The 72,089-nt window shown below is 37.1% G+C and overlaps 1 protein-coding gene across 1 annotated transcript; it reads right to left on the bottom strand.

The window, feature by feature from the left end:
- Window positions 1-13,894: 13,894 nt before the first annotated feature.
- On the bottom strand, window positions 13,895-63,990 carry LOC131072557 (uncharacterized). Its single transcript, XM_058008741.2, has 2 exons — window positions 63,434-63,990; window positions 13,895-15,336 (listed from the first exon to the last, which is right to left on the bottom strand). The coding sequence occupies exons 1-2, from the start codon at window positions 63,842-63,844 to the stop codon at window positions 14,248-14,250; spliced, it is 1,500 nt and encodes a 499-aa protein (XP_057864724.1). The 5' UTR covers window positions 63,845-63,990; the 3' UTR covers window positions 13,895-14,247.
- Between the last annotated feature and the right edge of the window lie 8,099 nt (window positions 63,991-72,089).

Here is a 72,089-nt window from a genome sequence, read left to right as displayed (position 1 = left end):
CGAAAACTCGTTGTGCCTCCAAACATTGATTTGGAGGCACAAGCTTCGAAATAAGGTCCTAATAACACGATGCTAGCCAAAATTACATTTTGACTCCCGTGGCACTAGAATCGGGACTCATACCCGCGAAAGCTCATTGTGCCTCCAACCCCTGATTTTGACACTCTGAAACCAGGGCTTTCGAGGCACAAGCTTCGAAACGAGGTCCTAACAACACTATGCCAGTCAAAATCATGTTTTGATGCTCGTCGTTCTCAAATTGTGACTCACGCACCAAAAACTTGTTGTTCTTCCAAACCCCAATTTTGACGCTCGAAAACCGAAGCATTCAAGACCAAGCTTTGAAACAAGGTCCTAAGAGCACAATGCCAATGAAAATCGCGTTTTGACGACCATGGCTTATTAATTAGGACTCACACCTCTGAATGTTCGTTGTGCCTACAAACCCCGATTTTGACCCTCTGAAACCAAGGCTTTCGAGGCACAGGCTCCGAAACGAGGTCCTATGCGCACGATACCAGTCAAAACCATGTTTTGAAACCTGCGGCTTCGGAATCGAGATTCACATGCTGAAAGCTTGTTGTGTCTCCAAAACCCAATTTTGACGCTTCGAAACGAGGTCCTAAGAGCACAATGCCAATCAAAATCGCGTTGACACTTATGCCTTAGAAATGACGACGCGCCCCGAAATCTCGTTGTGCCTCCAAATCTCGATTTTGATGCTCCAAGGGCTTTTGAGGCACAAGCTCAGAAACGAGGTCCTAAGATCACGATGTCAGTCAAAATCGCGTTTAGGCTCGTGGCTCCAGAATGGGGACTCGCACCCGAAAAGCTCGTTGTGGTTGTTGTTTATGGTAAAAATGGAAACAACAATATTGAAAGACTAAATAGATTCAACCACAAAACCCTAGCCTAACAACAACAAAGATCCATCATAACATATGAAGATTACCTAAGACAATGTAATTTTTTTCCTATTTCCATTGATCTTGCTTGATATATTTCCTCTCAGATTTTATGTGTGCACAATAGTTCAACAAAGAACGGAAATGTGGTTGCAAGTAGGCTTGATCGCATATGAAAGTTTGAATGCTAGTCCAGGAGGATTTATAATGAAGGAAGCATCTCCTTATATAGAAGACACTATAAGAAATGGAGGGATAAGATTGAGAGGTGTAAAAGATAGATGGTCGGCTAGGATTAGAGAGTAGGTAAAAGAAAATAAGATAATAATGAGAGGGTAGGTAGTGTAGGAATTAAGAGATGGATGACATGTGTCATGGGTAGAAAAGGTTAATGAATTAATTAAATAAATAAAGATTTGTTTAATTAATAGAGGAAGTGGGATCAATTAAATAAATAAAGGTATTTATTTAATTTAGGAAAAGGACAATTTAAATAAATAAATATATTTATTTAAATGAGAAATAAGGCTAGAAGAGGATAAATGAATTAGTTAAATAAATAAAGATTTATTCACTTAATAGAAGAATTGCGCTTACAGAATTAAATAAATTTAGATAGGACAATTTTAGGTGTCTACAGCTGCAAACCTCGATTTTGACGCTCTGTAACTGGGGCTTTCGAGGAACAAGCTTCGAAATGAGGTCCTAACAGCATGATGCTAATCAAAATCGTGTTTTCACGCCCGCGGTTTCGACGCTCGGGGCTCCGAAATCGGGACTCGCCCCAAAAAATCATTGTGTCCAAACCCCGATTTTGATGCTACAAAACCACGGCTTTCGAGGCACAAACTCTGAAACGAGGTCCAAAGAGTACGATGCCAGTCAAAATCGTGTCTTGATGCCCACAGATTTGGAATCGGGACTCGTGCCCCGAAAGCTTGTTGTGCCTCCAAACCCCGATTTTGATGCTCAAAAACCGGGGCTTTTGAGGCACAAGCTAGCTATGAAACGAGGTCCTAAGAGCACAATGCCAGTCAAAATCGCATTTTGACGCCCACGGCTTAGGAATCGGTACTCATGCCCCGAAAGCTCGTTGAGCTTCAGAACCTCGATTTTGATGCTCCAAAATGAGGTCCTAAGAGCATGATGCCAATGAAAATCGCGTTTTGACATTCGCAACTCGGGAATCGGGACTCACACCCTGAAAGCTTGTTGTGCCTTCAAACCCTAATTTTGATGCTCTGAAACTTTGGCTTTCAAGGCACAAGCTTCGAAACAAGGTCGTACGAGCATGATGCCAGTCAAAATTGCGTTTTGACGCCCACAGCTCTGGAATCGCGACTCGCGCTCTCGAAGCTCGTTGTGCCTCCAAACTTCGATTCTGACGCTCCAAAACTGGGACTTTCAAGACACAAGTTCCGAAACGAGGTCTCAGAGCACAATTTTTGACGCTCGCGGCTCCGGAATTAGAACTCACGCCTCGAAAACTCCTTGTGCCTCCAAACCCCGATTTTCACGCTTCAAAATTGTGGCTTTCAATGAACAAGTTGCGAAATGACGTGCTAGGAGCATGATGCCAATCATAATCGCGTTCTGACACCCGTGGCTCCAATATCAGGACCTACACCTCGAAAGCTCATTGTGCCTCCAAACCTCGATTTTGACGCTACGAAACTCGGGGCTTTCAAGGCACAAGCGCCAAAACGTCCTAAGAGCATGATGGCATTGAAAATCGTGTTTTGACACTTGTGGCTCCAAAATCGGGACTCGTGCCTCGAAAGCTCATTATGACTCCAAACGTCGATTTTTTGACGTTCCAAAACTAGGGCTTTCGAGGCACGAGTTTCGAAACGAGTTCTTTACAGCACAGTGCCAATCAAAATCATATTTTGACGCCCGTGGTTCTCGAATCATGACTCGCACCCCGAATCTACGTTGTACCTGCAAAACCTGATTTTGAAGCTTTGAAACCGATGCTTTCGATGCGCAAACACCCAAACGACATCCTAAGAGCACGATACACGTCACAGTCACGGTTTTACGCCCGCAGCTCCGGAATAGGGACTCGCACCTCGAAAGATTGTTGTGCCTACAAACCCCGATTTCAACACTTCGAAACTGGCGCTTTTGAGGCATAAGCTCCAAAACGAGGTCTTAAGAGCACGATGCCTGTCAAAATCGCATTTTGACACTCCTGGCTACGGAATTGGGACTCGAACCCCGTATGCTCGTTGTGCCTTCAAACCTCGATTTTTATGCTCTGAAACCGAGGCTTTCTAGGCACAAGCTCCGAAACGAGGTCCTAATAGGACGATGCAAGTCAAAATCGCATGTTGACTCCCACGACTTATGAAACGAGATGCTTGCCTTGAAACCTAGTTGTGCCTCCAAACCCCGATTTTGACAATCTAAAACTAGGGATTTCGAATCACAAGACCCGAAATGAGGTCCTAAGAGCACGATGCTAGTCAAAATTGTGTTTTGATGTCCATGGCTTCGGAATCGGGACTCGCATCTCCAAAAGCTTGTTGTGCCTCCAAACCCTGCTATTGACGCTCTGAAACCAGAGCTTTCAAGGCACAACTCAAAAACAATGTCCTAAGAGCATGATGCAAGTCAAAATCGTGTTTTAACGCTCGCGGCTCTAGAATCGAGACTCGCGCCATAAAAGCTAGTAGTGCCTCGAAACCCAAATTTTGACGCTCTGAGATCGAGATTTTCGAGGCGCAAGCTTAAAGACGTCGTCCTAAGACCACGATGCTAGTCAAAATCGCGTTTCGACGCCCGCAGCTCTGGAATTGGGACTCGCACACCGAAAGATCGTTGTCTCTCCAAACCCCGACTTTGACACTACGAAATCGAAGCTTTCGAGCCACAAGCTCCAAAACAAGGTCCGAAGAGCATGATGCCTGTCAAAATCGCATTTTAATGCCCGCAGTTCCGGAATCATGAGTCGCACCCGAATGCTTGTTGTGCCTCAAAACCCCCATTTTGACGCTATGAAATTGGGGGTTTCGAGGCACAAGCTCATAAACGAGGTCCTTAGATCACAATGCCAGTCAAAGCCGCCTTTTGATGCCCATGGCTCTAGAATTGGGACTCGCACCCTAAAAGCTCATTGTGCCTCCAAACCTCGATTTTGACGCTCCAAAACCAGAGCTTTTGAGGCACCTCTAAAACGAGGTCCTAAGAGCATGATGCCAGTCAAAATTGCGTTTAGACGTCCGTAGTTCCAGAATAATTACTCATGCCCCGAATGCTTGTTGTCCCTCCAAACCTCCATTTTGACGCTACGAAATTAAGACTTTGGAGGCACAAGCTCCGAAACAAAGTCTTAAGAGCATGACGCTAGTGAAAATCGCGTTTTGACGCTCGCGGCCCCGGAATCAAGATTTTCACCCCGAATGCTTCTTGTGCCTCCAAACCCCGATTTTGATGCTTTGAAACTAGGGCGTTCGAGGCAAAAGCTCTGAAACGAGGTCCTAAGAGCACGATGCCAGTCAAAATCATGTTTTGACACCTACGGCTCCGGAATTGAGACTCGCACCCCGAAAACACGTTGTGCCTCCTAACCCCGATTTTGGCATTCTGAAACTGAGACTTTTGAGGCAAAAACTCTGAAATGAACTCCTAAGAGAATGATGTCAGTCAAAATCACATTTTCACGCCCACGGCTCAAGAATCCAGACTCGCACCCACGAAAGCATTTTTGTGCCTCCAAACCTTGATTTTGACGCTTCAAACCGAGCGCTTTCAAGGCACAAGCTCCGAAACAAAGTCCTAAAAGCATGATGTCTGTCAAAATAGCGTTTTGATGCCCATGGCTTTGAAATCAAGACTCACACCCCGAAAGCTCCGAAACGAGGTCCTAAGAGCACAATGCTAGTCAAAATTGTGTTTTGATGCCCGTGGCTTCGGAATCAGGACTTGCACCCCCAAAAGCTTGTTGTGCCTCCAAACGCCGATTTTGATGCTCTGAAACCAAGGCATTCAAGCCACAAGCTCTGAAACAAGGTCCTAAGAGCACGACGCGAGTCAAAATCGCGTTGTGATGCCCGTGGCTCTAGAATCGGAACTCGCGCCATAAAAGCTCGTTATGCCTCCAAACCCCAATTTTGACGCTTTGAGATCAAGGCACAAGTTTAGAAACAACATCCTAAGACCACGATGCTAGTCAAAATCGCATTTTGATGCTCGCAACTTCGGTATCGTGAGTCGCGCCCTGCATGCTCGTTGTGCCTCCAAACCCCCATTTTGATGCTCCAAAACCAAAGCTTTCAAGGCACGAGCTCTAAAATAAGGTCCTAAGAGGATGATGCCAGTCAAAATTGCGTTTTGGCGCTCCCAATTCCGAAATTGTGACTCGTGCCTCGAATGTTAGTTGTGCCTCCAAACCCCCATTTTGACACTACGAAATCGGGGCATTGGAGACACAAGCTTCGAAACGAAGTTTTAAGAGAATGACGCTAGTGAAAATCGTGTTTTCACACCTGCAGCTCTATAATTGGGAATTTCGCCCCGAATGCTTCTTATGCCTCCAAACCCCGATTTTGACACTCTAAAACCAGGTCTTAAGAGCACGATGTCAGTCAAAATCACATTTAGATACCTGCAGCTCCGGAATGGGGCCTCGCACCCGAAAATCTCGTTGTGGGTGCAAACCCCGATTTTGATGCTTTGTAACTAAGGCGTTCGAGGCACAAGCTCTGAAATGAGGTCCTAAGAGCATGATGCTAGTGAAAATCGCGTTTTGACGCCTGCAATTTCGAAATCGTGACTCAAGCTCGGACTTTTGATACTTCGAATCTCAGGCTTCCGAGGCAAGAGCTCCGAAACAAGGTCCTAAGAGCACGATGCAAATCCAAATAGTATTTTGACGCCCGAGGCTCTAGAATCGGGACTCAAGTCCCAAAAAATCATTGTGCCTCCAAACCCCGGTTTTGATGCTAAAAACCCGTGGTTTTCGAGGCACAAACTCTGAAACGAGGTCCAAAGAATATGATGCCAGTCAAAGTCATGTTTTGACGCCCACGGATTTGGAATCGGGACTCGTGCCCCGAAAGCTTGTTGTGCCTCCAAACCCCGATTTTGATGCTCAGAAACCGAGGCTTTTGAGGCACAAGTCAGCTATGAAACGAGGTCCTAAGAGAACGATGCTAGTCAAAATCGCATTTTGACGCCCACCGCTTAGGAATCGATACTCGTGCCCTGAAGCTCGTTGAGCCTCAAAACCTCGATTTTGATGCTCTCAAACAAGGGTTTTCAAGGAAAAAGCTCCAAAACGAGGTCCTAAGAGCACGATGCCAATGAAAATCGCGTTTTGACGTTTGTGGCTCGAGAATCGAGACTCACGCCCTGAAAGCTCATTGTGCCTCCAAACCCTACTTTTGACGCTCTAAAAGTAAGGCTTTCAAGGCACAAGCTTTGAAACAAGGTCGTACGAGCATGATGCCAGTCAAAATTGCTTTTTGACGCTCGCAGCTCCGAAATCGCGACTCGCGCCCTGGAAGCTCGTTGTGCCTCCAAACCCCGATTCTGACGCTTCGAAATTGGGGCTTTCAAGGCACAAGTTCTGAAACGAGGTCTAAGAGCACAATACCAGTCAAAGTCGTGTTTTGACACTCGCGGCTCCGGAATCAGAACTCACGCCTCGAAAGCTCCTTGTGCCTCCAAACCCTGATTTTGATGCTTCAAAATCGTGGCTTTCAATGAACAAAGTGCGAAACGAAGTGCTAGGAGCACGATGCCAGTCAAAATCGCATTCGAAAGCTCCTTGTGACTCCAAACGTTGATTTTGACATTCCAAAACTAGGGCTTTCGAGGCACAAGCTTTGAAATGAGTTATTTACAGCAAGGTGCCAATCAAAATCATATTTTGACGCCGTGGTTCTAGAATCGTGACTCGCACCCCGAATGCACGTTGTACCTGCAAACCCTGATTTTGAAGCTTTGAAACCGTGACCTTAAGGTTCTTTTATTAAGGTCATGTCAAAATCAATAGACAACTTGGCCTTATTCTGAGCTAGCAATAGGAAATATTGATTAGGGTTTGATGACATGGATGAGTTCATGACTGCTGTGACATGTGGATATTTGGACATGATATTGATTCCCTCTTGGGGTACTCTTTCCAAACCTTTTTGGACATTGTCAATAGAAAATGCATGCTCTAGATGTGGCAATAAGAATCCACTAGGAAGAGGTTGATAGGAACTAGATGACAACCTGAGGTTCATGTTGCAAGTAGGATTATATGTGGGGTCAGATGTTGGGTCCATCTTCCTCTTATTTTTCGACTACTTTTCAATTGTTTTCAACTCAAGGAGTTGTGTTTGTTTGGATAGTGATCTTGTGTCAACCATGTGAGGTTTTGAGACTTGTCTAATGTTGGCCTATTAAGTGTGAAAGGTGACACTTAAAAGGAATACTATGACCTTATGACAATACAAGCAATCTACCCTATGTTTTTTTATGAGATTTTTGAATTAAGGATGATAATGAAATTTGGGAAAGGACAAAGCAAGTACACCAAGGTACAAAACTATGTTTTTAGAATTTTGGACTTTTTAAGGATGGTAATGCAAATTAAGGAAATGACAAATTAAGGATAGTGATCTTGTGTCAACCATGTGAGGTTTTGAGACTTGTCTAATGTTGACCTATTAAGTGTGAAAGGTGACACTTAAAAGGAATACTATGACCTTATGACAATACAAGCAATCTACCCTATGTTTTTTTATGAGATTTTTGAATTAAGGATGATAATGAAATTTGGGAAAGGACAAAGCAAGTACACCAAGGTACAAAACTATGTTTTTAGAATTTTGGACTTTTTAAGGATGGTAATGCAAATTAAGGAAATGACAATGAGATCTTATGTTTTTGAAGATATTTTTGGATTTTTGGAAGGCAACGACACTAAGAAAATGATACCCTATGTTTTTTTAACTTTTTAATTTTGGAAAGACTTTGTAAAGTGGCTTATAGATGCAAACCTAAGCAACTGGAAGAGAAATCTAGACCTTGAAATTGAGATGATGAGTATGGAGGATTTGTTAGTCTACTCTTTACTAGATTGAAGAGTTTGAGGGTTTGACTTTTGATGAAAAGATATAAGATCCTAACAAGGTCTTAGATTCACTCCATAGGACTCCAAAATTGGTTTGAGGTAATGTGTAAACTAAGATATGCAAGATTTGGGATAATCAATACTAAATGATCAAAAACAAACTATGTTTAAGATTTGAAGGATTAGAGATGATAATTGGACTAAAATTTAGGATAACAAGTTTCACTAATGCAAATCTTAGAGGATGTAGAGGTACATCCTATGCAGAGAGGGAGGTCTTAGTGTTGTCAAAAGTTTGATAGATATCCAAATTGAAGGTTCTCTTATGAATTATGATCTCCCTAATTTTGATAGTCAAATGTGTGACGAGCTCTGAAATTGATGACTGTGGATGAAACAGGAAAGTTGAACCCAATTGATATGGCAAAGGATGGTGTGTAACAATTTCCTTCCTCGGCAACTTATTTCTTAGACAGTCCACTCATTTCTCAAATCTTGATTCATTTTCCTATTGATTTCTCTTTCAGCTTCCTTCCCAAACATTATCTTTACAAGTCTAGCTTTTATTTATTTTAGTTCCTTACGATTGACTTCGTTGCGTACATTGGCTTTGTTACAATTGACTTTTTCTCAAAATTAGGTTACTTTCTGCATTATTTTATTTCCATACCTTTATGGTCCTTTTCTCTATAACTTCCTCTTTTCAAGGAGAGATTCTCCAAATCTGGATCCTTAAGTGCTAGCAACTAGTTTAGCTTGAGGTTCACACCTCATCAAATTGCTTCCATTGTGCCACTCTAATTCAAGCACTGAATTCTAAAGCCCTCTCCAATCACTATTGACACGTGAACCACATCTACTAGTTCAGTTGAGTTACCATGTTTCTCTTTTGAAATCTTTTTCTTTTCTTTTTGCAATTCTTGAGTAGCTATGACCTACACACAAGAACCTAAATGGTATCGTGACACCTTGTGTAACATGTTAAATTAAAATTGTCATCTAGAGATATCCAATACAAGATTATATATTACACATTGCCCATACAATTTGGTCATTTAAGATTATAATTGTATTTATATTATCTCAAATTATATCATTGGGCTAATGGACTTTACAAATATCATCATAACCAAGAAATGTATATCTTAAACCCATCTATATCCCAAACATAAAGAAAATTACATAACTTGATTAGACTACATTCTAACCCAAAATGGATTGAAAAACATCAACAATTTCACATACTACCAAAAGTAGGTGAACCAAAAGATGCTTCTTCTAGAGGGGCGCTACATGGTGAATGGATGTTTTTAATAGCTACAACGAAAGAAGCAAATAGTGGTATTGATGCTAAGCATGTCAATCTTCATTAACAAACAATGGCTAATGGCACTCATGACTAAGTTGACTCTATGTATAATGCACCAAAGGAATTGGTAACATGGAAAGGATGAAAACTAAACATTATCTTTTTTTATTTTTGAAAAATGTCGCTTGCACCCTCTATTGAAACCCTTCTACATTTTGAGTTGCACCAATGGTTTGTCATGCAAAGGTGGTTAGCCACTCACCAATAGATTGTCGTTCATTGCTAGATCGTCACTCATTGTCGAGCCATCGCTCGCTATTAGGTCACCACTCATTGTCCCCATATAGAGACAAATGATGGTCCCTCCTTTGTTGATGTGGTGGGTTTAGATGTGCCCTCTTCTTTGCATGGGAAGGTTTGTCCACTACCATGCTCATTGGCTCCTCTAGTTGTGGTTTGTGGTAAGGAGGTGGTTGAAATTGAATATTTCTTCTCTCGCCATAGTCTTATTTGCAGGTTCAATGGACTTTGGCCTTCCTTCTTTGAGATGCATCAATGGGTTTTGGATTCCTTGAGGCCTCTCTCTTAGGAGCCTATTGATCTTTATACCTGCGCTGGGAGTTTCTTTATTGTGGGTTTCATCTCTATTGAAGACTTGGAGGCGAGTCAATTACAGTTTTGTGGAAAACACTCCCTCTCTCACAAACCATGGTTTCCCTCTTTTGACCATTGAACTAAGCCACTCAAGGTTGTGCCTACTTGGGTTTGATTGCCTTACTTCCCTCTCCAATTTTGGGGGAATTCTTGTTTTGAAGATATTGGCATTACTATCAGGCATTTTTTGAAGGTGGATTCTACCTCATTGAATGTTGGCCACTCAACCTAAGCTCATATATTAGTGGACTTCAACATCTCCAAACCTCTTCATTGAGAGGTCATTTTGATGGTGGGAGGTAGGAAGTGACTTGAACCACTTGCCTATGAGAACCTTCATTTTTGGTGTTGACAATGCTTTGCCACTGCTCACTTGGCCTCTAAATGTCTTCATCCTCATCACAAAGTATTAAGTATCCTACTTGGTGGCATGAAGCCTTTCCTGGCCATCTGACAACCCTCCCTATTGAATCTCCATCATTGGGGGTTGAGGATTATTCTTCTCTCTCGTCAAATGTTGTTGATACTCTAGTGTCTTCCCCTTTGGTTGATACAACTATTGTTCAATCTTCATCTATTCTTGTGACCTTCTCAGGGGACTTTGAGAGATCTTGTGATGTTATGATGGTTGTTCATGTGACCTTGCCAAGGGGGATTTCAAGAGGCCTTGTGATGTTGCTAAGCTGATGGGGCTTTCTTCTCCATTCGATTTTCCTTAGTGCACTTCACATGCAACTCCCTTGGAGATGGTGGTGAGGCCCTTCTCCCCAACCTATTGATTTGGATATGTTTTTTAGACGATTGTACAAATAAGGAAGAGAGATCTTCCTAAATTGTTTTAAATTATTATCCTAGGGTTAAAGTCATGAGGATTGATAGGAAAATGTAAAGCATTGTCTATCTAGTCGTTTTGGTTTATGTGGTTTGTGGACTTGAGGTCCAATGGTTCTTTATTGTTGTAGTTTGATTATAGTCGCGTTGTGTACTGGGGTCAAAAACTTGTGGTTTTTAGTTCGCTACAAACATGTGGTCTATTGTTGATCATTTTGTTAAAGGTTTTGAGGTCCCTTCAAAACTTGTTTAATTGCTAATCAAAAACACGGAAAGGTGAAACACAGATTAAGTCCACTATTAATTATCTTGTAACTCCACAATAGTTGTGGCAATATTCCACTTCCAATATCAAGATATGGGAGGTAGGGTAGAACAAGGGTAGTAGAATGGAAGAAACGCTATGGATGGCTACCCAAGATAGCAAAGGCAATCATTCAAAGGAGAGCCAATGATTTGATTGCAAAGCTTTCCAATATTGATGACAAGCCTACGAAGGGTCAACCAATTGTTATTCCTGCTTCAATTGACAATGAGAGCCTTGTCTTCATATAAAAGGAGCTATTAATCAACATTTCTCAAAGACCATGAAAGCCATGTGTTGGGTTGGTCCCTTTGTGATATTTTCAAGTTCTCATTAAATGTTCTAATCTATTTATATTACTTCTTTGCACACCTTGCATTGGTCGTTGATACTAGTAAGTAATATACAACAAACCTAAGGATCCTCAACCAATTGTTATTCCTATGTCAATTGACAAGGAGAACCTTCTTCCTATAAAAGAAGTTTACTAGCATTCCTCTAAGATTATGAATGTCATGTGAAGGATTGATTCCCTCATGATTTTTTCAAGTTCTCATTTGATGTCTAAGCTATTTATATTGCTCCTTGATTCACTTTGCATCGGTCGTTGATGCTAATGAGTACTATTTTGTTGGGTGCCTTGCACAAGCATGACAACTGTTTTTTTGTTGATTCTTCGTGGAAGCCAGTCCCTTGATACTTTCATGTTGGCTGTGTTTGATATGATAGTTTTGTATGTATTCTCCTATTTAGACTCGTGTCTATATATGTTTTATCTCATGAAAAAAAAATAGTTTGTGAAAATAAAACAACGGCTTAAAATGCTAACACCCGTTATGTATCTAGTGTTCTGTGTATCTTAAGACATTAGAAGTTTAAGACAATAAAGAAAGGGAGCTCTCTGTACTTGGTAACTTACAGTAGTTTAAAGAGGATTTTGGCCTCCAATTGAACACCATAAGGCCTAGAAAATGTTGTGAGCAAATGGAAAATACCTGCCACAGAAGCCAGTTTTAAAAGACATGGAAAACAATGTACCTTGAAAAGAAAGTAATTAACAGCACCTGAACAGCTAGAAGACGACATAAGCATCCAGTACCTGACCTGTGAAGTCACTAAGCAAAATTTTGTCGACACCCATTTAAGAGTGAAAAAACGGTGCAAATGATTTGAATCATATCACCAATAAGACTTGGAAAAATGTTTTGCTTGAAAAATTTACTGTAAAGACGGGACATAAACCACATATTGAAAAAAACACAAATGTTGTAGTGATCACAGATGTCTAGTAGTTTTCCATTCAAACTAAGGTAGAGTGGCCAGAACAAAAAATTATACGAATTTTTATTTTGGATATAATGACTTTTCAAAGAATGTATGTATGAGATTTGATGAAAACAAAAATATAGACCCCATAAACATACACTCTAATTTAAAAAGACCCTTCAAATGGTATCTACCTAATCCAAAATTGAAATTAAAACTCATGTGAGCCTGTAAATTCAATAAAACGTGCAATTACCTTGTTGAGCGTGTTTCTCTTGTGGAGGTCATTGTTAAAGGGCAAAGCTATATTTGGATTAAGATTGCCATATGGTTGCTCGATTTCTGAAATAACCTCCATATTGTGTAGGACAATGTAATTTTTCCCTCAAATTTTCCCTGCTTCACCATATTAACTCCTAGCCTTGGAAAGTTTTAGAAGCAAAACAAACGATAAAAGATATAAATTTCATGGTATATCTGTAACAAAATCATAGTATATGTGGCACGTAACCAAGGCAAAAACAAATTGTGACACAAAGATATAGACAAAAAATAAATGGCATAAAGAAACTGCCAAGGTAAAATAGCCAAGTACAACAAACAAAATACACTTGTTGAGTTGAAGTCAATTGCAACCACATGATCCCAATAAACCCCAAAACTGCAAGTCTTTGACCACGGCACTGCACAGTCAGCAAATACACCAAATTAAGATTGTTTTCCCAAATGAGCCTCCAATCAGTCAATAATAAATACAATTGTGCTCATGACATTAGTCCCACATTCAAAGGATGACAACATCTCCCCACGAGTGTTGATCACTAATCTGGGTTCTGCCATTTCATTTTGTGATGCTTAACAATTTGCAGTTTAAATTAACAAATTAAATGCTTTAGTTGTATTTTCATTATAGGCCAATAGTCCCCTTCCGTTCCATGACAGGGTTTTAAAAATGTCCAGCAACTTTTCCTTTTTTTTTTCAAAGAGCAGATATCATAATTGTTCTTGCTCCCACATAAATATTGTGCTTGCGTCACACTTTTAAGGAGTTTTTAAGTGCTTCCTACAATCTATATTGAACAAATATATGGCACTCCAGATTCTCAAACACATGTTTAACAAATATATGAGTTATTAAGGCTATTCAATTTCCCATTTACTGGAACCAATCAGCTTTTGCACAATCCCAAGTTTACATGCCCTTGAGGTCATTAGCATTGCACACACAATTGGTTTCCATCGTTGAATTGAAGAAATTAAGAATTCTGGGCAACTAGCTATAGCTAATTTTTTACAGCTCTGGTATGCTAGCAATCATTTCATTTCAGAATCATTTTCACCACAGATGTGATTTCTAAGTTATACTACTCACCTCTTATGACACTAAAATTTCTATTGAAGAATGGAAGAATGCCAGAATTCAGAAAACTAGAACTATAATTCTGAAATTTGCTTTTCTTCTCAACCTTCTATCTCATAGAAACTATATTGTAATAATTTTTTGGCGTGCTTTTGAAATTTACTGAAAATAGCAGTTAGAATATGAGCACTATTGATGAATGAGACAAAATAATCCCTTAACTTTTAGTACGTATTATAGAATATAATATAAAGCTCTTATGCTGAACACAATCAGTTCAAGTTGTCTTCGACATACCAAAAAACCATCTCAAGAGCTTTAGATGGTGAGAATTTTTTAAAGCACTTGCAGATTTACATTGACTTGATTTGAAAAGACCTATGTGCTTTGTTACTTCTGATCAGAACAGACCACAAAATTTTCCAGTAGGCAGCATCATCTGCTTATGTCATTCAATTATATCCATATCATTAAAACAATCTAGATTCAAAAAACTCGCATCCTCTCAAATATGTTTCGAACTGTTACTAAAAACATGATAGATCAAGTTCAGTCATAATTTGCAGTTGTTAAACGTCTCAACGCTGTCGAATGCTCCTCATTGCTAATACTGAGAGCTTCACGAAGATTTGTGAGGAGAAATTCATGATTCCAATTATGAGTGCCCTGAAGGTATAATGCTTGGAGCACAGAATGATACGCCAATAGTTTCAATTCTCTCAATGATGCCCTCCCATGTAAGCTACCAGAATTCCCTTGATCAGCTTTAATGTACCCAACATATTCCAGGTGGGGAATAGTGACTGTAAATGTCTTTTCCCCTTCACCAGGGGACCCTGAAGGTGTGCATGAATTTGTGTTTTCAATTACAATGTCTTTGTCTAACATTGCGGTATATGCTTCATTTAGCATATTCTTTTGGTGTGGTTTCCTTGTTTCCAAAGAGCATGAAGATATATTGTTGCGACTTAGATTAAGTGGTTCCACATTAACAACATTTTTATTTGGATTAACTTCATTGTGTGCCTTCAAGCCTGTAGCATTAATTACTTTGGATGGGCTTGTTTTGAGGCAACTCTTCTGCCGTCCCTTCTCTGCAATTACATTTCCAGGGATTTCAACATCGGTTGCACCTGTACCATGTGTATCCTCATCTTTCCATTCACCAGTTGAGACATTATTCAAATAGCTGTCATTTTTCCTCTGGGATTTTCTTAGTCCTGACCTCTTTGTTTTTTCCCCCTCAAATGATTTCTGATGATTTATTGCTTCATGATGATAATGTAAACTTCTCGTATCAACTCCTTTATCAAAAGAAGGCGATGCAGAAATCTGATGGCATTCCTGATTCCCATTCTTCTGAAACGAGAGCTCTGTGGTTTCTAGATCTACTACATCTTTCCTAGCCTTTTTCATACTAGAAGGTGAAATATTAGCCAAATGGCCTTTGGTTTCTCCTGTCCTCTTGATCATAGTATTCCTCAAAGATCTTCTGACAGGTTCTGAAATGTTATCGTCTACTTTCTGAAATGGAAGTTCCCTTGTCCCTGTAGGCTGACATAAAATGTAAGGCATGATAGTGCCATTGTCATTCTCTAGATCCTCATCCTCTTCCAAGGAATGGCTACCTGCCAGTGCCTGCAAAATTCAAATAAGAAAGCTCATCAAACCCAAGGGAAAAAATGATATGGTAGGGAGAAGGGGGGTTGTGAAGGGATAGGAAACATATCTGCGTGTCATTAAATTCACACTTTAAAATTCAATCACATCTTTTAGAAATAATATAGGACTTTGTCTGGCACATGGCCTCATGGCCTCAAGAAGAAAAACTTAAGGAACCTTTAACCTTAAAGGATTGTCATTGATAGAGTGAAAAACTATGTATTCTCTAACAAATCCACCTGACATACCATCCTATGTTACCCCGAGTTTTCAGGACGGGGACGGCGGGGGACGGGGGTATGTGTTTCCGGGACGGTGATTTTTTTTGCCAATTTTGGGGACAGCTAGGGGATGGCCAAGGGGACGGTTATATAAAAATAGAGAAAATTAAAATATATAGGGAAATTGAAAATATTCATATGAAAACATGGATAAAACATGCACATATACATTATAGAACCTTAACATATAAGAACTAGCGGAGTTCTTATGGCAAATTTGTGTTAAATTGAGAGTCAAAGTCAAATTGCTTATAGAATTCATTGTCAAAATCCACTGTCTATATGCAGAAATCATGGGAACATCCCCTAGGAGTCCCCTGTCCCCAGGACGGGGATGCCTGAAAAAAAAACCGGGGACGCATCCCCGGGTAATGTAGATGGTATCATATGAACATAGTTACAAGATCATTATGTTGCTTCAAGGCCTCACAAAGAAAAACTGAAGGGGTCTTAACCTTAAAGGATCAGCATCGATATTGTAAAGAAACTAGGTATTCTCTAACAAATCCAGCTGACATGCTATCATATGAACATAGTTACAAGGTTAAGCTGTACCTCCTCTGTAACTCCATTGGTCTTTTGAACCTATTCAACAAGGTTTACAAAAGCATGTTGACAAGTTATTTTTAACCTAAATCCTTTGCAAGCTACATGTATAAAACCATTAAAAAATTCTCTTTAACCTTTTTTTCACCTTCTAACACAACAATAAATAAATAGAAGCAGAGTAACAGGGAAACGCCTTAACAACCATATCGGTTACTTAAGAATATGCCATCTCCAAACATCTCCATAACTTTAGTGCCCCTAAATATCATTATTTAAAAAATATCACTTTCCTTGTCCTCCAAACCATAACAACAGGATGGACCTGAGTCACACCCCCTGAAAGCATCTAGAAGTCAGAAACAAATCCTGCCATTAATAATTTGCAGTAAATAGGTATACCAGTACTTTTGTAACTTGATGACTATGAAAAAAAGACGTTAAAAACAAAGGCTACAGAACAAAAAAACTAAAATAACTCCAAACTATGTTGTACAAAACATGAAACAGAAAACTTTCCATGTGTTTGGATCTCAGATCAACAAACTTGGCAGTGTTTTACATAAAGGATGTGGCTTTTAAAGTTGTTGTGCGTACAGATGAAGAAAGAAGTATAAAATATTTCTCAATTAAATGGATTTAGATACAGATAAGATAAACAATACAGATAAAGCAAATTTAAGAACACCATTTATACAGATTACCGTAAAAAAAGGATAGTATATTTATTTATATAAATCACACATACATAAAGAATATACCAACAAAGACAATTAAAATTGACATTCATCAATCTCAATATACTATTTTTCGGAAAAGTTGAAAAAAAAACTAACGGGAAAAAGTTATGTTACAAGAATACCAAAATCTAACAGGGTGAGTCCCCTGTAACGGCAAAAATATGAAGGAAACCTAGAGAGTAAGACTACACCTACTGGAATAAGCCAGGAGAGATCTTTTTGAGTGTAACAGATATGACACAATTCCACAATACGTAAGTGTAATAGTAGTGATGAAACAGCAAAAAGAGATGCGATCAAGGAGGATCAGAAATGGTGGCAGCTCGGATCATCAAAACCTGATTTTGTTTCCTCTTGCATCCTCAGTAGGGTAGCAGAAGGGACAACATTTGGTGAGTATTCCAAATGGAATAGCCTAGTGCAGATTTTGAGTCCATTCCTCATATACTTGCATTGAGTCATGCTGGCACCGGAGTGAGCTAACCAGTCGCTTTTTGAGACCACCCTGCAGGAATTTCTGATGAATAATCACTGCAAGTCTCCTTTTTTTTTTTCAGCAGAGAACATGTCCAATGGCGTCAGTTCTGTTGCCAAGATGTTAAATAATTTAATCAGCAGATCTAATTACTCAATCGGGTGTTTCATGCAGTTCTGAAGTTTCACTTGATTATTTCTTTGCCACTGGATGAAGAAAGTAGAAGTGATATGCAATGTTGAAAGTGTACCAAATCAACCCCCTTTTCCTCCATTTTCTAGACCATGCCTTTAAGGGTGTGATTCATGTTTTGGCAAATGATATGATCAAATAAAAGTAAAATGAAAAAACCTGATGCGAGGTTTTTCCATAGATATGATTTCATATACTTACAGATGCAGCAAATTGTTTGGATTTAAGGGAAAATGATTTCCTTTGCTTCCAGTGACAACAAGGTGGACACAAACGAGGGGGAGGGAAGGTGAGAGTAGCTCACCATGTAAATAACATAGTTGGGATATTTAGAAAATTAATCAGCAGGATTGCAAACATTTCTTACTTTAGTAAATGCAAAAATAGCGGAGATGGTGAGTTGTCTAGACTCTTGATCAAGAGCACAGATTGAGAAGAGCATTTTGATAGAGCATTTCCTGACTCTTCACACTTGTTACAACAAATATGAACCCCAACATCCTCATCCTCCACAGGAATTGGCACTTGATCATGACTCTGCATCTTAACAATTTCTTGCTTTGCTAAAATTTTCCTTTGCACTCTGTTGTGTTCTTAGGGGCTTGTGAGTTGTATGCAAGCTCTTACACTTGCATTAGTTTACTTCCCCTTTCATGACTTCTAACAATATATACATAATTTTTTCCTCTGCTGCATTTTAATAGAGATATGAGTACCAATGGTTGGATCTAATTGAAAAGATTTCTTGAGATGTTTGCAGTTATAACAAAATTTTCCAAACACCCTATGACCTAAGCAGTCAAAAAGGGAAATTATTAAAGCTAATCTTGATGGATCCAGAGATATCATATCTAGGAAAAACTTATGCTAAGAGGTTAAACGCCTAGGTTATGGAGAAATTGTGAGCAGCCTTTGTCAAGGTGGACTTTTAGGTTGGAAGGAAAATACAAGCAAATCTTCATTCTTTCCAACTCCTTCCCACCAACCTTCAAAAATTTTGCTAGTTCTATCTTGAAATTTGTGGCTGCCATAAGTAAAGATCCACTGTAAATCTGGCCAACATACAACGGCAAGTAATGCCTAGATTACAGAGAGATGTGAAAACAGAAGAAAGTCTTTCAATGTTCACCAACTTAATAAATAGGAGTCATGTTCATGCATCTTCATTCAAATGCTCCTTGCTGTGGCAACCTGAATGGAGAAAAGAAGACACAATAGAAGGGCATTTAAGTGTGTCAGAGAAGCACAACTTTAAGAAGATTGAGGATTTTATCAATGGGAAGAAAAAGATCATAAAAACATGTTTAAGTCCATTGTGGTACATGTAGGCATTTTGAGTGTTGGGCCAATTTGAAGGGAAAATACTCAAGTATTGCAGCATCATTCCAAAGGGAAAGAGGAATTAAAGCATGAGATGAATAAAACACTGGTAAATTAACGGATGAAGAGATCCTGGAAGATGACACAGGTTGTTGATAGAGGGTTGATGGCAACAAGGAAGAAGTGGCCATTTCTAATATATGAAGATTGATCATTAGGATAAAAGTGGTGTTGCAGGGAGAAATGTTAACAGACAATGTGGTTAGAAGAAAGAAAGGCACAAGGGAGTCGTACAATATAAATTTAGAATAAACTTCCCATGGAGTGTACAACATCCCTACCTATCATAAAGAATAGGTGGGGGTCGAGAATGGTAGGAGGGCTCTCAATCTTTCATTTTTTATATAATTAAAACATTGACTGTGTGGTAGTCCACAGAAAATGATAATCATATTGCTCTTTGGATCTAGTGGGACTGGATGGTTTTACTTATAAAAAAATTTATCATGTTCACCATTTTCCCGTATGAGGCCATTTGTAATTTTGTGTATCACTAATTTATAGAGATTATAAGATCTGAATCTCCTTCATCCATCAATTTCATTTCTTTTATTCCCCTTGCTAGGACGACACCTCCACCATGGGGTCAAAGATTCAGTCACGTTATTACTTAGCACATGTATAGCTTCTCTGTTGGGAATTATATGTTTACCTTAATGATTTGTGATAATACCTCCCCGCCAACAAACCCTATGTTGGGGACAAAAGCATCATAGAAGTTCAATTTTAACCTGCCTTCCTGAAGTGGCCTTCCATGTGCAATTTGGGACTACTGTTAATGTGTATTTAAATAATTAAGTTTGTAAGAATGTTCCACTGCTTTACTGTATTCAGATCCAACATGTTTGCAGAGTCAAATCTGTTTAACTTCATTGTATATCACAGCTACGCTGTGACCTTGGGTTGTTATTATTCTAATAAGGTGTTCCATACATTGGCTGGTGTTTATTGTTAAATCTTCTATTTTTCTCAGGCCATACATTACAAAAGACATATCCTGGTGTCAATTGACAGGGTAATTCAACAATGGATTTTTATTTTTATTTTTTTGGACCACCATTGGAGCAACAATTTGACACTTGGATCAAAAAGTTCTTGGAAAAGGAATTTACCTGCTCTTTGGCCGCTGCTATAAACATAATTTACATTAGGTCACAACACGTGGTAGGTTAGTTTATATATTGATGACATAATCATAATCTATGGTTCTGGTATATGCCTTTAATATTATTATAAGCAGTGATTAAGTGAAGACAATCAATGAAAGGGTGTGATTGGCTAACCAATCCATATATAAGAAACAATAATTATTAAGGCTTCAATTACAAGGAGATACAGTTATTAACATATTATAACGATGCATAGTATATTAAGATGGTGATTTGTCTAGAATATAAATTGTTTATAAACCAAACTAACCATTGAAGAGGTGCGATTCATAACTAAGAGGTAATATAAGTGTGCTTAGTTTATAAGATACATTTGATTTAAGAAGATGTGCATAAGGAATGAAGATGCTTACTGAATAGAACAGATTTGCATGGAAGGGTATGACCGATAAAGGATACCGTTCAATAAAGTATTAAAGGAGATGGGAATCGCAATTCAGAGAAGACACGGACTACTGTTGTCAGAAAGACTGCCTGTGTCGGAGATTGTTCCCTCAGCATTAGACAATGATAATACTCCTAAATTAAATAATAAGGAAATCATTTAAAGTAGTAAGTGTCGTACCATATAATCCTATAGAGATAATAATTAAGGAAAGTTGACGCTAGTTCCATACTATCAATTGGAAATAAAAAAGGATTAAATTAAAATAAACTATAAGGTATTAAAGGGCAACGGTTTGGATGAAGGATTGTGACCCTTTTTCTCATAAAGATATAAATAAGAAATAGAAGTCGTTTATTGAAGGTATAAAAAAGGAAACTAAGGAATTGATCTGATAATCAGGAAACTAGACAAATAAGAGCAGAACTTGATCTAATATTATCAGTCTGAATTTAGTAGGTTATGGATGGAAATGCGACAGGAGTATATGAATGCAACATTTATAGTTTGCTGTAATATAAAGGGCAGACAATCATGGAATTGGAAACTTATTAACTCTTATTCATATATTTGGATCTGCTCTTTGAACATCTGCATATTTGTCTCATACTGATTTTAAGCACATAATTCTACATTAGATACAACAACACTGATTGTAAGCAATTGGATCACTATAGGAGTTATTGTTTTACGGGTCATTGCATATTTCAGACTGTCAAATCAGATAAAGCAATTTGTATATAGTTCAGTCACATAACCATATTGCTGTATCAAGCTTAGCAAGGACTATTGCATATCATACAAATTCACTTTTAGCATATAGATTATTGTACATAACAGAAATAGCAAGTGATATTCTCCAAACCATAATTCAGTTACAAAGATTAGATAGTGTAAGTGTGAAGAATTGAAGTAATTGTCCCTATTTCCCGACCTAGACTGATACGGGACATTACAGGCAAATAGATCTCATTAAAATATTTATCTTTTATCTCCATTATAAAAAAGGATTTTACCTGCTCTTTGGCAGCGTTTTTTCAAATAGGAGCAATTATTGAAAAGCTGCAAATTGATTCTTCGCTTGTTTGCGATTAGCACGCATATTTAGGTCATCCGACCTCTTTTTCTCGGTTCAATATAAAAATTTCCTGTTATACATAACAGGAAATTTTGTATCTTCAGAAAGCATAATATATCCCATTGAAAAATCCATCTTTTAATTGCATTATGAACAGGAATTTACCTGCTATTTGGCTGCAAACTTTTTACACATAGGAGCAGCTTTTGAAAAGTTGCAAATTGATTCTTCACTTGTTTGCAATTAGGGTGCATATTTGGCTCAATCCAACCACTTCTTCTCAGTTGATTCAATATAAAAATTTCCCATTAATAACAGGAAATTTTGTATCTTAAAAAGGCACAAAAGATCCCATTAAAAAATCCATCTTTTATCTGCATTATGAAAATCCTTGTTTGTTTCTAGGTAGGCTACCCCTATCATGCACTCACCTATGTTTTAGGCTTTCCTTGTTTGGCTGATGTATAAGCCTCTTGCTGTGTACCAGTTGGAGTGAGATGAGGTTTGTAAGTCCCTGTGTGACTGCATGACTGTGAAAGCCTCGAAAAGGCTGAATCTTAATTTGATGAACAAGAACTCTGTTTTGACTTGTGATTGCTTCCATGATTGCATTGAGTGTTGTTTTGTATGTGTGGCTCCAAGGAGCGGGCTGCCATTCATTTGGCTCCCTCTCCTTGTCTGCACCAAAAGTCAACAGAATCCCTCCTTTGTCAAATCATAAAATTATTTGGTTTTGGTCTAGTTTTTCAACTAACAATCTCTGAAGTTGCACCATATCAAGCAGATGGCAAAGAAGTATTGGAGCTCAAACTTAATAAAGAAGAGAAAGAGATGTAAGAGGCTTGAATCTGAAGACAATTCGGTATATTCCTGAATGGCTACTCCAGTACTCCACCCATTCATTGAATGGATTGGCACAAGGCAAATCAAGGACACAACTTGGAAGAGCTCATTATCAAAGTGGCAGAGAGCTTCTGGAATTCTACCAAGAAAAAAATCAAGCTGAAAATTCAAATGAATTGCAAGTTTTAGATGATTATGCCAGATAAAAAGGCACCAAAGACGTCGCAGCTACCAAAGCAACCAACACCATACCTTGGAACAAACTTAGTTAAAAGATGCAGTTTCCAAATGATTAGACCAGAATAAATACATGACATGAAGGTGGCAAAACAGTCCCAAAGTGTGCCTGGCAATTAGTGGTATAGCCAACATAAAACATGCCAAAATTGCAAAGAGGACATGAAACCCCACCCAAAGTGGCAGAGACTAGGTAAAAGTGCAAACTTAGTTAAAAGATGCAGTTTCCAAATGATTAGACCAGAATAAATACATGACATGAAGGTGGCAAAACAGTCCCAAAGTGTGCCTGGCAATTAGTGGTATAGCCAACATAAAACATGCCAAAATTGCAAAGAGGACATGAAACCCCACACAAAGTGGCAGAGACTGGGTAAAAGTGCAACTACCTACACGCACAAAGTGAAAATCGCACTTTTTCCAGTGATCGAGGCAGTGAAAAGTGGCAAATGGAATGGCAAATGACTACCAAAGTTGCGACCAGCATTCAAGTATAAGATGAAAATTGTATTCTAGAGCTGGCAATGCCAATATAAAAATGTGATTCAAGTGGTTGAGTGGTTACAAAGTCGTGGTTAGTGTGTGTTTTAAAGCATTAAGGATACTTTCACATTTTTCATATGACATCTCCAAGTCAAAAACTGAGATAGCACTATCATGATGAAACTTCACCAGCTCTAAAAAAAATCCTAAATGAAGATTCCTAATTTTCAATTGGTTCTGCCAGTACAAAAATGTGACTAGTGGTAAGTGATGATCCAAAGTCAAACCATGACAGGAATGGCAAACATAACAAAATTGCAATCTAGGTGATTAAGGATGACAGCTGAGCATAAAATAACACAAGAAGGCAGCATTTAAATACAAACATCTTCCTAGGCCACCAAAGGATGTTTGAAATTTTCCGAAATCACTTTACTTCTTACCATTGGAATAAACATTAATTACCTGAATTTGAATGCTACTCAAGATTGGATGATTGCTTGCAACAAATCTTCCTTCCAAAAAAGGCTTGGTAAAATAGATGGAATCCATCTACATTAAAGGCTTTGTTTAAAGCAAAAACCGACTTAGATTCCTCATCAATGTCTTTGAACAATAATCATTTCTTTCTATGAGATGAGGCCAGGGATTTGCAAGAGTGGTGTTTACTAGGTTTGTCTGATTCATCCACAATTGATATTGGCAGTTAGAATTCACTTGAAGTATTTTGTTGCATCAGTTGTGATTTCTTAAGAACCTATGAGACTTTGTCAATTGTTGAGACTATTTTTGTATGGGCATTGATATGTTGCCCATTCACCACAGATTTATGGAAGTAAGTTGTGTCAATATCCTATTTGAGAACCAAACTTTCTTTTAACCTCTACTTCGAATGAATATACAAACTTCTTTGAGCAAATGTCAGCTCTATTATTACTTGATCTTGTGCTGCCAAGCTTTAAGTTGAAGCTACAGTTTGATTTTTGACTTTGGATTGCTGCTAGGTTCTCTTGTACTTTTTGGATTGTCCTCATTTAATATCAAATCTTCTCTTGTTCCTATCCTAGATATTTGTATCTAAGATGCTCCACTATTTTGGTATATGGCATGGTCTAAAACATATGCTCTTGGAATGTTGAGTAGGTTAGCCATATTTGTTCAAATATTCCAGCCATCAAATGTTATGCTTTGGCATGATGGTAAGCATGATTAGCCAATGATCAATGAAACTAGTATTCAACATTTTTGCTTGCACACAATTCCTTAGGTCAATCCACTTCTCACTTATCAAACTTCTGTCCCATTTTTCAGCTATGTTTGTTCCTTTTTATTTTGTTAGTCCATGTGCATCGACCATCAATTATCTCCACGTCTATCACTCTCACTTTTGTGATTAGATCTATCATAACATTGGCTCTTCTTGAAATGAATCCTTTACCTCCTTTTTCTGCTTCAAGGGATTTGATTTAATCAAAATCTAATATGTTAGACCAAGTTTATATATAGAACAGCAACTGCAGGGGACAAAGTGATGCATTTTTAGGACAGATTTTTTGAGAGGCCATTTTTAAGGAGATGACAAGGGGGTAAAAAATAGAAATATTTAGAAAGAATTATATACATAGGAAATTTCAAACATTTGTATGATAATATTGATAAGGCCTTCATCATATACATTGTAGAAACTTAATACACAACATTAGAGTTGACTTGAAATTTCACAGAGTTGACAAACAGATTAACAAAATTCAATTGTTTTCATTGTCTATATGCATTAATATTGTATACAACATTACAACAAAATAATACCCAATGGTTGCATGTTTCAATGACAAATGAAAATAACATAGAAAATATGCCACTACCACCATGAGAGATTGCAACATTACAACAAAATAATACCCAATGGTTGCATGTTTCAATGACAAATGAAAATAACATAGAAAATATGCCACTACCACCATGAGAGATTGCCTCATCCAATGAAACCCCAACAATCCATCTTGTGCCTCCTCATCTACTCATGCAGCATCTTTGGGATCAAAGTTCCAAAATGTGCCTAGAATTTGACAATACTCAAGACCTTCACAATCTTGAAGTCGCAAGGCACTATGCACAACCACCAACTTCTTTGATTGTCAAGAGGTAAACCTATTTCTATTGTTTGACTATATAAAATTGTAAGCACAGTAATGCCCATTGGAAGAATTTTGAGACACTACCCTCAATGGGGTCAAGAGGCATTGCCATTGTGAGGGTCTAAGGGTTGTGCACCTCCCAAGGTTGAGGGGCAACACCATGTCATAATACAGAACAAGGTCAAAGGGAAAAGCCCCCAACATCAAGCCCGAGCTAAAGCCTCTAAGGCCACACAAACCTTCAAGTTGTATGCCATTTTTAATAATTTTATCGTGTTTAAGTTCATGATATGGTTTTAAAGCTCTTTTGCCTTCTTCTCACTACCATTCTCTTATGTTCTCACAATTGTTCTCCCTCTTTGTCTTCTTCACAATATGGAAAATGGAAAATTAGTTTATATTTTCTTTTAGTCATGTATGCCTTTTTTATTTTTAGGATTGGTGTAATAGAGTGTGGGGTCCTTGTGGTGCCCCATCCCATTGTTTTCAACTTTTGATTTTTATTTTTAAATTTTATTTTATGTTCACTAGGCTGCAAGCGGCTAATTGCCCATAAGACAATCAAGGGACATTTGGGTCATCTAGGGACAGCTACATGTACACAAAAAAGACGTTTCAAAACAAATTCACACAAAAAAGACGTTTCAAAACAAATTCTCAATTTTTTTGACAACTGGAGATGGTAGGGGAATGTTTCCAACCCATCCCCATGTCCTTGATATGTCTCCTATAGGAAACAAGCCTAGAAACATAAGGGACGTGTCCCTAAGGTACATAAGAAATCTCCAAAGCAGATTAGGCATTATGTGCAATGATGTGCTGCCCAATCTCTTAAACTTTCAATCCACAGGATTCTTGCAAATTGCCCGAGGTGAAGTAGACATTTCTAATAATATCATGATGATCCCATCTTATGTGAGAGGAAATAAGAAGGATACACGCATTTCAATGGTTAGCAACTTTCATTTGAAGGCAAATGTGTGTACTGTGTACATCTATATGAGTATCCTATCAATAAATCAAATCCTACTTGTTTAGCTATAGGAGTATCCTATAAATCTTATTTTAGTTACCTTACTAGGCAATTGAAGTTTGTTAGAGCCTCCAATACCTTTAGCATTCCAAGAGAAGAGATGCATTATTGATCATTGTCTGGTCTAAGGTGCTCCTCCTCGTTGTTTAATTATGTGAACTTTGGGCTCTAAGTCTACATCATTTTGTTGATGGTGATATCACTTGGCATTGTGTCATGACTAGTGATCCCTATATTTGTTGCTTTTCTTTTGATAGATTGTTTGTCCCTAGTTACTTTGGTCCCCAATTCAAGAACACATTTATCATCAACTGCATTATCTTCTCTTTTTGGCTAGGCAATAGGCTTAAGGAGCCTTTTTTTCAACAAAGTTGTGGCCACCGCTGTAAAACTTGCTTAAGATTTCAAACTCATGAGTTCAATGTTTGTGGCCATAGTGGGTGGATGCTTACTCCCCCGTGTCATTATCTTGAAGGGGTTGCATAATATTATTTGAACCTGTGCTTTTACAAACACATTCTAAAATTCTTTATTCGTTGGATTATCTTTCTAATGTTGTTTGTTCTCTTCTTGATGTGGTTGTTGATCTTGAGGTGCTTTCTAAATGTACTCTCTAGACCCTTATTTTCTTCCTCCCATTTACCTACTTGCATAATTTTACTTGGGCTACCTCTTGTTTGAGACATACTAGATCTAGCTTGATAAGCATGCTCATGGCATATCCTACATCCAATCGAAATATTTATATAGTCAATTGGATGTTCACATTTTTCCTCCCACTTCTCTATATCTAGTGTTATAGAGATCTCGAAATAATTCAAGATCCCTAGAGTCATAGTGATTTTTGATGCCATCATGCATTCCTTTATAGGTTTTCCATTTTTCCTACAGGTTGGTTCTTGCTATTATTCCCTTGGGAGCAAGGGAAGTCTTACCTAGGCAAGTAAATATATTTGGGGGCTCAAATGTGGATTGAAAACTGGACTGGATGTTCACATTCAAATCCTCCCACTTCTCTTTATCGATTGTTATAGAAATCTGGTGATAATTCAAGATCCCTAGACCTGTAATGATTTTCAAGGCCAGAATGCATTCCTTCATGGGTTTTCCATTTTTCCTACAAGTCGGTTCTTGCCATTATTCCTTTCGGAGCAAGGGAAGTCTTAAGTAATATATTTGGGGGATTGCATGTGAGTTGAAAGTTAGAGATCAATGCTTCATGAATATTCCTTCCTACACAAACCATGGTACATCTTGGATGATCTGATTCTTCTCTTGTTTTCTTTAGAAGAGAAAATTGCATTAAAATAGCCTTGGGCATTATAAATTCTCTAGTCCTACATGCTTATAGTTTTCTTGCACACATATATCCTTAGCCCTTTAAGCCCTAGAAAGGCTCCCCTTAAAGAATAAATAAAGACATGTTCATTTAGAAAACAAAGCCAATCTTCCATCTCATTCATGGAGAAACAAACCTTTTGGGGTATTTTCCGTCTTCAAGTGATAGCCATTCTCTTTCTTGTACATTAAGCATGATATCTAATTAAGTTGTGTAAATCTTCTTTGCAGATTTGAATGATTCCAAAGGGGGCATGGCATCCTTTAAGTTTTGATTATTTGCAAGGTTTTACGGATCTAGGCTTAATTATTGATGGGGTAGATCCGTGGTTGACAAAGATATAGCTCTAAAGGGAAGTACAACTTTGGAGAAAGAAAATCTTATTAGGGTTTCCAAGTTAACAGGTTAGCTAATGTATCCTAAATAGTTGTTCAACATAGAGAGTCAAACTAAAAAGTGGCCCAAAATAATTGGAAACATACTAGAAAATAAAGAATTTCCATTTATATTATGACATGGTATGTAAACAGTATATCCAAAATGATGTCTCTAATGTATAATTGTAATATACACCCCCAGTTTATTTCTTTTTAAATATTTTCCACTTTCTGATCACCTAGTTCTCAAGATGGACAAGTGAAAGCATACAGTGTTTAGGACTATACATTTAACTAGAATGCTGCAACTGAAAAAGAAATGCACTTGGCAACAGGCAGGCCAATCTCACTCCTTCAATGGAGTGCTATGCAACTGAAAAGAAATAACACTACATGCCTATTAAGCAGTGCAATTACAAAGCTTCCACTTATTCAGAGGTAAACAAAGGGCACTTCCATTTATTTAGTGAGGTGAGTACATACATCAATGAGCAAAGGCCAAACCCACTGGCGATACTATCATCCAATGTTTTACAATGAAATAACAAAGCAATACATCACCATATAAACTGTTGCAACAGTTCAAAATAAACGAAATAACAAAGATAATCAGTGTAAGCAAGAACCCAGCAAGTAGGATACCTCAGATTGATGTAAATAAGGTTGCAGGCTTGCTATCAACTATAACATGCAGCAACAGGTCCAGACAGCAAGGAAAATCACCTAGAAACACCACCAACTCATGCCCAGCACACCACAAATCAATCATAAGCTGAAAAACCACTTCAAAGGACACATAAGCTCCACCACAACACGCTGGAAGAAGAATATATCGGTCTGGTAACAAGAATCAGACATGTGCAGGTCTGATATGGAGCTAGTACAGCAGGTACAGCACAACTAGATGAAATCACAACTCCAAAATATCACAAAATTCCATGATTGTGACCCTAGAAACTATATCTTCACTCTGCAGCTCACTAGTGATCTCTAATTGAAGCCACTCTAAGCAGCTGGGGGGGGTTGTTTCCAAAACCAGCAAATCCAAAAGGGTTTTTGATAAGGTTACCAGGAGAAGGGGGCTACCCACTTGGGTACTTCGAAGACGGGTATTGGTACTGGTACGGCAAACTTTCAAAAATAGGAGACGGGTACTTGGAGACGGCAAATTACTTTTTTAATATAATTTTAAATTTTCAGTAAATATCAGCGTTAGCGGGAGACGAGTCTCCAGACCCCTGGAACACGTCTCAGAGACTGGTACACGTCTCTCGAACCCAAAACGTCTCTGGAGGCGCCATTCAGAGATGGATTCATGGGATATACGTCTCCTGCGTCTCCCGTCAGAAAATACGGTGTCTCCAGTTGAAAAAACACTTTAAAATGTTTTTTTTTAAAACCCGCCCGTTGCGTCACAGTCGTGTCGCAAAAAGGACGACGAAAACCTAAAATTCACGGACTGTTTGTGTTGACTTAAACGCCCAACGCAGCCCACAAATGTAAATCGCAGCCGCTAAACAGTAAACCAGAAACCTAAATTGCAAATCGCAAAGGTGGAAAAAAATACGACCCAGGTTGAAAAAAATAACGCAGCAGGTGGAAAATATCAATCTCCATCGACCCAGGTAGATTTTCATTTCATCTGCAGTAGTTTCAAATTGCTCTTTTCATTTTGGTCAGCTATAAACGTAGAGTTTTTTATTTTTTATTTTTCTGGTTTTGTCGATTTACTTTGGAAAGTTCATTTTTATTTTTAAATTTAATAAGTAATGCTATTGCCTGTATTACTTATTAAAATAGTAACACAGTATTACTGCGTTACTATTTAATAAGTAATACAGTAAAAAAAAAATTACTTATTAAATAGTAATGCAGTAATTTACTGTGTTACTATTCAATAAGTAATGCAGTTAGTAATACTGAATACAGTATAGTGTATACTGTATATTTATTAAAAATTTAAAAATAAAAATTTTAACAAATTATAATATTAACAATTTCAATTTCAATTTTCAAACTGATACCAATATAAAATTAAAAATCTATAGAAGACTATTAATTTTATATCCGACTGATACAAAATTAACAAATTAACAAGTCTGATACAAATTTTTTATTGAACAGTCTCATAAATTTTATAAATTTAAGAGTATAATTATGATACATTTTTTCATTCTAACAATCTGATACAAATTAACAGTTCTATAACAGTCTGAGACTGATACAAATTAAAATAACCAAATTTAAATTTTTTTAACAGTCTTATACAATTTCAACAGTGATAAATTTAAGTCAACACAAACAGTCCGTGAATTTTAGGCTTTCATCGTCCTTTTTGCAACGGACGGGTTTTTAAAAAAAACATTTAAAGTGTTTTTCGACTGGAGACACCATATTTTCTGACGGGAGATGCAGGTGACGTATCTCCCACGAATCCATCTCTGAATGGCGCCTCCAAAGACGTTTTGGGTTTGAGAGACGTGTACCAGTCTCCAAGACGCGTCTCCCGGTAATGCTGGTTTTTGTCCTCAAGAAATTAGAAATTTTGAAATATTTCAGGCTTTCTCCAACAGCAAAAGCAAATAAAATTTCATAGCTAACTCTTCAAATGAGCTCTCATCTTCCTTTTATAACTTTTCCCCTGCAGGAAATGACAACAATCTAAAAATAATAATTCCTTTTTTCTCCAAAGAAAAAACTTTTCTGAAAAATAAATAATATTTCAATGAGCAAAAAGGCCCTCATGCCTAGACGTCCAACATGAAACAACTTATAACACCTTTTTAATAAATTATTATACTAAGTCGTCTTTTTAATATTTGGCATCATTAAAGAACTTAACTGAGTGATTATTTGATTACTCAATAATCTACCCAAGTTGTGGAAAGGACCAAAATGATATAATTGTGCAACTTAAATCATACCAAAATGATCCTGACACCTTAGGATGATCAATGTAGGCAACTAGATGACTTACTGAAAGTAGCAAATTCCTCCAAGAAGTTTGCAAAGCTTCTAAAGAGTTGAAAATCAATTCTGAAAGCATCATGAGGATCCAAACCACCAACTAAACTCATTGCCATGAATATCAACTCTATTAAGCTGAACATGTGCTCTCCAAGAACTTTGGAGTTTTCCTTGACTCACCAATTAGCCTACATGAAAACTCAGAAAATAGGCTAATTGTCTACAAATTGTTATGCTCAAAAAGGGCACATAACAATAATGTATTGTTTAAAATATATATATTTGTTTTTATTACATTGGTTCTTCCCTTGTACCATCTTGCTTCTCTATCAATTCTCACCTTAGTTGCCTTCACTTCACAACTGCTTATATCCCCCAACTTTTATTAATTGCGTTTACTACCAACTTACAAGAAAACTGTTAAAAAAGTCATTGCAAATTGGTTGTGGTTTAAGATTTAACTCTATAACAGTAAAATTATATTATAATTTTGAAGTGTACTTTTTTCTTCGTGAATCTATCACCCTTCGGCACAAATCCCTAAAGGAAGGCAGGGGGTTTTGAGACTCTAGAGCCACCATGTCAATTACAATTTTTCTATAGCCCACCCAAGCGACAGACAGCAAAAAATAGCCTTTGAATACTAGTACTTCTCTCAACACACCATTACTACTCAAATTCCAATCTTGCTCTCCCACATCATGGCTCTACTCATCCCACCAGCATGTCTTGGCTCCATTCGAATGACATGGATCTACTACTTACTAGCTGCCCCCCAAACTACAAAGGCAAACTCATACTATGAGTTCCTTTTCTACAACAAAAGCTACACCGGCCTAGGATGTACTCCCGTTTCACAAGTATTGCCTTCCTTTGAATTCCTAGGATCTCCCAATATGACATCTCTAACCTTGGATAATCATCCCCAGCTACCATTATCAATCTTTCACAATGCTAGTTGATGGCTCAAATGACTCCTCCATCTCAAACACAATCAAGGATATTTAATGAGATTTCCTTCCAGTCTTGGCACGTACATGCTTTTGGGCTCTCATTTGCCTTTCATTGCTATTTGTTAGTGGCATGGTGCTTTATTTTGCCTTAAGTATTTCAATTCATTTTTTGCTTCTAGAATTCTCTCTTCCTAGAACTTTCTATATAGTTAACTGCTGTATCTTCTAGTCCCATCGACCTACTTTTGGTCATCTGTGGGCATTAACATAACTTCTATCTTTTCAATCAAATTTATCAGATTTCCACAGTCCATGCTATTATTGTGACAGATTTCTGGATAAAACTGTGTAAAACTTTTTGCATCAACGTTTCTTTTCTTTCTTTCTGTAACAGCGGAGACAACCACAGATAAGCGTTACCACTCATAGAATGACCATGATAAATGTTATTACTTCTGAAGAGTGCAACTATTTTCAACATATAGTATAATAATAATGATCAACATGACCAAAAACATTGTGTCGATTCCTGGTTGAAAAATGAGATATCTGTAGATGGATAATATTTCTTCAAAGTTCAGAGTGAAGATAGATACTTTACATTGTGTTTTAAGGGCATCAAAAATTCTTTTCAGAACACTGTCAGATTACTCAAGTCTCAGCAGAAACACATAAATACTATTATTCACATATTTTGTGATATAAATAAAAGCCAAAATAAAGGGAGAGTTTGCTGCTTAGGCTCTGAATTTCAGAGACTGGTTTTAGGCTTTAACCTTGAGGAAAGAAACTCACAATAGTGTCACCAAAGGAAAATAAATAATAGTTTTGCACCATAACCTTCCAACAAAATTTTTGAAACAGATTGGATGATAAAATTTTGAAAACAAAGAGCTTCCTTGAACCAATAAATCAGCGCATCTGCCCTGAATCACTCTTACACTTGTAATGGAAAAGATTGCAAAAGAAAGAAATAACATTAATGTCCACAGATGACCAAAAATAGGTCAATGGGACTCAAGCTTATAGACGTCTACCATAGAAAGTACTCGTTAGAGAAACCTAGAAAGGCCCACAAAGAGGAAAATAAAAGTACAGAAATACGAAAAACGAAGTAACCATCCACAAGAGCAGTCAAGAAACTAGTACATAGAGGCAAAAGTGGGGAACAATAACCCCAAAAAGCAAATGCTAAAAAAAAACCGGAGATCAACAAGTATCGCTGTCTAGACTATAAATGGTGAAGTCGCTAATGTCATCATCTATGTGAAGAGGACCAATACAAGATTTAATAACATTCATCAAGGAGCGTAGAGGACTGGGATAGCCAATCAACGTACTCTCCGCGGGATCACATTTAACATCCAAGGCTCAAAGAGGAGTAAATATTCAAACAAGAAAAAGGATAAATGAGAGGTGGAGGGTGGTATGGAACCTATGCCTAGCAATCCTAATGGGTTTAGAAATGGCAAGCTGAAAAGAAAAGCCAATGGTCTAACCAAAATGGACTTATTAAACCCTTTGGATCTTACAAAGGGCTAGGAAGCACGGGAACCAATTGAGTTACTATTTGGCTCAAAGGCCAAGAATGCCACAACAAATTTTTTGTTTAAAAATGCCCAAAGGTGAATATGTAGATTTTCCCATCAAAAGTTTGTAGTCCTATATGAGTCAACTATGAGTAAGAGCCAAATATAGAGTTAATGCCAAGGCCATACCATTTGAGAGCATACTGCCAAGCTATGACAATAGTCTTTATGATTGAGAAGAAATATCCCAGACATTGAATACAATAATTACAATTGTTGCAAAGCAAGGATGAAAAGTTCTACAAGTGATACTTAAGTTGATGGCAAAAGAAGTGCATGAGAAATACTTTTATTGTGAAAAGCATGCAAAGCAAGGGTGAAAAGTTCTGCAAGTGATACTTAAGTTGATGGCAAAAGGAGTGCATGAGAAATACTTTTATTGTGAAAAGCATGCAACCTAGGGCTCTAAAACAAAGAATGTAAACTACAATGCATCAAATTATGAAGAAAATTGATTTCCCATTCTCATGGTAAATGAACATGTAAGGATGAACCAAAAGCAAATAAATCTGAAAAGGAAAGTTGAATGGACATGAATACTGATACAGTATTGGATGCTGAAACAGCCATTTTTAAGACCTCTAATATGGATATGGCTGGATATGACATTCATAAAAAACACATACACATATTTCACACTATTTTTAGTTATTAAAAGGGATTTCCATTGCTTTAAAAGTAATATAGACACATAATTGCTACATAAATAATTATAAGTTGACTTAACAATTTACAATATACAAACCAAGACCTATAATTTAATAAAAAATAACATCATTTAAATCTAAATTAAAATAAAATAAAGTAATAGTTAAATATAAATTAAAAAAGAAAAATATCTAGATATACTAAAAATATCTAAAAAAATACATGAATATAGACACATAATTGCTACATAAATAATTATAAGTTGACTTAACAATTTACAATATACAAACCAAGACCTATAATTTAATTAAAAATAACATCAATTAAATCTAAATTAAAATAAAATAAAGTAATAGTTAAATATAAATTAAAAAATAAATATATCTAATTATTAAAGAACTAAATAAACAATAATAATCTAAACTTCAGCCTGTTAATGGGCATCTTATGGTTGATTCTCCTCAGAGCTCTAAGGAAAGAGTGACTTGGACGAAGCCGGAAGATTAAGATTAATTTTGACAAGTCCTCAAAAGGAAACCCAAGGCCATCAGGTGCAAGTTGTATTACGAGAAATAATAATGGGGTTGTATTGGCTATGAGAGCACAAAAATTGGATGACAAAACCAATAATGAAGCAGAGACTCAAACGGCGCTCCTTGCAACCATTTTGGCGGGCAGATTGTAGGTTCCTAAAATTCATCTGGAAGGAAATTCAAAAACTGTGGTTGATAACATCACGAAAGAGGAAGCTCAGAGTTGGAAGCTTAAAAAATTCATCAACCATATTGTTCAAAAATTTAATACTTTCCAAGATTTCAAAGTCACACGAAGAGAAGGAAACTGTGAGCAAGATTTTCTCTCTATTTGGGGTGTGCCTTAAATGAACAAGGGGTAAGAAGGTGGGAGGCATACGTGGAGGCCAGCGGATTGAGGAAGTGATTGAGGGTGGTGGTACGAGATGAGTTGGCAAGCCTTCAAGGTAAGGTATGTCAATATGTAAAATGGATTTAATGAAAGGTATAATGCTTGTTTGCAGGGCGATCTTGTCAAATAGAAGTAATGATGGATGGACAGGGCGAGAAAGCCGCTAATACTGAGCCTAGTGTGCTTTGGTGCAAACATCCACCAGCATTGATGGTTGAAGTACATGACCATTTAAAGCGGGCTGGGTAGTTGGCACAGCTCCCTTGGCAGTCGAAAGAGGGCAGGATATTAATTGAGACCTGCGATGCATTTTGACAAAACCTGCAAGTGTTTGAGTGCGGAAGTGTATGGTCTCTAAGTCACAGCAAGTGGTGACACAACTTGCAAATGTTTGACTGCGGAGGAGTTAGGATTCTGAGGTGGGGCTGTGGTAATGGAGGCAAACTTTACGCTCACCACAACTAAACAGCAACTGGCTTTTTTAGGAGCCATATTTGAAGAAAGAATGCAAAACGCTACCCGAAGTTTATGCAGATGTGGGCATTCTTTTGGAGAAGGAATACATGGAATCAGATTTCTGATATAGAACCAACACAAACTTGACTTCCATGTTTCTCGCTTGGGGGTTGGAGCTGGGGACGAATGAGGACATCAAGTGAGCAATGTGGGAGTGTGTAAAGGGGGAATTGAAATTCAGACTGGCCACTTTCATTACCATTGCAAGGTCAGGGGAAGGGGTTGTGTCTACAAGTGGCAAATGATTCCACTTTGCAGAATTCATGCCACCATTGAGACCTTTCTTGATTTGGGGGGGCAGATATGGACTAAGAGGCACGCAAGGAGGAGGTGCAAGTTGGTTGGGATTATATCAAGGACTACTTGAGATGTAGAGAGCAATTAACGGAGCTGCTGGGACCCGAGGAGTCGAAGAAGGTGAAGAAAAAGAACGTTTTCAAGGAGGAGGATTTATGGCTTAGTTGTAAGGAGCCAGTGGTTTGAATTTCTATAGGATAGTTTATTGTCCTCCCTTTCTATATTATAAGGCTTTAGTTTGGTAGGGTGCTCTGTTTAGTTTCCAGTGATAGTAGAGGTAGGACTTGGCTTGAGCAACTGCTTCCTTTGGGCAATCTTTTTGTTTTGGGTGGTTTAAATCTGTAAGTCTAGTTTGTTACATGGTATTTGAAGTGACTGAAGTGACTGCTTCCTTTGGCCAGTCTTTTTGTTTGGGTGGTTTAAATCACATGGTGTTTGAAGTGACTGAAATTGTTAAGCAGCTATATCTTTTTTATTTAAATATATATAATGTTTACCAATCAAAAAAATAATAATAATCTAAACTTCAAAAAAAAATCACTTTCACAACATTAATAAAATAAATAAATATAAATTAAAATAATATTAAAATATAAATAAACAATTAAATATAAATTAATAAACTTTATTTATACTTAAAGAATATGTTTTAATTTGTTTAAACCTCTAATGTTTAAACAACATAATATAAATATAAAATTATAAACAATTAATTTTTTTAATCTCTAAAAATAAAAATACCAATGAATGTAGTACAAATGTGTTGGAAAATCCTAAAAAATAAAATATGGGTCATTGAAATAGAGAAAAATAAAAAATTGCACAAATGCGATATTTTATATTGAGTTCAATAGTAAGGTTCACATCAAACTTTTTAAAAATCAGATCACACAATACCCAACACAATTGGAAAATTAGTGTTTTTTAGGCATGCATGGGTACAATATCTAACACGCATCCAAAACAATTGCATACGTGTTTGTAATAGATACCATAGTTTAATGACTCGAAGGACTCGCCTCAAACTCGCCTAGACTCGCAATTCTAGTGGCGGACCAAATCGACTCGCCACGAACTCGCGAGACAAGTCCGAGAGAGCCTTGGCTCAAGACTCCTGAGTCTGTGCCAAGGACTCGGCCGAGTCTGCAATCAAGACTCGCAAGTCCTAATGAAGGACTCTCGATGGGAGATTTCAACGCCCAGCCAAGGATTAAATGGGTTTTTCTTGACATTTTGTATTGCTCAAAACAGCTTTGTAGGGTTTGAAGAAGGAGAGGAAACAAGATCGAAACAGCAAAACAAAACTAGGTAAAGATTTTTCTCTCTTTTTTTCTCATTTCCATCTTTTGAAAATCAAAAAAATCCTAAAAAGCAAGGGGATATGCTGGCAAATTTTTTCCTATTTCCCTTCCTAACTTATTTCCTTTATTTTTTCTTGTTTTCAAATACTATTTTTTTGAAATGATTTGTTATCATTTTTTTTGTTGATTTTCCACAAAACCCTGCTGATTTTTTTATTTTTTCATGTTAAAACTGCAATGGCAAGTTCAACACTCCAAGGGCAACCCAACCAAGAAGACAAAAAGACAAAGCATGGAAGTATGGGATACTGGGAAACAAAAAGGGAGAGGTCACTTGTACCAAATGTGGCAAATGGATGACTGGTGGAATCAGTAGATTAAAAATTTAAAATACCATCTTGCATAAACACCTAGACAAAATGTGGAAAAATGCGACAAAGATTATTAGAGAGATGAAAGCCCTTCTTGTTGAGTATGATATGCAAAAAGAAGGCAGGCAAAAAACGAAAGAAGCCATAGCAATTGCAATAAATCCCACACTATCCACTTCAGGTCCCCTTGGTCACGGAAGTACAAGTTTCTGTCAACCACTTTCACCTTTTGGTGACAATGAGGGTGAGGCTAGTGAGACTCCTCTTAGATTAGACCCTAATTAAATTGTTCTACGCAATGTTCCATGAGCACAACCTTCACTTGAAGGTACGGGATGGAATGGAGAGAAACGTGAACAAGCAAGGATAGCAGCAGCAAACTTTTGGTTTTACAATAATCTACCTTTCAATGCAGAGAACAACGCACATTGGGAAGGTTTGGTTAACGCATTTACAGTTGCAGGCAAGGGGTTTAATGTAATGTCCCCATTTGGGATTTTGCCTTCATGTAGTCTTGAGACAATAATTTTAACTTAAAGTGAGAGTTGTAATATAACAATAAACATAATTTTATCATAATTTTAACTTAAAATTCTAAGAGCAGTTTGGAGGATAGAACTTATCTCCTATTTTGACAAATGGACTTATGCAATGACGAATTTTGCTATGCTCTAATATTCAAACATTCTTCTTTATAAAACTTCTATAAATGCTTCAAAAGTCTGATCCTAAAATTATTTATAGATCTTCCACTGATCTTCTTAATGTTCATCCTTTATGTTCGGGAGTGTTTGATCTAATCCATCTTCTCTTCTTCTATATAGATCTTCAATACTGTTCCCAACAGCCCTCTAAACCATGTGTTGACTCTTACTGTTGATCATGATTTACTGCAGCTTTTATCTGATTGATACCTCATAATTAGTGGAGAATGGATCAATCATAATTAGTGGAGAATGGAAAAAAAACGCAAATAATTTTCCCAAACAAAAATCTTCAATCTTCAATATTCTGTTGACTCCTCTTAAACCTTCATTGACCTTTTTGATAATGCTGATTGCTCAAATCACAATCAATAATCTTGAAGGCTTAAGAAGGGCTGAAATAAAAACCACAACCAATAATCCAAAGTCTCTCAAATGGGTCCCATTCCATTTTAGTGGAACTGTTACAAAAAACACACAATAATTGTGGAATCTTTCCTAATGCTGCAGTCACCGTTCGAGGGTCCCCTGCTATAGGAATCAGAATAATAAGTATTCAGCTGCTGATTGTTTGGGGCCCACAAAGCACTTTTGGCAAGCTTATTTCAATACTAACAAATCTGAAGTTTTATTGAAGTCCACAAACCACAACCAATAATCCAAAGTCTCTCAAGTGGGTCCCATTCCATTTTAGTGGAACTGTTGCAAAAAACACACAATAATTGTGGAATCTTTCCTAATGCTGCAGTCACCGTTCGAGGGTCCCCTACTATAGGAATCAGAATAATAAGTATTCAGCTGCTGATTGTTTGGGGCCCACAAAGCACTTTTGGCAAGCTTATTTCAATACTAACAAATCTGAAGTTTTATTGAAGTCCCCTTACTTTAATTCTGATGTCCATGACAGATCGAATGATATTCCCCCCTTCCTATCCTTAATGTTTGATGTACTTAAGTATCCTCCAAGAGACTTGACGTGAGAAGTTGTGTCCCTCAACCAATGTACTCTTACTTGACAATGTTCCTCTTCCTTAATTAATTTATCACTGTTTAATGCAGAACGGTTGTCCTAATTAGTTAAAGCACTTCAGGTGTTCTCTTTAGTAATGATAATTAGGAAAGAAGCTGAATTCGCTGGTTGTGAGGTTACTTCTTGACAACGATTTGTTAATCATTTTAATAATGGTTTTCCTGGCAAATCGCTGCTCTCATCTCAGATGTAGTTGCTGATGATATCTATAATCGGTTGTAATATAGGTGCTTAAATTAATGCCCTTTCCAAAGTTCTATAAACATTTGTGACACCGTGTGACATACCAGTGATTCTGGTATTTCCACCACATATATCTTAATTCTAACATTCATTTGGCCATTAGTAAAATTAGTAAAATTAATTCTAACATTCGTTTGGCAATTTGATATTTACGGTGGCATGAAGAGAGTATTTCACATTCTTACTATGTAAATGGGTCCCACCATAAAGACACATATATCTCATCATCCCAATAATCATATCAAACACTTATTATATTCGGTTCCTCAATGCCTACTTCCAACAGTTATATTGGCATCGAATGATACTCTGGGCTTACTATAATCTGTAGCGGAACATACTTGTCTTCAGAAATATGGCTTTCACCTATAGCCAATCGAGTTTACTAAATATTGATATCTTGTAAAATATCAAACTAGATCTCTTTGATAATATGGACTTCCTCTAAACTCCAGCACTACATAATTAACTCTTATGAATACTCCATCCACTGTGTTGGAACCCTAAAATTTGCAATTTTTAGAATTCCAAATTCCAATACAAGGAGCAAGAAAAATTCTAAATATATATATATATATATATATTGAATAGGTACAAGTAATATATTTAATATTTGTTGCACAATATGAAACCATAACATAAACACAATAATGGGTATAAAAAATGGAGTGTGAAGCACCAAAGGGGGTATTTACATCATTTAAAGACCATTTATCCATTATATACCCATAAAATAGCCTTAAAATACCTCTAATATGCCTAAACAACTTGTAAAGTGACAATTAATTACATAAACTAAGGCAATTTCGGGATTTGGAATTATTTTTATTTAAAAGGGGGGTGTCTTTTCACCCAAAGGGGTATGAAAACCATTCAAACACATATATATGTGTGATGTAAAATGTTAAAAAAAAAAAAGAGAATAGAGAGAGAAGAGGTGGAGGCAATTTTGTACTTTAAAACTTTTTATCAAAAATAACCAGTTGCATTTTCTTTCTCATATGTGTTGAGAGTTAACATATTTTTAGAAGGTAGTTGCTTATGATATTATCTAAAAGTGGATAAGGTTATTTGTGTTCTTCCAGTAAAATTCTATGTTTCATATTGTAGATTTGGATAAAAAAGATTTACTCGTGAATTGTAATTGTTCCTTGTATTTCTTCCTTGGATGGTCTCTTAAAAGTTAGGGTTAAATCCATTCAAGCAGTTTACAATATAGACATTGAAGTAGAGCTCATAAGAAACAGTAACTGACAGACTCATCGAGAGGTGGTGGGTTTAAAAACTGTCTCATAAGTTTACACAATAAGTCCTGAAGAAATATAAGACTCTGTAGCCCAAATAAGAGGAAAGGCACTGATCATTTGTAAACAAACCCTTTAACCATACCAGTTACCCTTTACTTTTAAGCATTAGGATTAGTAGAGTAGGTATAGTAGGTAATTTAGCCAAAGTGTAACATATATACTTTTGTAAGATACATAGATCAATACACACATCTGAAGTCAGTTTGTTTAAGAAACTTATGCCATTCTAAGACTAGGAGACATCAGATTAAGACACTAAATCTGCTATAAAAAGCATTAGTTGAAGGAACAACTAGTGAGTAGGTATACCCGCCTAGGTCTTGCAGAGCCTAAAGTGAGAGAGTTAGTAACCAAATAGGTTCACTCTATAAGTTGGCCAAGTCAATTGGAAGGTTTGAGCATAGGAGTTGGCATTTCCTTAGAACCTATCCAATCTGTTGATTTGAGACCCAACAGATTGGCGACTCTGCTGGGGAAGAATTATTAAGACTCTGTTGTGGGAGAGAACTCAGAAGAAAGAAATAACTTATGTCCTCTATGAAAGAGGTGGCGACTCTGTAAAAAGGAAAATTAAATGAAAAAGATCAGTAGCATTTAGTATGTTTCAATATCCATATTTTTATGGAGAAGCATATTCAGAAAAATATGCACAGTGGCAACCACAGCCACAAAGAGGCAAGAATATTCCAAGAAGTTTTAAGCCATTGGATTTTGGTAACATCTCTGAGTATCCATATGCATTTCCTTGTGAGTTGAAGATCTGTATGCCGAGGTTCCATGGAGATGAAAGGGAATCACCAATTGGGCATCTAAAATCATTTTATTGGTTTATTGAGACCTTCAGAATCTACTCAAAAGAAACGATCATGAAATGGTTTGTGCTAACATTGGAGGATGTTGCAGAGCAGTCATTCAGCTTGTTACCCCCACAAAGTATCTCATCATGGGAAGAACTTGAGTGGTGGTTCATGGAAGAATTCTATGGTGTAATCGAGGACAACACTTCAGTCGCTAGCCCTTCAATTGGTTCTCCATACCAAAATCAGATTCAATCGGATTATGATTGTGGCAATACAATCTACAACATAAGAAGAAAGGAAGGTGAATCTATAGAAAAACTGATTGGCAGAATAATGGTGACTTATTTCCAAATGCCTGATAATATACAACTTAATTCAACTATACTGGAGGAATTGATCGTGAGAAAATGTGGGTCTGACAGTTTGGAATCAGCATGTTCAATTCTTGAAGAATTGAATTAAAAACTACATGATTTGCGTGAGACGAGTAACATCAACATAAGAGATGCAAATGAAGATGAATATATAGAAGAATCAATTATCCCTTTGGAAGTCCCATCTAATGAAGAAGCAATTGATGATGTTTGTGAGTACAAGTCAGAACCTGAAGATATTGTTGCTAACATTGATGAAGAATATTGTACCACTCATGAGGAAAGTGAATCCATACCTGAGTACCTTGATGATACAATTGATAAAGAAGAGGTATGCAAATTTGAAAATGGCTTTCAAATATTTTCAAACCCCTTATGTGATGAAGTGATAGAGGAAAATCATATTCCCTACTGCCTTGGTATGTGTGAAAAGGATTTTTATGTATTCTCAAAGCCTTTATATGATGAAAAAGAAAAAATTTCAAACAGTATGGACAATACAAACATGTGTGAAGACAACATGGGTAATAATATGACTAAGTCGTGTGATAAAAGGACCACAAAAATAAGAGAGTTACAAAAGGAAGGTACATCACATAGAGATAAAATAAAAGGTGAAAAGAAGTACCAGTTAGATAATATGCAGCATTCCAATAAAATAGAGATGAAGAATATGCGGACGCCACAAGAAGCAAACTTTTGTATAAGTATAAATATCATTTCCTATGGAATAGGGGATAATGGTAATCCAGGTGAAATAAAGAATCCTTATAAAATAAGGATGGATAATGCACCTTATGACAGGAATTGCCAATCAGGTGATATCACTAATTTCAAAGTTTTTATACTACTTCATGATGAGAATCAGATGTTTGATAGAGGAAAGAATTCGTGTTCAGTTTTTGGGGCTTGAGGCCACCAAAACAGGTCAATGAATTGAGCACATGGTCTGCTCTACCAGAGATCTGAATTCTTGCTATGCCCACAAGGGGCATCCATCCCCAGACAGAGCCACTGTTGGAACCCTAAAATTTGCAATTTTTAGAATTCCAAATTCCAATACAAGGAGCAAGAAAAATTCTAAATATATATATATATTGAATAGGTACAAGTAATATATTTTATATTTGTTGCACAATATGAAACCATAACATAAACACAATAATGGGTATAAAAAATGGAGTGTGAAGCACCAAAGGGGGTATTTACATCATTTAAAGACCATTTATCCATTATATACCCATAAAATAGCCTTAAAATACCTCTAATATGCCTAAACAACTTGTAAAGTGACAATTAATTACATAAACTAAGGCAATTTCGGGATTTGGAATTATTTTTATTTAAAAGGGGGGTGTCTTTTCACCCAAAGGGGTATGAAAACCATTCAAACACATATATATGTGTGATGTAAAATGTAAAAAAAAAAGAGAATAGAGAGAGAAGAGGTGGAGGCAATTTTGTACTTTAAAACTTTTTATCAAAAATAACCAGTTGCATTTTCTTTCTCATATGTGTTGAGAGTTAACATATTTTTAGAAGGTAGTTGCTTATGATATTATCTAAAAGTGGATAAGGTTATTTGTGTTCTTCCAGTAAAATTCTATGTTTCATATTGTAGATTTGGATAAAAAAGATTTACTCGTGAATTGTAATTGTTCCTTGTATTTCTTCCTTGGATGGTCTCTTAAAAGTTAGGGTTAAATCCATTCAAGCATTTTACAATATAGACATTGAAGTAGAGCTCATAAGAAACAGTAACTGACAGACTCATCGAGAGGTGGTGGGTTTAAAAACTGTCTCATAAGTTTACACAATAAGCCCTGAAGAAATATAAGACTCTATAGCCCAAATAAGAGGAAAGGCACTGGTCATTTGTAAACAAACCCTTTAACCATACCAGTTACCCTTTACTTTTAAGCATTAGGATTAGTAGAGTAGGTATAGTAGGTAATTTAGCCAAAGTGTAACATATATACTTTTGTAAGATACATAGATCAATACACACATCTGAAGTCAGTTTGTTTAAGAAACTTATGCCATTCTAAGACTAGGAGACATCAGATTAAGACACTAAATCTGCTATAAAAAGCATTAGTTGAAGGAACAACTAGTGAGTAGGTATACCCACCTAGGTCCTGCAGAGCCTAAAGTGAGAGAGTTAGTAACCAAATAGGTTCACTCTATAAGTTGGCCAAGTCAATTGGAAGGTTTGAGCATAGGAGTTGGCATTTCCTTAGAACCTATCCAATCTGTTGATTTGAGACCCAACACACTGTAAGGTGTCTTTCAAATTCATTATTATATCAGCAGTTATCTTTACCTTACAATTTTCCATCATTGCTTAATGAATTGTAAGCTATCTTAAATATAAGGAGCTTTCTTTCAATTGTTTGGTTCTTAGAGATTTAGCATTGGGATGGGGAAATCACATTTAAGGCCCCAACAGGTGGAGACTTCAATGGACCATTGCTGGAGCAAGCCGTCAAAAATACACAAGTTGTGGTTGACGATCAAAAAAGATTTTGGAGGAGAAAAGGATGCAGCATTTTATCGAATGGATGGACAGATGAACGGAATAGGACTCTCCTCAACTTCTTGGTGGCTTCACATGGTCCAATGGTATTCCTAAAGTCTATTGATACCTCAAATGAAATAAAAAATGCAGAAACTTTGTGTAATCTATTAGATGGGGTGATCCAGGAAGTTGGCGTTGAGAATGTTGTTCAAAATTTCACGGACAACACAACTGCATATGTCGCTGCAGGTAGAATGCTTATGGAGAGGCATCCTACAATTACATGGAGTCCTTGTTTTGCACATTGCTTGGACTTGTTGTTAGAGGACATTGGGAAGATTGGATGGGTGAAAAGGGTGGTTGAAGATGCAGAAAAATGTCAGCAAATTCATCTACAACCGTACTTGGGTCCTTGCTTTGATGAGAAAACACACAAATGGCACAAACCTTGTGTGACCAGGAGTGACACTATTTGCTAGCCACTTCCTCACTTTGCAGAGCATTCTTGATGCCATTCCTCATCTTAAACAAATGTTTATATTTAATGCTTGGTTGGAGTCTGCATACTCCAAAAGGGCTGAAGCGGAGAAGATTGTAAGCATTGTTTTTGATGAAGGGTTCACCAAAAGTGGAGAGGAGTTGATTGGGGTAAGTAACAAACACAAACACAAACTTTATACAAGATGATCTATTTGCTGTATTTTTAGGGGTTAATTTTATACTAATTTAAAAATTGTTTTCATTTTTTTACGTGACAGAACCTTTGGTAAGGGTGGGTTCTTCATATGGTAGATGGAGAGGGCATGCCAATGAATTTCATTTATGAGGCCATGGATAGGGCCAATGAGGCCATTTCACATTACTATGGCGGAAATACAGAAAATGTGAAATCCTTTCGCGCATCATTAATCATAGGTGGACAAACCACCTCCACCAACCGATACATGCCTTTGCCTACTTCTTGAACATGAAATTCTACTTCTCTGATACATTTAGGGCTGATGAGAAGGTCATGGCAGGTGTTGTTGCAAACGTTGATAAGATGGCACCTAATCCTGAGTTGAGAGACAATGTTCTTGATGAGTTGGAGGTGAGATTTGACATTTGCTATATCTTTATTTATGAATTTGAAAATGTTCATTGTTGAGTTTGACTATCTATTTATGAATTTGGAAATGTTCATTGTTCGAGATCTACAAGAGTGCAGAGGTAAGACTCTTCTCTTCACAACAAGCAATTGATAGGAGAGGAAAACAACAACCAGGTAAAAAGTTTAGTTCAATACTACAAGGAAAAAACTAGAAACTTGATTGTTACATTTTTTTCTCAAATCTAATATTTCTAAATGTTTTTTTGTAGATTTATGGTGGGAGGATTATGGTGTTGGCACACCCAATATTTAAAAGATAGCCATTTGTGTTTTGTCCCAGCCATGTAATGCTTCTGGGTGTGAACAGAACTAGAGTTTATTTGAGAGCATTTGCACAAAGAAGAGAAATAGGTTGACCCAAAGCGCCTCAATGATCTTGTCTTCGTTTGATAAAATCTTTGCCTTCGCACTAGAAAGGTGGAGGGTGTTTCACATGAGGCCATTGACTTGGATGAAATTGATCCATATGGTGATTGGAACATCAATGAACAAAATGATGGTGATGATGTCCTCCTTACCAAAGAAGATCTTGCAGATATAGAGAGGAGCAGCACAAGAAGCAGAAGTAGCAGGATTGGATGAAATGGAGGACGACAAAGATGAGTACGAAGATGAGGACTTCGATTTTGAAGAAGAATCATCTCACCATTTAGATACCTCAACAACTACTACTACTAGCTCAAGGCCTGAAAAATTGAGCTATAATAGGAGAGCAAAGAGGAGATGTAGTCTTCTCTTTAGTTTTTTGTTTTTCACATTTGGACATATCATTAAATGTAATTTTGTAAATATTTTTGAACTTATGCTGCTATTATACATTTTAAAGTTTGAAAATATGAGTATGAATGATGAAATTTCAAATACTAAGTGTTTGAAGATCATATGACAAGTGTAATGTTTCAATTATGGCTATGTTCTATAAATGCATTAATTTCTTTTTGTTTTTTTTTGTAAAACTATGGTTTTCTTTTTTGCTGAGTCCTTTCTCGAGTTTTTGCCAACTCTGAGTTTGAGTCCAATTTTTGGGCTGCCGAGTCCGCAGCGAGTCCGAGTCCTCAAACTTTGTCAGGTACGACGATACACATGGCTATTGTGGGGCATGTGCATAGGCATATCCGACTACTCTGCTGAAAAGTAACTAGCATACCTATCTTTGGGGGAATATAGGTAAAGTACGCAAAAAATATCATATTTGTTCATTATTCCACTTAAAAATTAATTATATTATTATATATTGTAATGAATATTAATATTTTTATATCATGATATTGTAAATAATATAAAATTATTAAGATATCATTATATTATTATGTTCTAATATATTATTATTTGTATATTACCAAATTATTATTATTATTATTATATTTTTATTTTATATTATTTCTTATCCTTGAGGAAAAAGTGGACTTTATATAGGGACACTTACAATCCCCCATAATTAATAATATTAGATTGAGATTATTATGAAGTTAACTAATTGCATGATGGAGATAGACAAATTTATTGAACAAGTTAAATTGAGAGTGAGTGGCAGTTGAGAGGTGGAAATGAAGATATAATTAGAACTAAATAATTAAAAATAGCTAATTGAGTGATTCCTCCCAAGTATAGATGTCGATGTTGAACCTGTGATGCTTTCTATATGTTAAGGAAGTGGTCACAATCACTCTTTCTACAAAAAAGGTTACCAACAAGATCATCCTCAAGATGTACAAGCTCACCCCTCTCCCATTGCCACAAGCTCCACCTAAAAATCAGCCTAATCCACACATGCATGGTCCTCCCCTACAAATATGTGATCGTCATCCTTCCTAATCCACCCATCTCTAAGATCATTCTCCTCCAAATCAGTGGGAACTAATTCCTCACTTGCTGTTATGACCTTTTCATGGCAAAGGCACAAGTTGTGATGCACAAATACAAGGTTGTTCAACCTTTGCAGTAACAATCTATTCTGTTTTTTGGAGTCTATGTGATCAAACATATTCTAGTTGCACTCACAACCCGAAGTGTTGCATGATTCAATTGACATTTGGAAGCCAGTCGTCTAAATATTTGACACCTTAGTGCCAAAATTATCTACCATGCACCTATAACAAAAATATTAAAACATTTGAAAACTTCAACCTTTCGCTAAAAAACATCAAAAATTAAATATTTAACTATAGAAAATGGAAAGGATGATCAATGTTTGCAATTTTACCTTGCCAAAAAGTTGTTCTTGTCCACTTGAAAATGTCTCAAGAAAAGACTTAGTGCTTGCTTGTAGATCTCAATCTCAAAAATAATGTTTGCCAATGCCCTAAACCATGGACTACATTCCATGGTCTCTATGATTGTTAAGACACCTCCTAGTTGGCCATGAAGCTCTCAAGAAAATGGAAGGTTGGTTTAGGAAAGCTATCTAAGCATAAATTGGCCTACAAAGTTATTTTATCCAAGGGAAATAAATGATGTCCCAAATGGACCTATATTTGACCTCCACATTGCCATATAAATGTCCACACGCTCATATATGGCATGCATTGTTGAATTGTTCTCCATGAAACCTACACAAGACAGATACTTATAGCTCAAGCCTTTTAAAAAGTTAAATTGCTAAGAAAATAACTTTACACTTAAGTCTTCAACGAAAATAATAATTAAGTCAAAAAACACATAATAAAAGGAAAAATCTTAAAAGACTTGCATCCACAAGCTCCTTCACCAAAACACAAAATTGGGTCTCATCAAAATATTCAATTTACATCCATCAACCCCACATTATCTTCAAGTAGGAAGAACATTTCACTTGTAATGTCCCCACTCTGGAATAGAATTTAACAATAAATAATAATAATTAAAATATAAAAGAAAATAACTAGATATGATTAAAAATTTAATTAAGTTAATGAATGGTCAAGAATCATGGAATGAAAAGTCGTGACTCCCTCAAACATGAGATATAAAGGGAGAAAATTACCTCATTTGAGAGGGAACAATTTGGGCAAATAAAAGTGCAAATCTGATTGTGAAAGGTTGTGTCCCTTTCGAAGGACAGAAATAATGAAACGGGGTGTCTCTTGCCAAAGGGCATACATGATGAAGAGGTGTGACCTCTCCCTCACATTGAAAGATATAAAGGAAAGAAATCAAAAGCATCTAGGTACATCACCATCGACCAGATCAGATCAGAACTGTTATGAAGTACAGACAGAGAATGAACCTAAACTAAAACCTGAAGGAACAAGAATCAAAGGAGGACAAACATCGAAGAAAGCAGATTGAACTTACAGCAAGTAAGGAACTCTCTGTCATATCCATGTTTAAGACATTAAGACATTATGGTAAGTGATCTTGTGCACAATATTTCTACAGCATTCTTTGCATACTAATGTTTGATAACAGTCCACTGTTATGTAAATTTACACAACATACTTTAGAGTCGTTTATGGTTATTATATATTCTGAAAAAAGTGATGAAATATGATGCTTTGCTTATATATATTCTGGTTTGTTTATCATCAGACATGGTAAAAGAAGAATGATTGCAATAGGGAGAACGGCATTAAGGGTCACCTCTAAGCGTGCTACCTCATATGTATGGCAGAGTCCACATGAGGCCAAACGGGGGCGAAGGTGCTCTGCCTTTGGGCTTAGGAGGGTTAGACTTAGGACACCCTATTGAGGCATCCATCCTCTCTATCATGATTCATATGAGTAGGACGTGACTTGGCAGAGGGAGAACCGCTGTTAATGCTCCTTCTCAGACAGAGAGAGAACCATTGTTAAGGCACCCTCTCAGAAAGGGGGAGAACCACTGTTAAGGCACCCTCTCAGACAGAGGGAGAACCGTTATTAAGGCACCCTCATAAAATGACTTGATTAGGGAGAACCGTTGCTAAGGCAGCCTATCAAAACGATTAGGATTCTTATGGTTATGACTCAGGACTTCTGATCTTTACATTACAGTGCTGTTTGCAAAATTATTTAAGTTTCTTTATAGAAATTCTTTAAATTATAGTGTTTCCAATTCATGAATCTTAGTTAGTTTTTCTATATCCCATTTTTTCTTTATTTATATTACCATAACTGATTTATAAATGTCAACCATTCATATGTTGTATTTAGAAGGTTATCCTCTAACTTGTGTTGCAGGTTATCCCTGCCAACGAGGTAAGGAGATTCTCTTCCTAAAACCCTCTTGATAGCTGAAAAATTGTAAACTAGGGCAGAGTAGAGTAATTTAGGAAGAGGGGCATTACACACTACTCGCTCACATATTCTGAGTTTAATATTGTTTGAAGAAATCCTGTCTTTATGCCCTTCATTAAATCTGTATGTTGAAGATTGGTTTATGGATTATCCATCCCACAGTTTGCAGATCAAGTGGTATCAGAGTGGTTTCTATCCTTTGTGGAAGCAGCTGTGAGTATTTTGCAGCATCATGCTAAGCATCATGCTAACAACAAAGACTACAAGGTGTTGAATGAGGTCACACTGACACAATATATATATTTATCAACTCTTGCTAAGGAGTACCCAAGGATTTTTACAAATGTTGTGTACACGCTCCACGATTAAAATTACCCACTCCATTGCACTAATATCCTCTAGCATCAAATCCATTCAATGGACTACGGAAGGAGTCAAAAACATGACAAGGTGCCATTCCACTAGCAGCCTAACTATTGCAAAATAATTTGTTGAATTGTCAATGGTAACTACTTCCACCACATTTTCATCAACCATCTCTATCAAAATTTATTCCAAAACAACACACAAATAATGTGTGTTTTTTATCATTCCTAAGACATCAATCAACTTTATGAAAATTATGTCACCCAAAGAAAAACTTTCCTAAGACATCAATCGACTTTATGAAAGTTATGTCACCCAAAGAAAAACTATCGTAAGACATCAATCGACTTTATGAAAATTATGTCACCCAAAGAAAAACTATCTTCCCTAAGACATCGATTGACTTCATGAAAACTATGACACCCGAAGAAAAAACCAAGAAATTTCAACAGTCTATAACATGATGCTTTATCAAGATTCAACTACATAGTTTTTTAGAGAATCTCATTGATCCATATTTCATTAGTACAAGAATCTATCTTCCATGAGCACGAATGATCTACTTAGTACTCACTGCATTTTCATCAACCATCTCTGACAAAATTTATTCCAAAACAACACACAAATAATGTGTGTTTTTTATCATTCCTAAGACATCAATCGACTTTATGAAAATTATGTCACCCAAAGAAAAACTTTCCTAAGACATCAATCGACTTATGAAAGTTATGTCACCCAAAGAAAAACTATCATAAGACATCAATTGACTTTATGAAAATTATGTCACCCAAAGAAAAACTATCTTCCCTAAGACATCAATTGACTTCATGAAAACTATGACACCTAAAGAAAAAACCAAGAAATTTCAACAGTCTATAACGTGATGCTTTATCAAGATTCAACTACATAGTTTTTTAGAGAATCTCATTGATCCATATTTCATTAGTACAAGAATCTATCTTCCATGAGCACGAATGATCTACTTAGTACTCACTACATCTAGGCAGTGCTCACAAGGCGAAACATCCTGACTTCCCAAAAGGTCATCCATCCCAATACCACTCCAACTCAAGACATGAATAGTCCACTTGGCACTCACTACATCTATGTGGTGCTCATAGGGGCAAGGCATCAAGACTACCCAAGACCACCCATCCCATCGCTACTCTACCTCTTCATCCCTATGAGCATCGTCTAGCTGCAATAAGTGCTAAGTGGAGCATTTGTGCTTATGAGAAGCTAATTGGGCTTGGTCTCGAGGGAAACCCTATGGTTAAGCATGTTTGAGTCAGAGTAGCCCTAGGAAGGGTGACTTCCAATGAAGTCTTCATGCTTCATCTCTATAAGCATCACTCAAAATGCAATGAGTGTTGAGTGACCATTCATGCTCATATGAGATGGGTACTTGTAAACCACTACTCATGAAATATGGAACAATGAAATTGGCTCAAAAACTAAAGTTAAGTGACCATGATCTGGGAAACTCCATGGTTAAAAAATAAAGCAATAATAGGATGAATGATCTCCTAGAAAGTCCCAATGCTTCACCTATGTAAGCATCCCCTAGAGGCAATGAGTGCTTCAATAAAACAATATTAGGATGGATGATCTCCTAGAAAGTCCCAATGCTTCACCTATGTGAGCATCCCCTAGAAGCAATGAGTGCTTCACTCTTGTGAAAATTTACGATTATTAAAAACTCTGAAAAAAAAGTCATTCTCAACACAAAAAGGATTACTAGCTAAAAAGGAAACAAAAAAAAGGCTTCAACTTGTCTACATGCACTAAAGTTTTATTAATTAATTAATAATATAGAAAATAGGGTACTCCATGACAGTAACTTGTGCTTATAAACTGTGAAGTATGCAACATTGACACTAATATTCATATTAGTGTGCGCACGTGTGAGCGTGCACACATATGTGTATTATTATAATGCAAAGTTGGTGCCAATGCACTCTAGTAATTATTTTTCTTAGTGCCAATAATCAATATTTGGTATCTTACAGAATAGTAACGCACTTATTTTGCATTTAGTTAAAATTCATTTATGTGAGGGTCGTGACAAAGAGGACTATTAATTTGTATTAATAAATTATGGAGTCAGATACTTCACAAAATGATAACAGAGCTTTTCCACAATATTTAGGTGCTTTGTACCTAACAAAGAGCTGTAAGAAACAATTCACTCCTGCAAAGGAATCAGCCACACAGCAACGAGATATTTAAAGCAATCTAGCAGATGAAATTTTCAAATACCATTATTTGATGCATTAAAAAAGATAAAAGCAAAACTCTGCAATATGAGCAGTTCTTTATTTTTCGAAAATAAAAGGTATGATAATGTTATTGTGTCAATCATAGGCTTTTTGGGAGAACAACGAGCTGTAAGAGACAATTCACTCCTGCTAAGAATCAGTTATGCGACGAAGAGATATCTCAAGCAATTAGCAGTTGAAATTTTCAAATGACAGTATTGGGTGCATTAAAAAGTGATAGGAACTAAACTCTGGAATATGAGCAGCTGTTTATTTTTTGAAAGTAAAGGTGTGTTAAAGTCATTGCATCAATCATAGGTTTCTTGAGAGAATCCCCATTCCTAAACTTGAAATGACCAGCAAAGATACTGACCTGAAAGCTTGGATAAGCACTATTTTCTCCAGTTGAATTCAGTGGAAGATTTTAAAAAAATCCAATTTACGATTCCACACCATAATAGCAGCCATCTAACTAAAGGCAGATTATGGTATATAAATGAATTGAAATCACCACTTGAGATCTACTTGTCGCTGTATTGTATCATACTTTTGAGACTCACAATCAATAAGATCATTTGGACCTCGAAAACATTGCATATTGTTCTGAAGGGTTTTGTTCACTCGTACACTTGTAGAACTATATGCCTTTCAAATATTAGCATCCATGAACAATGTACAGTCCAACAGGAGGTTTACATGAAGACATTGAAACCAATCAATCTTGAGGAAACCATTTGGATAAAGAAAATCATTCAAATAAACAAGGCAGCAGAGGCCACATTTCAGTGAATGATGAGGGCAATTACTTTAAAGACTATGTACAGGCATAAGGATCATCCAATGAAAAATTAGCAATCAATTGCTTTCAAAAGCTATTCAACATCTTTAATCTAAGAGAAAAAAAATATTAAATGATGTAAAATACATACAAAACAAAAGTTCAAAATCAAATATACGTTGAGAAAAAATGAGATCAGATGCAAAACAACCAAGAAAAACTAACCCATTTGCAAACAATGTGATTGAGCACTTTAAAACTATCAATAATAAACATTGTATGAAGCTAATACACATGAAACAAACTGAGAAACCAAGAACAAAGTATCTTGCCAATTTGAACTGACCTAATAGACGTAATCATTCATCAACATCTAAAAAAATTAATCATCATAAACATAGGAGATGGCAATGAGCAGAGCATTGTCAAAAATGCTCCCTAGAATAGTTGTCAACAAAATTTCTAAACCACTCCCTCCCCATGCTCCATAATTGGCATGTCTATCCAGCATGATGGATACACTTTTACTATCCACCATGATATTTGTTTGTTAGGATCAAAGGCTGCTCCAAAAAGTACTTAGATGCTTCAAATTAGTCCCTGAAAGTAAGCATTTATGCCTCCCTTCTTTGTCACAGAATCAAGCAAAATCCCATCTAGGGAGCAAGACATGATCACTGGTCTTCACAATGGCCCTTCCATATTCAGGAGTAATATTGTCCACATCGAAAGGGAAGTTATGTGCACCAAAACACTATCAATTGGATCTTCTTCTCTAAAAGATTCAACAATTCATGCTACTCATTGCGCTTCCAACAGGGCTTGATATTCCTTATATTTTTATACCCAATCAATTTTTCTGTAACTATTGATCTTGACAAAGTCATAATCCGCAAGGAACTCCTCACAAGCCCTCTCCCTTACAACATCCAGAACATTCTAACTGAGAGGGTTAAAAATGGCCAATCAACTTCAGGGGGAACAATATTCTCCAATCTTGGGTGCTAAGGAAAGAAAGGAAATCCTGCTCCTGACCTTGGGGGAGCATATTCTCCCTAGTCATTCCGATTTCTAGGTAATAAACCAGCCCAACAAGAGCTTATTGCAGTTAAGGGGAAGCAATGCCCTAGGGTTCTTGAGCTCCAGTCCCTAAGAACTGAATTAATTCAATCTGTGCTAGTTCATCTACTTTCTATCATTCTTCCATGATTTCGTTCCCTTTGACTTTAGCAACATAGAGTACATTTGGGCATTTTCCACGACCTTCCTTATCCTTCCAATTTTATTAGAAATTTCTGACAGCATTCCTCGATATTACAGGTTAACTAACTCCCTCTTCCTCTGAATTCTCAACCAGATGTCTCTTCTTTGAGCCTTTTCTTCTTCATTGAGTCAACTCCTAATTGTTGTTGTTGAAAATAAGCCTTCAAAGATTCTATTGAGCTTTGGGCTCTTTTGAAGGCTAAGTCTTCTTCAAAGATTACATCCCTACTCAGTTCAATATTCCTCTGACCAGGTATATAGATTCTGTAGGCCTTGGAGGTTTCACTATATCCTACAAGTATTCCCCTTTTTCCAGAAGGCTCTAATTTTAATCTTTTCTCCTTAGGTACATGAATATAGACAGGGCACCCAAATATCCTAAAGTGGCTGATATCTGGTTTTGTTTTAGTAAAGACTTCCTCAGGGGTTTTATCTTCAAGATGGGAGTGAGGACATTTGTTTTGTATATATACAGCAGTGCTAGTTGCTTCTACCCAAAGATTGATATTTAGATTCTGATCAAGAATCATGGCTTTGGCAACTTCTACAATTGTCCTATTTTTCCTCTCAGCTACCCCATTTTGTTGAGGATTATAAGGTATTGTTAACTCCCTCTTAATCCCTGAATTTTTACAAAAATCTTTAAATAATTCTGATGTTTATTCCCCACCATTATCAGTTCTTAGGGTTTTAATTTTATTTCCTGAGTAGTTCTTTGTTTAGTGATTTAAACTCTTTAAACCTATTGAGGATCTCTTTTGATTCTTTACACTTCAGAAAGTAGATCCAAGTTTTCCTAGAGTAGTCATCAACAAATATTACATAATACAAAAATCCCCCTAAAGAAGGTACGGACATAGGTCCACATACATCAGAATGAACTAACTCTAAAATTTTGCTTGTTTTCCTAATACTATTTTGAAAAGCACCCTTAGCATTTTTACCTAGGGCACATCCTTTGCATGCCCCTAAATGATATTGCTTTAACTTGGGTAGGCCTGTGACAAAATTTCCCATTGATGATAAAGCTCTAAAATTCAAGTGACCTAGTCTTCTATGCCAAAGGTTGGGCTCTGTGCACAACTCATACAAGTAGCCTTGTATTTGACCAATGGTTTTAGCTTTCTTGATGGATGAATTCTTTGGCCAAGCCAACACTCTGTTGTCCATGAAGGTCACTCTGTATCCATTATCCTCTAGTGCTGATATGGAGACTAGGTTTCTCTTGATGCCTGGGACATATAGTACTCCTTTAAGTTGTAATGATACGCCTGACTTTAGTTTGATGGTGCAGGTTCCAACTCCTCTGACTTGATGTGTGGAGTCATCTCCAATAGTCACTTCCTCATCATTCTCCTCTATCATGGAGTCTAGCACTTCTCTAAACCCTGTAATGTGTCTGGATGAGCCACTGTCGATCACCCAGGAGTTAACCTTGTTTGATGCTTGGTTTGTAAGTGCTGAATAGAGTACATACTTCTCAGAGTCATCTTCCCTTTTAGATTTTCCTACTTTGGCAAATGTGGCTTGTTGTTTGGCTCTTTCTGGACATTTGGCAACATAGTGCCCAAATTTGTCACATCTGTAACATTGAATCTGTGAAAGGTCCTTCTTGAAGGTGTTCTTGCCATGACAACCTTTTCTCTTCCTAAATTGTTTCTGCTTGCTTTTCTTGTTTGAGTTTGTATTTAGGACTTGAAGATCTTCATCTATATTCTTTTGTTTGATCCCTTTCTTATTTAACCTTGATTCTTCTTGAAGACAATCTGCCTTTAGCCTATCAAACTTTGGAAATTCATCCCTTGCACTGATGCCTTGGACGAATGTTTCCCATATACTAGGCAACCCATCTAGAGCAATGAGTGTTAATTCTTTGCTTTGGATCTCATATCCAAGGGTTGCTAGTTCATCCCTTAGGGTTGATATTCGCATGAAGTAGGCATTGACTAATTCTCCTTTGATCATAGCTATATGATTTATTTCTCTTTTTAAAGCCAAGGTTCTACTAGCATTGGATATCTCAAATGCATCTTCAAGTGCTTTGAACATGTTGTAGGCCGTTTCATGTTTCCTTATGATGGGCATAATATTATTTCTCACCCCATCAACTATGATTTTGATGGCCTTTTCATTTCCCTCTCTCCAAGTTGTTTTGTCAGGTTCAATCTCAGGTTCTGCAGTTTTAGTTTTTACAAATGATTCGACTTTATTTTCTTTTAGAATCATCTTAATTTTGAACTTCCATGCTGAGAAGTCATCACCTCCTTCGAGTCTATCTTCGAATCTGATAGCACTAGCCATTAGAAGAAATGTGATGTTGAATATATGCTTGTTTTGAATTTTTCACAAAATTGAATAGCCTCAGGTTCGATTTTACTATAGCTCTGATACCATGTAAATGTTATTCAATTTTTAATTCAAGATGCAAGTTATATTCAAGGTTATCTTTTCTTACAAGAATGTGTTATATCTTTGATATAATAAATCTGATTATTGTCTTGTATGTTGCAGATGAAAAGAGCATTTATCAATTTCAATGTCCTTCTCACAAATGCCGATTGATATATATATGTATGCAAGGAGGATCAAGCAATACCTTGACCGGTCATGTCTATTAGACATGACCGATCAAGATATTACTTGATCGCACCTTTTCATTTATCATTGTATTTACCAATCGGTGTATAAAACTTAACAAATCACCCGATACTAATCAGCATGTATACCATAAGCAAGACAACCGATACTAATCGGTATGTATTTAGTTATAAACTAAACCCAATAACAATCAGTGTTCACACAGTTAATATGTTTAACCGATATTAATCGGTGTGCACACGATTCAATGTAAACCGATACCAATCGGTATTCTGTGCTATGAGATTTACAACCGATAATTATCGGTAGTTGAGCATTGATTGGAATTTGCAAGTAAGGTTGAATATATATAAATCGAAGAATAATCATCAAATGAAGGAATGATAACTTGAAGTCTTTATCATAGTCTATCGATAAGATAGATGATTGAATGAGAGACTTCATTTATCTCTCATTCAATCATTTATCTTACTGAGGCTATCATGCATTAACACTAATTAGGTTGTCCCTCATACTAGTGAAAGAAGCCTACCCTCTTCTTACTTAATCTCTTTTGATCAAACCTTTCAGGTGAATAAGGCTGAAGCTTCTCATGCTTCATATATAAACTATTCAAGTATTTGCAAGCCTCTTCATGTGTTCCTCGCCTATGGAACTTAAAGTCATATATCATAGCGGCAAATTGTTGTAATGTCCCCTCTTATCAAATGCCCTAGTTTTTCCCTAAAATCAAATTTCCAAGTTAGTAGGAGATGGAATAGGATTACATACCAACTTAGATCACCCAAAGTGAGGTCCTGCAAACAATCATTGAAAATGAATCTTTGTTAGAAAATAAAGCAAAACATAAATCTCATTACTAGGGTTTAGGAACATTAAACTGATTATAAGATGGACATAACTTAATGATGGATCTCAACCATAGGGAGGCTAAGAAAAAGGGGTAGGTTAGGGTGCCTTAACGTTCCTCTACCATAGGCCCAAGAGCAAATATCTTATCCCTCTTGGCCACATGGGACCATTCGTTCATTACCATGGGGTGGCATACCTAGTAAGGAATCTCGTAGTCGTTCCCCTCACCATCTTCTACCCTATAATATGAATTCCTTAACTCCCATAGCCAATCATGATAGGGAAGTTAAAATGACTACAGTTGGGTGTCCTGAGGACCCTTCCCTCCTAAGCCCAAGGGCAACACCCCTTGTGCTCACTTGGCCTCATGTGACCCTGAGGTGGCGTACCTTGGAGAGGACCTCACCACTACTTCCCCTCCCTGTATCCTTATTCCTTAATCATGGTTGATAGTATCAAACAACATATATAGATTATAAATTATTGCCTTAATTCAGTATAAGAGATTATGTGATCACATGCATAGTTGCCCCTATTAATATACACCCTCAAAATTATATGAACATATGATTCTTAACTAACCCATATACTCTTCAAAGAGTAACTCAAGTAATCATTATCATATCGTTAACTAACATGCTTTCCATACCAGATCGCAGATAGATTGTTAATATGCCAACTACCGATGTCTGAATTTGTCTTGTCTTCCTTTAATGATGATCTGAATCTAACTCCTTCGATGATCCCTTTCAAACTATTGAGACGATCTCTTTATATCCTTCTTCCATGCTGTAGTCATGCTCTTTGACCGCTGCCTTTTCATACTCCACTTTTTGCTAAGAGACGCCTTGTTTGATCATATCTGAACCGTTTCTCTTAATTAAGTAATAGTTTGTGAATAGGATCATTGCACTATAGGAGAGGAAAGATCAATCCTTTAAGGTTGATGTTGTTCAATAATTAACAAACCCCATTGCATGTTATTAGCGATCAAAGTACATTATTTGATTTTATAAAATTGTGAAGTCTTACTTGGTAAGAAAAATTCATATTTAGATTCGTTGATAAGGGTATGTCAAATCGAGGGGCATGACAATTGCATAATTCCTTCCTTAATAAGTTAATAGCATCTCTAAATTGGAGCTTTTGTGCAAATGCCAATTGTCTGATTAATTCCTAGTGGGTAGAGTGTTCAACAACTTGTAAGATTGGATTGCAACGCGACAATCAATTTACAAAAACCAATCACCCAAATTATCATCCCAGTTTGTAGGGGCACCAAACTACTTGTTAGGTCAAACTAAGGCCACAGCAAAATCTGACAACCTAAGCCTTCTCATTCCATACTACTTCTCGCAAAGGGTAGTGTCAACTATCCTCAAATATGGAGGAAAAAATGCAGTGTTTGTCCATGTGGATGGACCACAATTGGACAGGTTTTATCTCTCCTTAATTTCCTTCTGGGAAGAATAGCTTGATCCCCAAAGTACATGATCTATACTCTACCAAGCAAAACAGAAACATGTAACAAATGATAAGAGTGTCTTAAAAAAAATTGATACATGAAGCCTTTTGAATTCAGACAGAGATCTGTGTCAAGTTCTATAACAAAATATTCCCAATGTAATGCCCCTCAAGGAATCATTCTTATGATAGTTATGTTAGATGCTAATGAATCTCATGTGTGCTTTTGTCTTCCTTATTGATGATTGAATTCCTCTTGATTGAGATATGTCATGATGTTATTTAATACATTATACTTATAAAGTGGATGGTGATATATTTAGGACTTGGTCATGATGTTAGGGTTTTATGTCGATTCGTTTATGATTACATGATATTTAGTAGGTGTGATTTACTATCTTGGAACTTAGGACCTTTAGTTGCATCTCTAATTTTATGAAATGTCATGATAAGCCATTTTGCATGCTTCCAAGTAGGTAGTGAAATGAAGTATAATACACTAAAAAGTGTAACGCCCCACTAAGAAACCCTAGAGAAACAAACTAACATTCTAGAAAAAGAGTGAAAAAAAAAATTTAAAACTATTAAGTGAACGTTTTATAACATTAGAAGGACAAAATTAAACTATAATGCACAGGCGGATGACGCTACTAACTTTCCCCTAAGGTTTCTCAACATTGTTACTAATCTAAACTTACTACATATGCATGTAAACCAACAAGATCATACAAGGATGATTAAATTTTTCCCAATGCATATCACCTTTATTGTATTATACTTCATTTCACTACCTACTTGGAAGCATGCAAATTGGCCTATCATGACATTTCATAAAATTAGAAATGCAACTAAAGGTCCTAAGTTCCAAGATAGTAAATCACACCTACTAAATATCATGTAATCATAAACAAATCGACATAAAACCCTAACATCATGACCAAGTCCTAAATATATCACCATCCACTTTAGAAGCATAATGTATTAAATAACATCATAACATATCTCAATCAAGAGGAATTCAATCATCAATAAGGAAGTCAAAAGCACACATGAGATTCATTAGCATCTAACATAACTATCATAAGAATAATTCCTGGAGGGGCATTACACCCCAAAATCATATAGACCATAGAGTGTTCTTATGGAGACATTGGTTGACACAGAAAGGCCAATGCAACCTCCCCAATACTCAAATCAACATCTGATCCAATAATTTGATAAGAACGGGAATGTGGATATTGGAAATTAACCTTAAATTTGGTAGCACCAAATGGTTCCACCTCTGAAGCAGTGATAAATTTAATTCAAAGCTTCTCTTTATTCACTGGGATACTGTAAAATAAGAGCTTAATCGCTATGAATGCATTCCTTTTACTTCTACATTGTAAAGCCAATAAGATCAGTTCAGCACCATGTCAGCATCAAGCCTCAAACCAAAGACCTTCAAAGTTTCCTTCTTTATCTTTAAAACCAATTCCTCACCCTCAGAGAAAATTTCTCAAGCTTTCTCATTGTAGCAGTCAGCAGCCCCCTCCACATTATTAGGGTTAGGAAAGCTATTGGATGTTACTAGCTTTCCCAAATCAAATATCCATGCACTGCATATTGGAATTTTCCTGGACTTCTTCTGCCACGCAAAACAGAAAAGAAATTGGCCCATATATGTGTTCAAAGGGTCATGGATGTCCCCTTTGAATTCTTCAAAGTTCAAAGTGTTGAGCTACACCCTTGCTGGATGCTCTTTTATACTGTTCGGGAGCTAAAGCAGATGCCGATGCTGCTTCTTGGCTCAAGGACCATTTGGAAGCCATAGTAGGTATGGGTTTTACAATTTTGGGTTACAAATTTTGCAGGGAATTATAAAATTAATTTCCCGATCACTACAAATAGCTCAGCACTTGATAATTTTCTATGTAATAATAAAATGCACTCCAAATGTAGTTTAGACAAGCAGATTAGGGCCTCATAAATGTTCATTAACATAAAAAAGTAGTTTATATTGCACAGCAACCTGTTGAAATTTTGAAATTTCACCAGGCAAGACATTTGCATAATATGTTTGAAAATATGGGCCAGTCAACATCTAAGAGAACACATAATCAAGATAAATGCCTATGATTATTTAGTTGCACAGAGACATAATTCTCAGAAATACTGCAATGCATAAACAAACTACATGTGTCACAATCCAGTGAAGTGGTACAAGAGAACCAACAATTTCTGAAAATCTAAATGTTCCCAGCAAGCCCCATTGACCATCTTGATCACTCTACAAAACAATACTACAAATATGTGGACCAACCAAAAGCATCCACATAAGTACCCAGTAGATACGCATTTCACATGCAATGCAACTTGGGCCACACCACACCACACCATTTCGGAACTCCTAAATATTGATCATCTCTCCCGCCAGTCAACAGAAGAATAGAAGCTGCTCAACCCATCAATACACAAAGGAGTACTGACTTTATGGAAAAATTTGACCAACACAACTGGTTACACAACTAAAGGAGAACCAGAACATGCGAATAAAGAAGGTAAATGCTACAATTATGCTGATGGTAATAATTTCTAACCGCTAGACAAGCAACAGGCAATAACAACCTTTTAAGGTGATAAGTGACAACAGGAAGATCACTATGGATGGTTACGGCCAAAACAGAAACACTGACCATTTCCATAGCGACTTGCAAATGTTCAAAGAAAGAAATAGCACAACACTGTTGCTTATTAGTTATAATGATGTGGAAATACAAATGACAAAATCTGAGATTCAATGTTTCAACACAATAACCCTACACCAGATTTCTAGACAGTAGAACCAAACAAGACAAGCCAAAAATCTCACTTTAAAGGATTTTACAACTACTGAACCAACAGAATGAAGATGATAAAAAAGGCTCTTTGCAAGCAACAAGAAAGGCAAATTATTTTTGCCTTGTCTAGCTTAAGTTTTGAATTGAACTTTCAAAGACATTGAACTTGATTTGAAATTTTAAAGTTGAATAATCATTAAAATACCAAAAACAATAAGAGCCAAAACCATGTATAGTCAACAATGGAGGTTATAGGAGGAAGAGGGAAGAAGGAAGAAATAGAATAGGGTTTGCTGGTTTTTGATGGCAACCAAGCAGCACTGAGGAAAAGCAAGCATGCAGAAGTTGTCCATGACTTATTCTTTATGACATCTGCAAGCCTTGTCCTACCTACAATCCGTTACTCCATTTGATATCTAGCAACCATTAAAGTAAAAGAGTAGAATAGAGAAAAAGTAGGCAGCAATTTTTTTCCCTCAATTATAAACATGCAGATGAAGTTTGCTATCTTCCTTCTATTTGCTATGCTGCCCATTTGGACTAAGCGTGCCATAAATATTAAGCTGTATATACCAACTAAAATTATACATGCAGCTTGTAACAGTTAGACCCATAATGGAATAAGCATCTGAAAACAATTGTGTGGAAGTCGTTGCATCAGAAACTTTCACACTGTTAATTTACAGAAGCTTGAAACATAATTTCCATGGACTGTACAAGTATCGTGTTCATCCCAGTTAGATCCAACTAAAGCACTAACAGTAAACATTTCCAACCGTTGATAAAGTTAGTCAAACATATGGGAAATGAAAACAAAACAGCTAGAGAACCACCCAGAAACATTCCTAAGAGATGATGATAAATCTAATCAGACATGAGGGAGATTAAAAAAAATGCCCCACGACGCTTTGTAGACAATGTATTCGTTTTTTTACGAATGCATGGCAAGCAAAATAGATAGGTCAAAAACGAGAGGACATGTTTAGTGAGCCAGTTCGTCTTATCCCTTATGTCACTTTCCCAAAAGATAGGAATGTAAGAAATATAGCCGCGTGAAAAAGAGTTGAAGAGATAAAAGTAATTGGGTGCATACCTCGGAAGGTTGAAACCATTTGTTATCTAAGAAATCGAAATGGGGACGCAGCTGAGAGTGATGAAATTGAATCTCCTCATTGGTCTGCATGAAGTAGACGAGATAGTAGTTGTCAGCAAGTAGCTTGGTGACCACACCGACCCACCATCCATCATTGTCGTAGGCATCGACTTCCTGGTAGAGAGCATAATGGAGGGGAGGGGGAGAGAAAGAGGGGGGAGGGGGCCTCAAATGGCGCAGCGCCACCTTCTCCCTCAGGGCCTTGCTCTCGTCCTTGTCGCTCCTGAGCTCCCTGTACTCGACCACCACATGCCCCTTCTCCTTCTTCACCACTTTCGCACTGAACCATGCTCCTCTGAAACCATCTTCATCACTCGCCACTTCTACATCCCCTCCCTCTCTCACCTCCATCTTCCTCGCATTATTCTTACGCTGCACGCAAGAGAAAGCTTCACCTCTTTAAATCAAGCCTCGCTAAGAATTAAATTCTGGGATTTCGCAAAGCCCTAGTCATTATCATGGTTATCCCTGACAAAAGGATTTTTTTTTAAGTTCTCAGCAAGGTGCAATGGGTATACCTAAGAGGTTAAGTCAATTAAGGAAATTTTTGGTCTATTTGTTTGTCTACAAGTGTTGTAATGAGAAATATATGGATATAAAAGGATACAGAGGAGTTAGATAGAAATAAAGAAATAGAGATATAGACTAGGAGATATGAAGGGACAAAGGAACTGATATAGAGAGAGGGATAGGGAGATAGATAAAAGAAATAGAGAGAGGAACAACAAGAAGATGGAGAAAGAAATAAAGAGATAGATATATTGAGTGATAGATGGAATGAAAAAGAGATAGAGGTAGACATAATGAGATATAGACGGAGAGAGGCGAGGAGATATGAAAACGGAGATAGAGGTGGTAAGAAATGAGAGAGAGAGAGAGAGAGAGGTAGGGAGAAAGTAGAGATGGAGAGATAAATATAATTTGGAAAAGATAGAGGGGCCAAAATTAGAGATAAAGGAGGTGATAGAAATAAGTAACATAGAGAGGGAGGAACTTGGAGTGTGAGAGAGAGAGAGGGAGAGTTAGTAATATATAACATTAAATATAACAAATGTGTAATTATCGATCACTAATGTAGCCGAGCAGCTCATAGTAATGATACAAATATGCAGGCACACAAAATCCAAAGGGGAATTCCCAAAATGGTCAAGTTGGACTCTGATAAGAACCAAAGATAGAAAGATAACTCGGTTAAGTTGGACTCGTCTTAATTAAGGATCATGAAAAATAATAATTGACATTAAAAATAAATCTACACATTTTTTAATCCAAGAAAAGTTATCTACAAGCAATGATAGACACAAGAAACATCATGGCTCGTATTGAAGTTGCACAAAATTTTGAAACTATATTGAAGTTGTTACATCCATGAAATTTTAATACATTTTATTCTCATTTGGATTAAGAATTATGATATATGACCCAAAAAATTGATATTAAAAATAAATCTACGCTTCTTTTAATCCAAAAAAAATTATCTTCAAAAAATGATAGATTTTATTAATGTCACAACTCTAATTTGTATTGAAGTTGCACAAAATTTTGAAACTATATTGAAGTTGTTACATCTATCAATTTTTAATACATTTTATTTTCATCTTGATTAAGAATTGTGACATATGATCACAAAAATTGATATTAAAAATAAATCTACACATTTTTTGATCCAAATAAATAATCTTCAAAAAATGGTAGATTGTAAAAACATCACAAGTCTGGTCTATCAAGCTCTCAAGAACATTTAATTTCTACACATAATGAATTTTTTTTTTAATATGACAATAACACTATTATTCATGATTAAAAAACTAAACACTCTATTAGTTTACTTTAACAATTCAATTTAATTTCAAATATTCATTTTGTAATAATTTAACCAACTCTAAAATTCATATAAACTAATTTATTTTGTGCTTAGTTAAATGTGTTTATTTAAATAAACTAAACAGTTTTTAGAGGTGTTTCTATGCATACAATAGAGTATTGTAACTTTTTTTAAAATTTATTATTGACAACACAACTAAAATATGTATCTACTGTGTGGAAGCACTAACTTTATAACGACTTGAATTCACACCATAAATATTATATACGATTGCTCAAATTACATGAAAACAAGAAAAGAGGAATCATTATTGGTTCAAATAAATACAAGAGCTTTTTAGTCATCTTTGATTGAAGATGTTAAAGTTCTAGATGTCTTTCTCCTCTTATTTTCTCATGAATTTTCTGACAAAAATGAACCAAAGTTCTGAAAGACTTTCCGATCGATGGCCAGCGATTCAAACCATTGATGACACAACACACAGGAGGTATGTGGGCTATTGTGTCTGGAGAACACAGCCAAAATCTTGTGGGAGAATGATGAGAATATCATTGTCGTCTATGTCGGGGATGAAGGATGAATTGAATGGAAGGGAGTGTGTAACAGATTTAGGCTTTACTTGGTTTACCATGCGACCTGCTCCAATACGTGGCCTTAGGCAAAGAAGAGTGGGCATTTTCAACTTGTCAGGTCTGCTCTGCCCCTTTGTTTACTAGGTAAAAATTCAACGTGCAAGATGATTTTCATTGTCTTGCATCCCGTCTAAAGTACTTTGCACCATTGATCCTTCAATTGAACCGCTCAACTTCATATAGGGTACACCTTCAATGTAACAAGGGGGTTCCCCTATGAAATGCCACTTAACCTAGGAGACTTCTCATGTTAAAGCATTTTGCACATGGCATAACTTTAATGTCCTTGAGGTTAGAAATAATCTATGGGGCAATTAAGGTTATCATTTTTGTCTTTTATCTGTCAATTATTTTCTCATTCAAAAAGATGATGAGCACTCCTAATTTTTCAATAGTCTTTACGTTGAATAAAACATGTACATATAAACAACTAGCATGTTTTTTGAAATAAAGGGGTAAAAACTTTATTGAAAATCAGACACAGGAATTACAAAGAGAACCAGAGCTCTGAGGCCCCAAAAAAGAACCACAAAACCAGCCCCAGATCAGCCTGCTTCATAACTATCCATGTCCTCAACAAAAATCTTCTGCAAGTCCTGACAATAATCCGAGGAGAGATGCTCCCAACCTTCAACTTTCCAATCACTACCATGTTCCAAGGCCCACTTAGCCAGGCAATTAGTGGCTCTATTCCATTCATGAGGAATGTGGATGAAAGACACCTGCTCCATTAAAGAAATAATTTGAAGAATCTGTTGAATAATCCCTGCCAACTGCCACTGAATCCCACACACCTTCTGCTTAGTCAACAAGTTAACAACAATTTGTGAATCCAATTTGCAAATAACCTTCCTTCATCCCAACTCCCAAGCATGCTCTAGGGCATAGAGAATCGCAAATCCCTCCATAAAATTATTAGACTGCCACCCTTTATGCACCAAAAAGAGGAAAACCACCTCCCCCATACTATTCCTACCAACCCCACCAACTCCAACAGGGCTTGGGTTACCCTTAGAGGAGCCATCAATGTTAATCTTGATAAACTCATCCTAAGGAGGTATCCACCTTCCCATCCTTTGAACCTTCTTCACAGCATGTCTACCTCTTCTGACACAAGCGGAGGTGGGAGACAACTCCTGCAAACCAAACCTACTCAAAATATTCACCTTGTCTCTACCCAGAGGAAAATTCACCTCACATTTAGCTTCCACCGTCTCTCGGATCATAACAATGATTCTATTCCACACTTGTTGAACTAACAATCTGACCTCACGAAAGATCCTCTTGTTCCTCTCGAGCCAGATCTGCCACACAATGACAATGGGCCCAATATACCAGACAGTCTGGAGGAAGGAGGACAAGATAGGAGGTTTGCCCAAGCAGCTCCAAAATTCCACCAAAGAATCTGTGTGAACACAAGGGTGCTTCCACACCCCCCACCAGTAGTGCCAAATAAGCATAGAGAAGGGACATCTGAAGAATAGGTGTGAGGAATCTTCCTCCCCATTACCACACAAAACACAAATAGAAGGCCCCAAGAATCCCCGCTTGCGGATGTTGTCCCAAGTTAGGCATCTATTCAAAGCCAAAGTCCAAGCAAAGAAATTACACTTCGGCCAAGAAAAAATATTCCACTCCTATTTCCACCAGTGCACCTCTCTTCCCTCCAGTCTTTGGTTCAACAGTTCCCGGTATCCACTAGCCACAGTGAAGATGCCCTTAGGATTTGGATACCAAGCTAGTCCATCCCTACCCTTGAGGGAACTACAGTGTCTACTTGCCAGAATGCCATGCAACTCAACACACTCTTCCTCCATCCCAGCCACCGGCCACTCATTAGGAGCCTTCCACCGCTCCAAATCCAGTCACTCATACCTATAAACAGCCTTGAAGTCACTCACCCTTGACCACCCTGCCTCCAAAAACCTCTGGCACATATTCCCAAGGTTAGGAAACTGGTCAAGGATGGGGGGGTATCCATCCCAAGAATCATTTCAGAAAAGGACATCTTCCCCCCTCCCGCAAATCCAAAAGAGTCTTGCCTTAATGAGAGAAGTCCCCCTCTTGAGAGTATACCAGATCATTGAACCTTTTCCCTCAAGTGGATATCTAGGGATTTCCTCCATCGGGATCCTCTGCATATATTTGTTGGCCAAAATCCTAACCCAACCTCGATCCTGCTCAACACACCACCTCCAGTATAATTTACCTGCCAAAGCTTCCCCAAATAAAATAGACTGCCTTAAACCAAGCCCCCCCGACTGCTTCGGGCTACACACCAAGTCCCAATTGACAAGACTCCATTTGGAAGAGGAAAGATTGCCTGCCCATAAGAATTGTCTGGCCAGGGAGTCCAAACCCTTCAAGAACCACTTAGGAGCCACTTGTAGCATACATCAATAAATTGGAAGAGCCTGAACGACCGACTGAATCAGTTGAACCCTCCCAGCAAAGGATAACCACCCATGAGTCCAGTGAGTAACCTTTGTGCGAAATTTATCCAAGATACCCTACCATGACTCCCTAGGAGGGTTACTAGGAGAAATAGGGATACCCAAATAAGTCAAGGACAGAGAGCCAACTTGGAATCTCAATATAAGAGCAATCCTCCTTTGAATAGTTCCAGGAGTGTTGAAAAAGAGGATAGAATAGTTATCCTCATTGATCATTTGGCCTGAGGCCGCAAGATAAGCATCCAAAACCTTACACAGATTAGTAGCTTCTCTAATCCGAGCAAGTCCCATAAGGGTCGTGTCATCAACAAATTGCAAATGAGATTGCGGCTGCAAGTCATTACCTCAACTCCAGCTCTGAATAATACCCTGACCCACATTATACTTAATCAGCCTCCCCAGACCCTCAGCTAGAAGAATAAATAAAGAAGGGGAGAGGGGGTCCCCCTGGCGAAGACCCCTAGAAGCACCAAATAGCTCAGTATGATCTCCATTGATTAGCATAGAGAAAGAAGTAGATGTAACACAACTCATAACCCATTAGATCCATTCATCAGCAAAGCCAAAAGCCCTGAGGATCTTCTGGAGGAAGGACAACCGAACTCTATCGTAAGCCTTAGCCATATCCAGCTTGATAAACATAGCTTTTTCCTTAGAGGTTGTCATAGAATGAATGGTCTATGTAGCAATGACCACACCATCCAAAATTTGGCGTCCTTCCACAAACCCACTCTGCTCCTCATAAATAACATCCCCCAGATACTTCTTCAACCTATCTGCTATCAACCTACAGATGATCTTATAAATCACATTGCAGAGAGAGATAGGGTGGAACTAGCCTAGCCTGTCGGCCCCATCACACTTGGGGATTAGAGCAATGAAAGTCGCATTCAAATCTTGAAGCATCTGCTTATTCCTCTGAGACTCTTGGACTACTACCAATAAGTCCAGTTTGATAATATCCCAGAACTCTTGAAAGAATTCAACCGAGAACCCATCTGGTCCAGGAGCTTTTCCTTTCCTCATGTGAAAAACAATCCTCTCAAGTTCTTCCAGCAAAATAGGACCCAAAAGCTTCTCATTCATCTCCCTATTGACAAGAGAAGGAATGCAAGCAAGAACCTGATTCTCCTCCACCGATTCCCCCTGAGAGTCTCACTGAAGAGGGACCAGAAATATTGTAATGACTCCCAAGAGATCTCCTGCAAGGATAAACACTGTTCACCTCTATCATTGACCAGAATAGGGAAGGGATTTTCCATGTCTTCTTGCTTTCACTAAGTTGAATAAGAAAGCAGTTTTCTTATCCCCCGCTTGAAGCCAATAAATACGAGCTCTCTGTTTCTAGTATATTTCTTCCCTAATCTCCCACTCCTCTACAACCTTGACAGCCATGTCTTCCTCCCTAAGCAAGGCCTCAGAAAAACCATGCTCTCTGATTTCACTGGTGATGTCATTCAACACAATTTGAGCAGCTTTCTTAGCATGAAAAATGTTCCCGAAACCCTGACGGTTCCACTATTTAAGCTTAAACTTAACAAATTGCAATTGCTTGGCAAAAGTGTACATAGCAGTGCCGAAGGCCGACCTCCCTTTCCTCCACCATTCTGCTACAAGAGCCTGCAAAGCATTATCCCTAAGCCACATAAGTTGGAATTTGAATGAAGGAGAGCGAGCGACCCAGGCCGAAGAAGAAACCAGCTTGATGGGCCAGTGGTTTGACCCTCTCCATTCAAGAATCTCAGAACTTGTGGTCCACCCCCCACCAATCCAAAAACTAGAAACCAAAAAATGATCCAACCTCTCCACAGTCCAATACTCCCCCACTCTCCTATTGTTCCAAGTGAACAAACCATAACCAGGCTTAATGTCAACAAGATGCAACGATGATATACAATCCTGAAAAAGGAAAGAAGAAGGTTCCAAATGCATAACACCCCCTTCTTCTCACTCAACTCAAGGATGGCATTGAAATCTCTCGCCATAATCCAAGGATGAAAAGGGACCAGCCTTCGCATACAAGAAATATGAGTGAAGAGGGGAAAAGATTGATGAGGTAGAATAGTTAGCAAATCATGCAAATCAATCATAAAAATATATGAAATCAAAAGACATAATTTGAATCACGCAAAAATAAGAATGAGATGCATATACCTCACAAACCTTATACCTTCTCCTTCGGATTGAGCTTGATGAAGTGAAGGCTCCCCTTGATAATGCTCCACTTGATGTGCTCCTTTTTCTTGCTTGATGTGGATGGCTCTCCAATGTTGTGCACAAAATGAGATGGATCTTGAGGGATGATAGGGATGAGATGATCAAGTATGGATAGGAGATGATTTTGACATGATAAGGGTGCTAAGATGACTTTTCTAGGCTCAAATTAGCAGCATAATACTACTAAACTTGGAGATGGAGAGTGAAGGGATGGAGTCCTCAATTTATAGGAAGAGGAGAGGAAAAATGGATGGTTAGGATGGATTCAAGATGAAGGACTAGGATTTCTTGTGAGCTCACACAAGGCCCAAGAGAGGGTGTGGAGACCAAGAGATATGCCTTAAAGGCATTTCTTGTCTCCACACTCCTCAAGGTGCATTGGGAAGACTTCCCAATGTGCCTTGAGAAGAGCAAGGGATGTGACATTCTTTGAAGAATGGGGAGGAGGAATTTAAAATTCTCCAAAAAGGGATGATTATGGGGATTGGAGGAATAAGAAGGAATTAAAAATTCTTTGGGGGAGGAGATGCCTAGAGGAATGTGAGATTTTGAAAATCTCACATTCACCTAGGAAAAGAGCATTTAAATCTAGTGGTTGGATGGAAGGGACAAGGAGTTGACTTTGTGGCTAATCATGATGATTAGCCACTAGCAACTCATTAGGAGGGGGATTAGAGGAAAGATTAGGCGGGATAGGATTTGTGGGAGGATTTGACTAGGAGAGAGAATGAGTGGAGGGAATTAAAAATTAGAAGAATAAGGTTAAGTGAGTTTAGGGAATTTCTAGAAGACTTTATTAGGTTAATGATGAATTAGGAAGATGATTTGTAGGAATCATGTAGGTTAACTAATTAATTGAAATGTTAAGAGGAAGATTTGTGAGGATTTAATTTTTAGAAGAATAAAGAGAGAGATTGATTTATTAAATAAATCAATTACATACGATAGTGACAATATTAATTATAATTAATTAATATTGAGGAGAATTTGAATTAATATAATTAATTAATTAATTATGTGAGGAACTATAAACAATTAAAATAATTATTTTTAAGTGTCTACAATGAGACCATAAGTTTTGCTTACCCTGAAGATCAGTAGGGGCATAGATGTTAGTAAACAAGATGAATTCCCCAGTCTCAAGACTAGAGACAATCCCAGATAACGAAGATTTGGAGGCAACCCACTAGACAGGGCGAAACCTTAAAGGGTTCCAAAGACAAGCCACCCCTCTAGAGGAACCAGCTGCCCCAATACACTGACACTCACCTCGTCCCCACAACTTCGACACCAAACCCATCACACTCTCCACCAAAAGTTTAGTTTCTTGCAAGAAAAGGACATCAGGTTAGTGATTCCTAATCAATTCCCGAACAGTTTTTTGTCTAGGGCCACTATTCAAGCCCCTCACATTCCATGAAAGCACAATCATTTTGGAGGATTGGAAAAGTGAGAATCCAAAGTCTTTA

This window comes from Cryptomeria japonica, chromosome 9 (genome assembly GCF_030272615.1).
Source record: "Cryptomeria japonica chromosome 9, Sugi_1.0, whole genome shotgun sequence".
Classification (NCBI taxonomy): Eukaryota; Viridiplantae; Streptophyta; class Pinopsida; order Cupressales; family Cupressaceae; genus Cryptomeria; species Cryptomeria japonica.
This window is presented reverse-complemented; position numbering and strand designations above follow the sequence as displayed.

What these genes read in the sequence shown, in the direction of transcription:
- LOC131072557 (XM_058008741.2), bottom strand. Translation starts at nt 63,844, where the DNA reads ATGGAGGTGAGAGAGGGAGGGGATGTAGAAGTGGCGAGTGATGAAGAT. An exon ending in AATGGTTTCAACCTTCCGAG is followed by an intron (nt 15,337 to 63,433) that starts GTATGCACCCAA and finishes TGAATTTTGCAG; the next exon opens with GCACTGGCAGGTAGCCATTC.